We start from the raw sequence: 72,089 nt of genomic DNA, 5'->3' as shown, positions 1-72,089 counted from the left end.
ACTGGATTTGCAGAACAGTGGTGGAGTTGAAGCATTGCGACAGAAGCTGTGTGGTCCACACAGCATAACGTAGAAATACCTGGCCGTTTACAAGAACAATCTGCCTCAAGGGTCCTCCCCTGCCAGATGGCAGCCACTTTGCCTTGCAGTTGTGCTGCCCACATCTGGTGCAGGACTGCAGCAGGGGTTTAAGAAGCGCCTTATTCTGTATCTTGGTAGCTGAGGATGGACGTATTGCTACTCATCTGCTGAGCCTTTCCCCTGTCCTCTCCTGCCTATCTGACCATTTGGTGACAAAATACAGGCACTAGAACTCCCCCCTTGGGCTATGTTTCTAAGAGTCTTGCCTTTGACTTTGGTAGTTCTAGGGGTCAAGCTTAAGGTGTCCTACATGCCAGCTAAGTACTCTATTATGAGCTACACCCCTACATGCTGAGTACCCTATCATCAAGCTACACCCACTTTGTGCGTCGGTGCTCAATCATCACCCCACCTACTTACCCCGTGACTTCTTTTTAAGTCACTGGAACCTTTCCCACAATCTCTTGAGTGGAAGCCCAATTTTCAAATAGATAGAAAGAACTGTGTGTGTGTATATGTGTGTGTTTGTGTGTGTAGTGTGTGTATGTGTGTAGTGTGTGTATGTGTATAGTGTGTGTATGTGTATAGAGTATATATGTATGTGTATGTATGTGTGAGTGTATGCTTGTGTGTGTATGTGTGAGTGTGTAGTGTGTGTGTATAGTGTATGTATGTATGTATGTGTATGTATGTGTGAGTGTATGCTTGTGTGTGTATGTGTGAGTGTGTAGTGTGTGTATGATTGTGTGTGTGTGTGTAGGGTGTGTGTATGATTGTGTGTGTGTATGAGTGTGTGTGTATAGTGTATGTATGTATGTATGTGTATGTATTTGTGAGTGTAGGCTTGTGTGTGTGAGTGTGTAGTGTGTGTGTATGATTGTGTGTGTATGTGTGAGTGTGTAGTGTGTGTGTATGATTGTGTGTGTATATGATGTATGTGTATAGTGTATGTATGTATGTATGTGTATGTATGTGTGTGTGTATGTGTGAGTGTGTATTGTGTGTGTATGATTGTGTGTGTGTGTATGAGTGTGTGTGTGTTGGGATCCAGGTGCTTTGTCTATCCCTCTCCCTTTGTCAGCCTCATCTCAATGTCCCTAGATCCCAAGGATTTCATAGAATAATTGACCAATTTCATAACTGGTCAATTATGCCTGGACAGGTGTATAGCAGAATTTCACAGTGGGGACTATTACAACCATCAGTGTCCCCAGCTTAGGCATTCCCAGGAGAGTGTGAAAGGCCTTTGTGTTTTCAGCAACTGCACATGGGAACCTCTGTATGAGATTGTGGAAAGCCTGAGTTCCTGCTGCTGTGTGTGAGGGTGTCAGTCTGCTGCTATATATGCTCATGGTGGGGTTCGTGTGTGCCTCATGTGTCCCTGAGGTGGACAGACATGCAGCAAGATGGATTAAGATAGAGGAGACACTTCAGCAGCCAGTGGTGGGAAGTAAAGACCACCCCTCACTGTGACAGCTGATACATTTTTCAGTGGGATGGAATGTGATACTCTGAAAGTTCTGGGAAGAAGGTGTTTCAAAACTGCCATCCCTTTTAGGGTAAGAGTGGAACCCCTGGCTTTAGCCCTCTCTTTCTGAGGCAGACAAGCCCCGCCACCGTGCTAATCTCAGAATTATATGTGTCTAGAAGACAACCAGGAAGAAAGTTTATTGTTAAAATGACCAAGTTCACTTTGGGCACATTGGAGAGAGAGAGAGAGAGAGAGAGAGAGAGAGAGAGAGAGAGAGAGAGAGAGAGCGCTATTTCCTAGTGTCTAAATCTCATTAAAAAAGCAATTTTGCAATCAATTACAATGCAATTTAGCCACTAACTGTTTAATTATATATTTTAAAAAAGCAGAAACAGAATATGCAGCCAGAGTGAGCCCGTTCTTTCTGTCCTCACACTGAGCCAGGCCGAGAGAAACTGTCTTTGGATGAGGTTTGGGCAGCGGGATAAGTAGCTGGCTTTCAAGTCAGTAAGTTATACTAGCCTGAGGAGGTAGCCACACTCAGAACACGCTGCAGCCAGAGACATACATTTTTTTTTTCTACGAGAGCTTGGGCCTTTCTTATTCTGTCATCCACTATAAAAATTGTATAATTCTGTGTGGCTTTTATTAAAGGAACATTATTTCTATAAATTATTTTTTAATGCTGTGGAAGAATTTGCCTTCTGGAACCATCTTGGTGAGAATAATCCGCAGATGAAATAGAGACTCGGGCCTTCGGAGTGCTGGGGATAGCAAGGTCTGCAAGAGAGAAGTGACTCACTCCTTTAGCACTTGGGAAAGGCCAGCCTGGTCTACATAGCAAAACTCTGTCTTGACAAAGAAAGAGGACAGTGCTGGGATAGGTCTAGTTATCCTCAAGGGGAAAAGGACAGGGGATAAAGTGGGCCAAGCGCGGTCTGCAGTTGCTTGGGTGGAGGTGGGTACTGATAGATCCACTCCTGCCTGGAAGACAAGGGGGGGGGCGGGCCCCAGGGTCTTAGTGCATCGGTCCTTCCATCCCAACTCTCATCCAAACAAAGAGGAAGGTCACTGAGCACACTCAGGAATCCTGTTGGGTCACATCTTGCGCCATCCTCTGTGGTTTCTGCTCGGTGCTTTCCTTGTAGTCCTAGTTTGTAGCTTTTGGTCCTGAGAATTACACACTTTGGATATCTGTCCAGTTATAGACAGTCTCTCTCTGTCTCTGTCTCTGTCTCTGTCTCTGTCTCTGTCTCTCTGTCTCAGTCTCTCTCTCTCTCTCTCCCTCTCTCTCTCTCTCTCTTTCTCTCTCTCTCTCTCTCTCTCTCTCTCTCTCTCTCTCTCTCTCTCTCTCTCTCTCATGTGTGTGTGTGTTCACACATAGACCACAGAACAACCTCCAGTCCCATTATCCAGGAACCACCCACTTTGTGTTTTGAGACAGCGCCTCTCATTGGCCTGGAGCTCACCAAGAGGCTGGGTTGGCTGGCCTGAAAGCCCAGGAGATCTGCCTGTGCCCACCTCCCTAGTGCTGGGATTACAGGCATATGCCACCATGCATGGCTTTTTGAATCTGGGTCCTGAGGATGAAACTCGGGTCCCTGTGCTTGTAAGACAAGCGCTTTGTCAACTGAGTCATGCGGGGCTGTCCTCTCTTGGGTGGGATACTGCATGTAGAGGGCCACAGCCCCTACCTTGTTGGATAGAGTCAAGGGAAGGCTTTCTTTTTCTTTCCTCCTGTCCATCCTGACCATAGGGAACAGAGGTAATTCTACTGAGGGTGCCTTTTTAGGAAGTTAGTGGCAGAATATATGACTTTACTGAGAGACACATGACCATTATCAGCCTACCTGTTTTTAAGCTGCATTCCTGCTGCATGGGGGCTGGCAGATGTAGTGATATTATTCAGGGAAACGTTGGCATTTCAGTTGTAACCTGGCTATTGCTGGAAGTCCACAGAGCCTTGGCCATGGGCTGTATTCACAGAAGTTTTTCAAGAAGCCCACAAGAAGATCACAAGAAGCTCCATGTCAGAAATCTCTATTCCCTATTCTTGGGCCAAGAGTCACATTGGCCCCAGGCTGGGCTGTAATTCTGGTTGCAGGTCAAAGGTGAACTCCAGAGATAGACTGAGTTCTGAATCTCTTTCTAAAATGAGTTCTAAACTTGGACCAAATGCCGTACCCAGATGGAGCTGGGAATCCTCAAATCATCTGAGTCAGGAGCTAGGCGCAACCACCTCTGTCCTCACCTGCCAAGCACCTCCCATCATTATGTCCCAAGTGAAATGTCCCCTACCCTGAGATACGACTTGCATCTGGTTCTGGGTCCATAAACCTTGGAGCCTCTGGAGATGGTGCTAGAGGGCAGCTGTATTCTAAGTGCTGCTCTGGGGAAGGAAATGCCTGAAGGAGGGCTGAGGGGAGGAGGATGTTCTGGCTTTAGGAATAGGGATGAAGGGAAAAGCTGAAGAGATGAGTTATATGGTGCCTACAGCATTCCAGGCCTGGGAAGAAGTGTTCGGTCCACGTTATCTCACTGATTTTCACACACAGTGTTGGCAAGTCAGGATTCCTACTTTTTTTTTTGCCACTTCTCAAAGGGTCCACTGACCGGGCTGGCATCTTGCTGGCCCAGGCAAGTCAAACTTGGGCCTCTGCGACTTCTTTCGTGCAAGACGTTTTAAATCTGAAGCTGCTGTGTTAAGAATGGCCGCCGCAGGTGGTGACAAGGTCTAATTTGCACTTTGGGAAGACGAAGTGTGTCCATGCTTGTTGGAGACTGGAGGCTGGAGGCAGGTGAGGAGGCTGCTGCGGATTCAGCTGTGGTTTCTGGTGAGGAGCAGCTGTGCAGCCAGTGGTCCCATTTGAACTCATCTGCAAACACAGATGTGTCAGGAGAAGCAAATACAGTGAAGGCCTGCAGTTGGCCCTCAGCCCTAGCTTCTTCCCCTTTGGCCTGAGTACACCTGCTGGTCCAGCCTTGACCACTCAGATTCCCCTCTTGTTAATTCCTGATCTGCTTGGCTCCAAGCTGTGCAGCACAGAACACATAATTATGTATTGATTTCCTTCCAAAAGATGCACAGCCTTGAGTAAACGTGGAGATTTTTGTGGCCAAACGTAAACACAATCTGGGGAGATTTTGTGGCCCTACCTAAACACACTCTGAGGAATTAGAGGGTTTGATGGATGAGGGGGGAGTCAGAGGAGTGAGGTGAGGAAGGGGTCCTGCCAGCACAGGACCGAGAACAGCCTGTTAGAGAAACACACCATAGCCTCCTTGGGGATTCAGGAGCATCAGAAGCTGGCTTAGGAAGGGCGTGCTGCTGGGATACAGAAACCTGATCTCAGCCTCCTCCATCGCCTCCATCACTGGCCAGGTGAGCAGAGAAGTCCATTTGCCCATCTGCCCCTCCCTCCTCCCCCGTACAGCTTTCTCAGATTTCTCCCAGGCGATTAAGCTTTGTGATACGTTGCCAGATGGCATGTTCTCCCACTTCCCCAGGCCTCCAGGGACTGTCTGGAACACGGGCCAAGCTCTCTTACCTCAAAATTATATTAAGGAGTTTAATTAACAGAAATGACTCCACAACCCATAGATCACACTGGGACGGCGCCTGCCACGTGCAGACACTGGCAGAGCCTTGGCTGTCTCCCTGTGATCCTGGGGACCTAATAACATCACCCACAATCATCAGATCAAGCTGGGACAGTCTCTTGTTGCTCAAATAAAATTGGAGGTGTGTGGGTGGGTGTGGGGAGCTTGTGGCTTCCAAAGCTAATTCTCAAGGTAATTTCCAGGCCAGACTTTCTCGGGCAGAGATGCCCGATTTCTTCTACCACAGCGGGGCAACTCTCCTAGCGGAGATTCCAAACAACTGCCCATCCGACACCTTCATGACCTCGCGATAGGGGTCCATGAGTCACCTTGGTAACATGGCTTGCTCCGTCAGTAAGGGGAAACATTGCTGAGTCCCTCTTGACTGTGTGGAAAGCACATTTCTTCATCGACCCTTTTGGGTCTACGGATGCTTCTTTCATTGTCTTTCCTGACCTCTTCCACACTCTCTTTTCCCCCCAGAACCTCACTGTTGGTTCTGCTTCGTGATGCATCACCTCTGAAGATGCCCTAGAACCTTTCCAGGGAATGGGTCGATGGTATACAGCCTTGTAACACTTCCCTGGCAGGCTGTGCACGGGTGTCACTAGCGCCCCCTACGGGCCACCTCGAGAATGCCTAGTTCTGTGATCTCAAGATCCTTGGCTTGCTGAACTTTCAATGTCCAGGTAGACTTTCTTGTGGGTGCGCAGTTTTCTGAGTCTGGAAGGCAAGCTCTTTGGTCTAGTTTTTAGCCTGTGTTGACTAGCGGAGGACACAGCTATGTAAATCAGGGGAAATTCAGGTTTGCCTTTATTCTGACATTTCTAACAGTTGATCTCCCTTTTGAAATCATCACTGACAGCAATGATGCCCATAATGTCTGAGCCACCATTGTAACCCCCTGTGTCACTCCACACGTGCTGCCTGGCATATAAACACAGATGTTTGATTGCATCATGATGCTCCCAGGGCATCGAAGCCCAAGCATTTACATACTGAAACGCATGTTATTTTATTAGAAAGTGCTTCTCTTTCTTGTGTTTCTTATAGGGTGTGTGACAAATTATTTTTATTTTGTAGCTTTAAGCATTTGCAGTAGGCTGGCTCTATTTTCTGCACACTCATCTTAAGGGTAGTGGAAGGTGCTATGGTAGAGTGTGTAATGACTATGAAGTGCCTGTCCTCTAGGTATGAATCCCACTAATTTATAGGCAGGTCAAATCTTTTTAGCTTACTCAGACTTTCAGCTCATTAAAGGAGGTCCACTCACTTTAGGGAAGGCAATATGCTTTATTCAGTGAATCAACACAGATGTTAACCTCTGTGATGGCTACTCTTGGTTGTCAACTTGACTACATCTGGAATGAACTACACAATCCAGAAATGGAGGACACACCTGTGTGAGATTTTTTTTTCTTGGTTGGAAGTGGTTGAATCCACTTCTAGTCTGGACCTTTGAGGTAGGAAGACACACCTCTGATCCAAACCTCGAGGTGGGAATTCACATCTTTAATTTGGGCCACATCTTCTGCCGGGAGCCTGTATAAGGACAGGGGAGAAGGAAGCTCTTGCTCTCTGCCTGCTTGCCCTCATTCTCATGGCAAGTCCATTCCTTAACTGGCATTACATCTTACTTCTTCATGACTCCAGCATATACAGAAGACCAGCTGAGCCATCCAGCCTTGTGGACTGATGAATAACTACTGGTTTCTTAGGCTTCCCACTCATATATATATATATATATATATATATATATATATATATATATATATATTCTATAAGTTCTGTGACTATGGAGAGCCTGGACTCATGAAACCTCCTTTAAACACACTCTGACAAAAATACCTAGAAGAACATTTGGCCAAATATCTGGGCACCACATAGTCTGGTCAACTTGATGGGTAAAACGGACCATTAAAAGGAATTCCATGAGTTTCAAGACCTCAACACTTGTGTCCAAGGGAAGAATACTGAACCCCATAGTTAGATTATAGCCATGAAAGGGACCTGGCTTGGGATAAGGCAGACACCATCACAGTAACTAGGACACAAGGTCAAAGCAGAAGAGGACCTCAGGACTGGTTACCAGGGTGAGACAGGCCACCTTCAGTCAAGTCAGGCACACCACCAGCTCTCCAGCTTGCCAACTCTAGATCTTGGCATCTGGCAGCCTTGAGCTGATGAATGAGGGGCAGAGTACAGCCTCCTTCCTTGAGTTGTGTTTTAGGTACTTTCTTGTCAATCTAACACAAATACCCCACAGAGAGAGAGAGCTTAAGGTGAGAAAATGTTGCTTAGGTCACAGTTTTGGGGAATTTTAGTCTGTTGAGGTGCAAAGGGCAGGGTGGAATTCTTTCCATCCGAGGCAGAAAGAGGGTGGGGCAGTGGCTTGGCTCAGATGTGACAGTCATGAAGCAGAGTTCTTAGAACCAGAACCAGGCTCAGGTCTAATCTATGAAGGTCTTCCCACCAGTGGCCTATTGCTATCTCTTAAAGGCTGCAGTCTTCAGTATTGTACCATGAGCTGGGGACTGAGTGTTCAAAATGAGCCTACGGGGGAACATTCCAGTTTCAAACTGTAACAGGCATTGACAAATTTATAGTAAAGAAATACCAAACTCTAACATAAATATAAACCAGCCCCATAAGGTTCTGTTTTTTTCCTATGATGGATACTGTCCTTATTTTATTTATTTGTTTCTTTTTAAAGAAAGAGGATATCAGTTACAATAAAATTGTTTGAATTTATTTTCAGTTTGAAAACACTTTTATTTTCAGTTGTGGGTATGTGGGTAGGTCTGTGCACTCGAGAGGAGGTGCCTGTGGAGGCCAGCGGTATCCGGTGCTCCTGGAGCTGGAGCTCGGCGTGGTCATGAGCCACCTAAAAAGGTGTTAGCAATTCAATGTGGGTTTTCTGCAAGAGCATCCATGCTCGTCATGCTGAAACACCTCTCCAGCCCAGCTTCCAGTTTTGATGGTGCTTTATGTCAGCATATCTCTTTTGCAGATGGTAATTACAAGCCCTGGACAAAAACTACTTGTAGATGCTGCAGAGTGTCCTGCAGTGGGCAGACAATAAAAGCTATTCTAGCCTTGAAACGAAGGAACACATTGGGCGAGATTGACTGTTTTGAAAATGCAGACTGGGACCAGGACTTAGGATCTCTGTCTTACTAGCATAGAGTTCAAGTCTTTAAGAGTGGATAGTAGCTGGCAGTTGAAGGCTAAGGTGCTACTGAGGTGCTACCAGATAAAAATCAGCACTCTCAAATCTCTGACTAATCTCTGAAATATACAAGGACGAGGTCTAGAGCTCAGAAAAAACAAACAGCCAATAGGCTAAAGCAGTTGAACACAGATTTTATTTTTTTAGGGAAATGAGAGTGGGGTATAGATCCTGTCAAGTCACGAGGCTTCATAGAATATTGGATTTTCCCTTCCACTGGACTTTCAGAGAGTTCTCATTGTACTAGGAGAGCCTATATCTAGGGACTTGTATGACTGAAGGAGAACAATATCCAAAACTGTCTCTTCAGGACCTCAGGGTGGTTATCTAGTAACTTGACCTCCTGCTAGAACAAAACCAGCTTTCATCTTGGAGAAAACAAAGACTGCAGAGTCTCTACAATATATTACCCACACTGATGGTATGCCCCTAAGAATTACTGGATACAAAAAGCAGGAGATGGTGATTGGCATCACAGGAAAAAGGAAGCCAATGCAAATAGACTGTAAAATGATTCAAACTGGAATTAGTTGGAAAAAAAATCTGTTAAAAGAAGCTATTAAAATACACATATACTTGGGGCTAAAGGGCTGGCTCTGCAGTTAAGAGCACTTGTTGCAAAGTGGATCCTCACAGTCATCCATTAGATGGAGCACAGGATCCCCAATGAAGGAGCTAGAGAAGGTACTCAAGGAGCTGAAGGAGGAACAACAATATGAACTCGGTAACCCCAGAGCTCCCTGGAACTAAACCACCAATCAAAGAAAACACATGGAAGTACTTGTGGCCCTGGCTGAGGATGGCCTAGTTGGTCGTCAATGGGAGGAATGGCCCTTGGTCCTGCGAAGGTTCTATGCTCCAGTAGAGGGGAATGCCTGGGCCAGGAAGCAGGAGTGCGTGGGCTGGGGAGCAGGAGAAAGGGAGATAGGATAGGGGATTTTCGGAGGGGAAACTAGGAAAGGGGATAACATTTGAAATGTAAATAAAGAAAATATCTAATTAAAAAAAACAGCAAGCAAACAAAAATTTTTCTTTAGTCAAAAAAGAAAATGATTTCCTGAATCTCCATTAAATTATATTAAGAAAATTGTTAGGTTTTATTTAAATATAATTTGGAATGGAGAACCCACTTCTTTCAAAATATATTCTGAAATATTCATATATAAAAAAAGCACTTGTTGCTCTTCCAGAGATCTTGTATTCAGCTCCTAGCACCCACATGTGGTTAAAAGTCGTTTGTTAGGGCATCTAACACCTTCTTCTGGCTTCCTCTGGCTTCAGGCATGTGCACGAAGCACATATGTCCAGGCAGGCAAGACACTCACACATATAAAAAGTGAAATTAACAAATATAAAAACAAACAAACAAACTCACAAACAACCAAACCAAAACACATGGACACAATCGCCATGATAAACACACAGGAAGAAAAGGGAAGACATAAAAACCGAATAGAAATTCCAGAATCTCAAAGTGAAATAGGAAATGGGGGAGAAAAAAAGTTTACTAATGGGCTTAAGAGCAAATTGGAGAAGGCAGTGAAATTGAAGAGATGTGTTAAATTGAAGACAGAACACAGAAATTATCCAATTTGTAAAGAAACAAAATGATTGAGACAAAGTCAAACATTGCCTTAGTGTCATGTGTGACAACATAAAGTCGCCGGCGATGTGTATAATTAACTAGAGAACTGGGCAAAGAAGTGTATAGAGCAGTGTCCCAAATTTCCTCCAATTTTGTGAAATACAGATCCACGAAAGTCAGGAAACTCCACAGTTAGATAAATGCAAAGGAGAGGCTACCTGGACATATCGGTATCAAGTTACCTAAAAAACAAAGACAGGGAGACATTGAAGGCAGAGACAACAAAGCTTCACACAGGGGACCACTGATACCGGAGACAATGGATTTCCCATCCAAACAGCAGAGATCTTTAGACACCAGAGATGTGGCTGGCATGCTGAGATACCAAAGAAGCAGCCCGAACGGCCAGTGCAAAGTTCTGCAGCCAGTGAAAAACATCCATTTCATATCAAAACAAAGGCGTTATCAAGCCATTTTCAGATGAACAAGAGCTGAGTGGGCACCCACGGCACAAAACGCCTAGGGGAATTCTTTAAGATTAAGTGGGGACAGCCGCAGACTGGAGCTCAGAGAGAAGAAAATGAGTGAGGGGCACCAGCAATGGTGAGAAGGAATAGAGAATAAACTACGTCAAAGAAGATGTATACTCTTGTATTGAGGGTTCCCGAGCACGGCAGAGGAGAATGTATGACCAGGGCAGCACAGAGGCAGGGGTGGGTAGCAATTAGGTTCTTGTGTTAACAGGAAAAACACTTTGAGACCCCAACACCACTGGTGTCCAGGCATCTATTCAACTGAAGTGATGGAATCAGGATAGGGCCAGCAGCCCCAGTGGTCAACCAGAGATAGGGACCAGGAAGCCTTTACTGCAGGGCCGATGGGATTTTGGGATTACTCAGACCTCAGAGCACCTGGACTACATGGATGCAGAGAGAAGCTAACCTTCATGGCCTCTTAGTGCTGGATGTAAGTGTGGAGTTGGTCATCTCTTTCCCTCCTGCCATCTAATACACAAAGAGAATTGAGATTCAGAGGGGTGAACTATTTATCTGCTGATGTCAGCTAGTTTGATCATATCCAGGAGTAGAGCCCAGGGCTCCAGGTCCTGAGCCTGTGTCCCCCTACCCCATATATGCTTCCCTAAACTTCTCTCCAGAGGCCTTCTGAAGGTGGGTGGGGGTGGGGAGCTGACTCCTCAGGCATGTGGAGATCATCTCACTAAAAATGAGATTACAGCACCTTCATCTTCCGTTTCCCCAGGCAGCATGGGTGTGCTTACTTGTTTCTATAGGGAAGCTGCTCCCAGGCACCCCGCTGCCGCTGAGCACCTAGCCTCTATCTTGTTTCCATCAACATAATCTGTTTGCAACACGAGATTGGGCTTTTCCCTGGCCCCCTTATCACTAATAGGATCAGCGGATTCTGCAGGCTGTTGGGAGCTGCAGTGAGCATGCTCAGTCAGGGAAGCGGCTGTCTCTGAGACGAGACTGCAGCTCAGTTAGCTATACACCAAGCTTTGGGATTCAGGAGAGGAGAGTTCGCCGGGACTCAGTTGCTCCGGGATAGCTTTTAGCTCAGGCTCTAACTCAAAGCCCTGTCTACCAGAGGATGGTTTGGTTAGTACCGTGTAGAGCCTCCACTGAGTTGTTACCGTCTTACTTCTGGAAGCTTCTCTTGTCATATATAATATTTATCTCTCATTAGGTGCGGGTTTATTTCTTGCTACAACAAACCAAATGATTTTTTTTAAAAAAATAAATTTGCTTTAGAAACGACTTGGTCAAAAGGGACTGTTCAATTATACATTTTATACCGCTCCATTCACGAATCCTGTGCAATGGCCAACTTTATAAGCTTTCGACGTTTTAATCAATTTGATCTTTCGGTTTTCTTTTCATCTTTTGGAACCAATCTTTCTTTCCTACGCCGTCAATGTTTTTGCCATAGGCACTTCCGGCTTGCACCTGGTGGATAAAGAGGTCTCACGCAGGAAAGGAAGAAGCCAGAACACCTGGTACTCCCAGCTCGGGTCTGCTACTAGTTAGCTGTGCTCCCTTGGGCGAGGCCCCAGCAGACTCTGTACCCTCCATCCCAAGCTGGTGCTTTTTGGGACAGGCTGAATGTCAGGTAGCTTGGTGCAGGTGAGTTTAGGAAGGTGAGAAAGAAAGCTGGAAATCAGATTCCCCTCCTCCGAAGGGGAAGGGTTAGCCAGCTGGAATCCAAGCCCGGAGCTGGGGCTTCTGTTGCTGGGCAACAGCAGCCTTTGTCTTGCTATGACTCAGATAGGAGAAGAGTTTTTGAGTTGGGCTCCAGCCACACAGGACTTCCTGCCTCTGCCAGTTTCCTGTTTCCTGGAGTGCAGCCTTAGTCACCCCTTGAGACTCTCCTCAGCGCGCTGTTCAGAGGCTGCCTCTAGCCCAGCCTTTAGGGCACACCGATCTGTATTAATTCCAAATGCAGGGGAAGGAGCCAGATGAGTGTCTGCACGGCGTAGGAAAATAGAATTGTTGCAATGTAAAAGCCTGAACGCACTGTAAGCTCTCCAGAGTTCTTAGGGTTTGTGGGATACTCTGTCCCCCTCATGGTAGGCTTCAGGGATCTCTACCTCCGTCACCAGCCTTTCTTCACCAGCCGTGCAAGGCAGTTCACTAGCTCTCAGATTGCTTGTCCCTATTCTCAGATCATGTGTCCCCTTTGCTTTATTTTTTTGGGACTGGGTTTTGGAATGTCTTCACTTCTGGAAGGCTCTTCCCCGCTGATCCCACACAGGTAGATGTGGCTTGTATCCCAGTTGTCAAGTGTTAGGGGGGTTGTTACCCAGTGTGCGGGTGTTGAAATGGGTGTGGTAACTGGTTTTGTGTGTCAACTTGAGCTGGAGTTATCACAGAGAAAGGAGCCTCCCTTGAAGAAATGCCTCCATGAGATCCAGCTCTAAGGCATTTCTCAGTTAGTGATCAAAAGTGGGAGGGCCCATTGTGAGTGGTGCCATCCCTGGGCTTGTGTTCGTGGGTTCTATAAGAAAGCAGGCTGAGCAAGCCAGGGAGAGCAATCCAGTAAGCAGCATCCCTCCATGGCCTCTGCCTCAGCTCCTGCCTCCAAGTTCCTGCCCTGTGTGACTTCCTGTCCTGATTTCCTTTGGTGATGAACAGCAGTTTGGAAGTATAAGCTGAATAAACCCTTTCCTCCCCAACTTGCTTCTTGGTCGTGATGCTTTGTGCAAGAATACAAACCCCAACTTAGACGTTAGTGTTCAAGGGACTGGAGAGGTGGCTCTGTAATTGGGAACACTGGCCGCTCTTGCTTGGGTTTGAGTCTCAGCAACCACAGGGCAGCTCACAAGCAATTGTAACTCCAGTTCCAGAGAGTGAATTGTTATAAATTGAGGTCACTTCACGGGCTTGGGTTTTTCTGCATTCATAAGCTGTTTCTCTTTTAGCTCCTCTGCCATGTTGTAACACATTCAGGGAGCCCTCACCAGAAGCTGAATTGATAGGGCCACTCAGGTTTTGTTCTTCAGCTTCCCAAATTGTGTTCTTATTTACAAAGTATCTAGCATAAGGTATTCTGTTAGAACAACAACAACAACTAGTCTGCCTAACTTACCTGTCTTGGAAGGGCTCTCTCTCCAGTAACCTTTTGAGTGGTAGAAAGTAGGTTGTGGCCACAGTGCTGTTGTTCACAGTAACAGCCACTTTTCTTATTGTTGTAATAATTAAAATAGTTGATAAAAGCATCTTAAAGGAAGAAAAAAAATACTTGAAAGGTACTTTTATCATGGAGGCAGGAGTGTGAGGCGACACACCATGTCTGCTGTCAGGAAGCAGGGAGATGCTCTCTCTCTCTCTCTCTCTCTCTCTCTCTCTCTCTCTCTCTCTCTCTCTCTCTCTCTCTGTACAGGACTCCAGCTCATGGATGGCATTATCTGTATTAAGGACAGGTCTTCCCTCCTCAGCTAAATTTCTCTGGAAGCAGTCTCATACATACACAGAGGTGCGACTCCTAAGTGATTCCAAAATCAATTAAACTTGACAATAAAGACAAATCAAATTCACCAAAACAATTTCCCCTCTGCTTCCTGGATGGCTATTCAGCTGGATACTATTTCTTAGGCTCCCTTCTGGTTGGGTGGCCTTCATGTCGGCTCTCTTCTAGTTGGGTGGCCTTCATGACGGCATGCTTTTTGTTGTTTTTTGTTTTTTGTTTTGTTTTGTTTTTTTGTTTTTTTTTTTGAGACAGGGTTTCTTTGTGTAGTCCTGGCTGTCCTGGGAACTCACTCTGTAGACCAGGCTGGCCTCGAACTCAGAAATCCGCCTGCCTCTGCTTCCTGAGTGCTGGGATTCTAATCATAAGAAAGAGAGCAGAAGTCATCGATGTACTTTCTGGGCTAAGGTTCACATCTGTTTGCATCCCCTCACTGTGTTATTTCGGGGTGATTGGTGTACAGTGAGATGTTCCTTTCCAGCACACAGGCTGGTACCTAGCTTCACTACCACAGCCACTTTAGAGTGTATGCAGCATCCTAAAGGACCTTCTCATGCTTTTGTAATACATTTCTTATGCCCCAGTTAGGGATTGGGGGAAGCAGTGAATTCTAGGAATACATGGATTCATGTGGCGTGCAGTATTGGGCTGGGTGTTTTCTTCACATGATTTGAAACTTCATCTATGTTGTTTGCATCTGTAGCGATCTGTAGCCCCACCCCTTTTCTATTGGGCAGCCTTCCATTGTATGAATGCACTATAATCTGTGACAGACCTTTGGCTACAATGGTTAAAGCTAGACATACCTGTGTCTAGTCTCCACGTGAATCTATACTTTCCATTCCCGAGAATTGAAACTGCTGAGCCCCGCAAGTGCCTTTTATGAAAGTGCTAAGCTGTTCCCTGCAGTGACTGTTCTAGGTCGGCCAGCAACATAGAAGAGTCACAATAGTCCACACTGTCACCAACACTTGATCACTCCCGCCCACTTAATTTTAGCCCACTGGTAGGTGTATCCTGGTATTTGTTGTGGTTTAACTCACATTTTTCTTGATCACTAATTCTATTAAACATTTTCAATGTGTTTCTTGGTATCTGCTTTTGTAAATACTTTAAAAAACACTGGTTCATTTCAACTAGTTTGGTTTTACTACTCTTGAGTTTGAATGTACATTGGATGTAAGACATTTGCCAGGTATGTGTCTGACCAGGAAAGTTTTCTTTGTTTCTTGTCCTCTCAGTGATATAATCCATTCAGATGGAGCCATGTTTATTTCTAGACAGTCCAGTTTATGGACCTATTGATATTATTGATGATTTGCCTTTGTGGTGTTTTATCTTAGATATCTTTCCTTCCAGGCCACTGAGCCAAATGTATGCAAAAAATATGTATTCTTTCCTGCTCCCTTATTTCGTCTTCTCTGACTTTCAGAAACAGGTAGCACTAAAACCTGGGGTGTAGAAAAGGCATAAGACAAAAAGTGTCTGGACCCCTGGGACCTAGTCATGAGGGAGAGTCCCTAGCAGGACTATGTCTTTGGACTGGAAAGCTTAGGCAGGAATGTGTGTCAACTATATTTGAACCATTAACTTTTGCATGCCTATTTGTGCCTTTTGTTTGCTTGTTTGTTTCACAAGACAGGGTTTCTCTGCGTAGTCCTGGCTGTCCTAGAACTACCTCTGTTGACCAGGCTGGCCTGGAACTCAGAGATCAAACTGCCTCTGCCTCAGAACTGCTGGGATTAAAGGTGCAAGGAATCACGCCCGGCCTTGCAGGACGATGTGGTATGGCAGCCTCGCCTGCTTCAGAACCTAGCCATTTCTCAGGTGTGCAGATTCGGCGCTTTACCCAGCAGATTCGGTGCTTTACCCAGCAGATTCGGTGCTTTACCCAGCAGATTCGGTGCTTTACCCAGCAGATTCGGTGCTTTACCCAGCAGATTCGGTGCTTTACCCAGCAGCCTCCAGTGAGGCTCTGGCATGAATTGGAGGATCAGAGCCCTTCAGCTCTCCTCCATGGTTCTAAGCTTTGTTTTTTTTTTGAACAAGCCAGAGAGTACAATTAACTCTGAGGAAGGTTCATGCGTATTGTTTGCGCATATGGACTGGCATCTAAATTGCACTATGCGGGGGTTGGGAGGACATGCTGCTGTCCCTGTTCCCTTTCCATTCGAAAATAGAGAGGCTGTCAGCCCACCATGATTTTCTTCATTTGTACTGTTTATTCCTTCATTATCCAATTCTGCCTGTCAGTGTATGTGGCTCTCCATTGGCTTCGCCTCTGGGGGATTGTCTTCTAACTCTGCCTTGCCATGGTAGAATCCTCTTTCCTAAACAAGGCTGAGCTTTACCCCGCCAGATTCCCACTGGGTGATTTGTTACTGTAATGCAGACCCGTAACACGTCAGTCCCCAATCTCCTTTATAGTTTATTTCTGCTAGTTTTCATTTGTTTTACAGATAATAAAATCCACAGTAGTTACTTTTCTGTTGCAGTGATAAAAGACCATGACCCAAAGCAACTTAAAGGAAGAAAAAGCTTGGTTTGGTTCATGGTTCTGGAGAGCTAGAGTCTATAACATCGGGAAAGGCAGGGTATACTGGCAGTGAGAGAGAGAGAGGGAGGGAGCGAGGGAGGGAGAGAGAGAGAGAACACAAACAAGAAGTAGAGAGAGCCTTTAAGTCCACAAGTCCATGCCCAGTGACTTTCTCCAGCAAAGCCCCACCTTCTAAAGTATCCCTCTCAACAGTGCCACCTACTGGGAACCAAGTCCATGGGAGGAACATTTCTTATTCCGGGCCACTATGCTCACCAATCAGTACAGTGAGAAAGGAGATTGCCAATAGCCTTCAGCATTCTCCTTCAGCTTATGACTTCATCCTCTCGCGTACATAACTTCTGTCCTGAATTTTATGCTTATCATTCTTCAGCTTCTCTATACAATTCAGTTTCACCTTTAAAGTCTGTCTCATGATTTATGCTTTCAATAGCATTGTGTGAGTGTACTGAGAAATAATGTAGATATAAGGCTCACCTATTCAGAGGCAGAGTTCAATGGCAGTAAATTTATTTAGTCGTGCAACTGTCTAGTTTTAGACTGTTTCCACCAGAAGACTCCTTGCTCTCATTTTCTGTCATTTGAAAGCACGCTTGAAGGTTGGTGTGATGACACAAACCTGTGATCTCAGTGTTTGGGAAGGTGGAGGCAGAGGGATCACAAATTTAAACCCAGTCTGTGCTGTACTGTGAGATGCTCTCTTAACCCAAGGGCTGGGATGTTGTAGCTTAGTAGTAGAATACTTTCTTGGTGAGCACGAGGCTCTAGATCTTTAAAAAAAAGATGTATTGTTGTGGGTATGAATATTGATATTAAGAATTTTTCATCCAGAGAAGCTATTCATAATATCTTCTTTGTGGAGTACCTTTGTATAAATGTGTATATGTGTGTATGTATATGTGTGTGTACATATGTATGTGTGTATACATATGTATATGCATGTATGTGTATATGTGTGCACATATGTACATGTGTAATATGTTCATGTATATGTATATGTGTGTGTATGTATTTGCTCACTTGAGTAGGTGCATGTAGAGGCCAGAGGTTGATATCCCGATGTCGCCCTCATTCACTCATTTTTTGAAACAGTGTCTCTTTACAAAGCCTGGAGCTTGCTGCTTCTGCTAGATGAGTTGTCCAGATCCACCTATCTTTGCCCTGCAGAGCCCGGATTCTAAGCAGGCACCAGCTTTCCACATGGGCGCTAGAGATCCGAACTCAGACACTCATGCTTTTACAGTAAGCATTTTACCTGCAAGGTCATCTCCCCAGTGCCAGGAAATGTCTTTTTAAGCCTCTTTCCTATTTCCTAAAACATTTTAAAAAGTTAAATATATTTAAAAAATTCAAAATGTACACTGTGTTTATGTCACAATGCTCACTCTCCATCCTCCCTCTAACTCTTCATATGTCTCCCTCCTCACTCCTCTCAAATGCATGACCTCTTTGTCTTTAATGATATATTTATATATATATGTATATGAATATGTATATATATATATTATGATTAGATATGTAAATGCAGCCATCTGACTCTGTTTAGGACTGACCACTTGATACTGAGCAGCTAACTAGGGGAGGACTACTCCCTCTCTCAGTAGCCAGTAGTTTCCTGTAGCTCCTTTAACCCGGTTTGAACATTGTACTGTTTTCTTTTTGCTGTTGGTTAATAGTCTTTGATGTAGTCTGGAGAGAGTTCTTTCGTTAGACGTCTGTGTTATGATTTTTTTCTCAGTTTGTTGGATGCTTGTTAATTCCATTAACACTGTATTTGGAGGAGTAGGGATTTAATTTGGATGAATTTATTTATTATTTGTCTTTACCAAGTCTCAGAGACATCTTTTCATTTTCTCCAGGATCTTCTTCTGCAGTATGCTTGCTTTATGAACTACCCGCACTTGTTCTTAGCCAAAAGGAGAGATGGGCTCTATCTCCAATTAATCTTCATGTATGGGATGGGGTAGGAGTTAAGATTTTTCTGTATACATTGTCCTAGGACCATATTAAAGAAGATCTCCTTTCCCTTGTTGAGTTACTTGTCAAAGGATTAAGTCATCTTACATGTGAGCCCCAATTGGAGCACGTATTCTGACTGTGACCTTACATGTGAGCCCCATTCTGACTGTGACCTTACATGTGAGCCCCGTTTTGGAGCATGTGTTCTGACTGTGACCTTACATGTGAGCCCCATTCTGACTGTGACCTTACATGTGAGCCCCGTTTTGGAGCATGTGTTCTGTGACCTTACATGTGAGCCCCGTTTTAGAACATGTGCTCTGACTGTGACCTTACATGTGAGCCTTTGGAGCATGTGCTCTGACTGTGACCTTACATGTGAGCCCTGTTTTGGAGCATGTGCTCTGACTGTGACCTTACATGTGAGCCCCGTTTTGGAGCATGTGTTCTGACTGTGATTCTCATTCCCAGACCACCCTTGACTTGATTGGCACAGTTAAGGAACAGTGAGAGGCTGGTCGTTCACCTCTTTCTGTATTTTCACTTTTCCACATCCCCTTCTGGGATTTGGGTTGTGAGTGACTGGCTAATTGAATAGGAAACAAAGTCTTAAAGGTACCAAGCTTTGTGCATGAATGTGGAATGTCTTTGCACTTATTTAGGTCTTTTAAAAATTCTTTCAGCAACGGATTTTAGTTCTCAGCACAGTGAATTTGCAACTTTTAATTTGATTCATTTCTAAGTAATAAAAAATTCTATTGCCCATGATAATTTTAGAAGTTTTTTTTAAAATTCAATATGCTTCTGCTAATAGGTAAGACAAGAATTGATTTTTGGATAATGATATTTTATCCTGCAAGATTGATGAATTTAATTCTGGTATGTTTTTGGAGATTCCGTGAAATGTTATGTGTTCAGACAGATACGTTACTGGTGAGTGGTCACAGCTTTAATTTTTAAAAAATTATTTTTAATCGATTACTTGGGAATCTCACACCATTTACTCTGATCTTTCACCTCTTATCCTGCTCATGTCTACCGTCTTCTCCTGTGACCTTCACTCTGAGAAAAAAACAAAACAAAACAAAATAAAACCAAATAACCAAATCCATGTTGTATGGTTTATTTATTTATTTAATTTTAAATCTGTATGTGGAAGTTTAGACAGCAGGTTTAGTGTCCTGTCCTCTTTCTGAGTTTAGGCATTTAAAGCTCTGCCCTCCCCCTCCTTAGCACTCCAGCTGTGCCTTGCAAACTGTAATACACTGCCTTCGTTATCATTTAGTTTGAGCTTTATTCCAGTTTCCCTTGTAACTTCTTCATCGATCTGCGGTTTACTTAAAAGCGTTTGTTTAATTTACCCAACCTTGGTGTATTCCTTTTAAATTTAATTCCATGCGACCAGAGACTATGACTTGAATGATTTTTTTAATCATTAAAAACTTGCTGAGATGTGCTCTTTTGTGAAGCATGTGGCCTGCTTGGGTGAGGATTTTCTGTGTACCTGAGAGGGATGCGAGGTCTCTTTTGAGGTGGACTGATACCTGAATGTCAAAGAGGTCATTTTAGAGGATGACATTAAGACATTCTGAGTGCTTATAGCTCTGATGAGCTTGAGGACCTGTGAGGAGCAGCAGCTCTGTTTGGGGGTGCTGACTAGAGAAGGTTTATCTGTAAGGATCTAGTTTAGTGTATCATGCAACCCAGCCCCCCACACGCTACAATCATTTCTACCTTAACAAAAGCAGACTGGCCTAAGATCCTAGATTTGTTCTTGTTGGCCTACTGTGTACTTCTCCAATTTTGGGAAATACAAGAATACAGGCTAAACTTTCACTAAAGAATTGAATACGCTGGGAGACAAAGTCTGCTTGGTGCTTTAGATGAGGGATTTGATGGACTTACACTGAGTTACGCCCTGTGAGCAGGGCACTGAGATTTGCGCATACTCAGTGGGCAACACATGTGAGTCTGAGCATGCTCATTAGGTCACTCACCTGATAGTTTCACATGGTTGGAGGGCAGTTCAGCTGAGTATTAATCTCAGTGAGTAGCTCATCTGGAGAGTTAATAAACTCAGTATGTAACTCCCTTAGGGATTAGGTAAGTCCTGAGCTCCTGGGCTTGCTTAGAGGTTAGCTCACTTGGGGATTCTCAGGGGTGGGCAGTTTCCCTAGAGACAGATTGTGCCCAGTGGGTAGCTCATTTACGTACTGAGCATGTACAGGGAGTGATTCCCCTAGATGAGCTGTGTGTGTGTGTGTGTGTGTGTGTGTGTGTGTGTGTGTGCGCGCACCTGCAGAAGCTAGATTTGTCAGAACCAAACCTTTTCTCGAATAGGTGGGGAACCGACATTCCAGGAAGTTAAGAATTGGGCAAGGTTATATTTCCTGTGTCTGTGTAGGGGTAAGTCACCCTGCAAGGCCTTCTGACATTTCTCACTTGCTCTCTGGAACTTGAGACAATTCATGACAGCCAATTTTTTACAGTGATCAAACAGGGAGGACGGAGATGAAGAGACCTCCTTAGGATGCCTGTTAGGAGAGTAACTGAGGAAGGGAGGACACTGTCCATAGCCCATCTTGCTGTCTCTTGATGGACCTTGTTTCCTCCAAGGACTGATTTACTGGGGACTGAGGTCAGAGTTTATAACAGAAGCACAGGGGATTTGTGGTTTAATTGCCCTGAGCAATTGGGAAGGCACGGAGGAGAGGAAAGCCCTTCAGGGGGAACGGTAATTATTTGTGTACAGAAATCACAGCGCTCGTTACAAACTGTTTGCGTACTCTTGTGTATGGGCGGATGAGCGTGCGATGTGCGCATTTTAGAGCAGTTTATCGGGCCTATCTCTCAATCTGTCGAAAAGCAGTGTCGCCATAAGAGTCTGATGGTTTATTTCTTTCTGTTTAAGCGAAACGTAAATTATCTGGCCCATTAATATCTGGGCGCTCTAATCCATTATTAGAGGAGAGAAGTAAAACCCCTGCACTAAGATGAATGTTTGCTTTTAAGATGATTAATAATGCCAGGTCCTTGGCACATTCCTCACAGTGCTGTTGGGCTCTGTTTCGGGGAAGAACAGAAACAGAAACAGACTGGGAAGATCACCGGCTGTGGTTCAGTGTTCACTCAATGGCCCTTCTGTCCCCTCCTCTCTCCCAGAGCCTTTACTAGCTTCCCAGTGCCTTTGTCATGTAGGACAAAATCCTAGCAAAGCAGCTGACCGTGCTTCCCTCCTGGAGCATCCATGATGTGCCCAGCCTTGCACTGTGGCAGAAGCAAGAGGAGGCTTTGAGCTTGGAGCTTTATGGATATTATTGCTATCCTGGCTGTGTCACAGGGCTTCATCGCCAGAACCACTATTGTCTCTTTGTGAGTGAGACAATTGAGGCTCAAAGAGGTGGAGTCATCTTCCTGGTTTCACAGTGAGTGAGGGGCAGAGCCAGAGCGCATACTCAGTACTGGGGGACTCTGAGGAACTGAGCCTGAGCCTGAGGCATTTGTTGTTCTTATGCAAACATTGTGTTTGCGCAGAGGCTGCCCTGTCTGGCAGTAATTAACCTGTAACCGGTGTGGGATCTCAAGTGCTCAGATTGCTGGGGGCAAAGTTTCAGTGTAGGGTCCCAGTCTGGACCTTAGTAGGTGATACTGTGTCCCTCAGTGTTGCTGGGGCTTTCTCCTTGGTGGTGGTTTTGGAAAGGTGTGGCCTTGTCTCTCTAGCCTCCCACCTGGGTTCCGGTCACATCATCTCACTACCGATGAATGCAGCAGCCCCTGGGCTCACGGCCTTCAGCGGCATCTGTCCACAGTGGGGCCCTCACCACTAGGATCCTCACAAAGCACAGATCCTCTTGCTCCCAGTATGCTTGAAGTCCCCATTCCCACAGAATCCCCAAGGATGCTGCAGCCTGCCTTCTCCTGCCCTTGCTTTCCTTCTTCTCTGCCTCTCCAGTCAGAAACCCTCTGCTTCTCTCTTGACCATCTTTGGGCTTCCTGTGATCACATCTGCTAGGGAGAGACTCCTTCTGTTCAGTTCTCAAAGGGCTCCCTCCCACTCCAGCTGTCTGTGACCTTCATCCATCTCTCTAGGTGTGTGGATAGATGCTCTCTCTCCTGGTCTCAATAGGGATAGATTTAGCTCTCTTGAATGGCTACAGGCCCAGCAGAGAGTAGTCAGGGAGCTATGCCCAGCCAGGCCTGCCTGCATCTCCTCCAGCCATCCTACAAGTGTTTTCCTAGCCTCCATTTGGTGCTCTCTTTGAGGCTGGGTATTCAGAACACCGAGAAAAGTGAGGCATGTGGTGCCCTGCCTTCGTGTAGTGCACAGGCCACAGGGTTGACTTTCTACAAACCACAGCTCCTCTGTTAGGGAAATCAGCTGAGCTGTGTGGGAATAATGTTGGGAGCAGGTGTGGCTGAGCCCATGCTGTGTGTCTCTGCACCCATGATGCCAAAAATGGGGAGAGCATTGAAGGGCAAATAGCCAAAACCTCAAAAGCAGCAGCTGGTCTGTCTCGGTCCTACATGTTTGGTTTTGTTTTTATTTTCTTCCTCTGTAAGGATGGCTTTCCTCCAGGACTCAGTGTGACCCATCCCCCTTGGGCTCCCTCCACTGCAAGGTGCTGCTTTAGCTTCTGTGGCCAGTTGTTTTCCTGAGCCATTCCAGGGAGCTCACAGTGACCAGAGAAGTAGGTCTTGGAGCCACTGCCCACAGGATAGGAGGGGCTCCTGCCAACAGGCAAGCATTGTTTACTATGGACAGACAGCAGGCTGCATGTTTTCCTAATTTCCCAGAGAGCTCATTTTACGCTCTGCTAAGAGCTCAATGAGCTGGTACAAAAGCTGAGAGGCCCTCCTGCCTTTGGTGGGATGGTTGGTGGGAGCCTGACAAGGCTCTCTGCTGAGGACCAGGTGTCCAGAGCCGTGTTCCTGAAGGTCTTCTCTCACAAGGGCCCCCGGAAGACACCTTTGCTCCTAGGATGGATGGCTAGTGTGTCTCTGCAGTGATGATAGCTTTGGGGACTCCTGAGCTGGTGGAGACTAAACTAAACAGTACTAAAAGACTAAAGGAGTCTTTTCTGGGCTTCTGGGATGGCTTCAAGGAAGAGGGAGCAGGCTGCGGAAGATTGATTCCCTCACCCTGGCCCCAGTAAGATTCTATCCGGAGTGGCTGGGAAGAACCAGCTGAGGCCTGGAAATGTCCTGTGGTGCAAATAGAACTTGGGGACCAAGTGACTGTCCTAGATCGGACTGCAGACTTAAGCAGGGGCTTCATTACAGGTACCTGGAATATGCTCAAAGAATTTGCTATTTCCACTGTAAAAAAATTTGTTTTTACCTTTATTTATTTGTGTTGTGGGTGTGTATATGGAGATTAGTGGACAATTTATGGAAGCCAGTTCTCTCCTTCCACTATGTAGGCTCTGGGTATCAAACTCAAATCATTAGGCTTGGTGGTAACTGCCTCATAGTTTTTTGGTTTTTGTTTGTTTGCTTGTTTGTTTGTTTTAATTGTCTCTTTTTATGGTGTTGAGAATGGACTGCAGCCTTGTCACATGCTGGTGTTGCCCTTTTTGTGTGCTGAGACAGGGTTATCACTGGCTTGGCACTTAGCAAGCAGATTGGCTGACCAGCAAGCCACTGGGATCTTCCTGTCTCCAATCTTCCCAGGGTTAGGATGATAAGCATATGCCATGATTCTCAGCTTCTTAAAAGTGTGTGTTCCAGGGAATTGAATACAGATCCTTGCTCTTGCAAGGCAAGCACTTTCTCGGCCAAACCCCCAGCTCCTCTTCCTGGCATTTTGTATGTACCTCATGTCCCATATCTGAACGTTCCAATATCTAAAGCTCTTGTGAGACTTTATTTTTTTTCTGACAATTCATACCTGTTATTCTTCATTTCTTTGTACACTTGGTATTTGGGGGGCTAGATGCTGCTTATTACTTCTGGGACTTCGCTCATGATGATTCCTGGGGACCTTGTTTGTTATTTGGTTTGCTAGAGAGATTTCTGTTTGTGGGGAGCCAGATATGTTTTGTGGTCCTACTGAACATACATGGTTCTTCTCTTTAGTCCATAGCATCAAGGGAGGATGTCCCATCTGACCCCCAACCTTGGGACACTGGTCTGTGACTGGGTTTGACCTTTTGCCCCTATGATTCAGGTGGTCTCAGAGAAGAGCCTCAAGGACAGGAAGGTCTAACAGGAATCATCGGGGACGAAGCAGTACTGGCTCTCATCTTCCTTCCCAGAGTCCTATTTCACTTGGTTTCAGGGCTCTGCATATCTTTCTTCTGTGCTAGATCAAGCAATGCATTTAAGCATAGTTAAAATATGCTTTATACAGCCCCCTAGTTGATTCACCCTGGAAGGCCCCATAGGAGGACCAAATCACATCAAATCCAACCCCATGGTTGGAAACAAGCCATGTGCCATTCTTTGTAAGTTAATTTACTAAAATTGTCACCAACTCTACTTGTGTCAGCTCGGCATCTCTCTCTCTCTCTCTCTCTCTCTCTCTCTCTCTCTCTCTCTCTCTCTCTCTCTCTCTCTCTCTCTCCTCCTCCTCCTCCTCCTCCTCCTCTTCCTCAGGGATGGGTGGCAGCTTTGCAATTCCAAGGCATGGGTGTGGGAACACTGTGCACTGGACCGCAATGCCATTTCTGCAGAGGGCACACGTGGAAATGTGAGTGGGAGCAGTGTGCACTGGATCACAGTGCTGCTTCTGCACTCGGCACAGGTGGAGATGTCCCGTCCCAAGACATGTTCACATGCTGGGAGTTCTTCTCAGTGGTCAATACCATCCTTGAGGATTGTGGTACCACTCACTACAGACCGTGAACTTCCTCTTAAAATTACCAGAAAATGCTGTGTAGGTCGGAGGAATGTACCCACCAGGGGCTCTGATTTGGGACCCGCCTGGATCATCTATAACCTAGGCTGAGATATTGACTCTTAAGCTGCACCTGAGCCCCATGAGGCAGTGCTGAGGGAATTGAGGGGCTTGATTCAAAGGTATATAGGACTCAGTGAGGGCTATTTCTAGAGAGGCCATGAGTCTCCCCCTGTGCTTCTCACCCCTTATCTCTGGTCTTTTCTTTCCACTTTCCCTTTACTCTCTTCTCTGTCTCATCTTCTTTCCTCTTTCCCGCCTTCCCTCCCTCCCTCCTTCCCTCCCTTCTTTCCTTTATTTTTCTGTTTGTTTATGTAGCCCAGGTTGGCCTCAAACACAGCATCTTTCTCCTGAGTACTGAGGTCACAGTGTGTACCACTGTGCCTATCTGCCTTCTTTTGTGTTAAAGAGCCCATATAATATTTTTATATCTTAAAAATAATTATTGTTTTTCTTTTTTATGGTTGTAATATAGATTAAAATTTATGATAGAAAACGTGGAAAAGCAAAGCCCGTCTACCAATATTTAATCCATTATTTATATTTTCCTGTGTATAGTTTTATATTTGTTATAGGTAAAATAGGAAAGATGTAATTCAGTGCTTTGTATTATAAAATTTGGATGATATTCTGTGACAAGGTTTTTAGAGATTACTCTTCCCCAATTGTTGATCTATTACATAATTTTTATTGCTCTAAGTATCTTTGAAAATATTTTTTGAAAAGATTATTTTAAAGGCTCATAGATTCTGTATGTGGAATATTAGGTATTCGGTTGTATTATGACTTTGGATGTCTTCCAGTTATTCCAGCTTTATAAATAAGTCTTTGATGAACAACTCTGTGGATGTTATTTTCACTGTTTACATTTGATTTTTTCCTGTGTATTTCTATAAATGAATTTGTTGGCTCATTTTTAGTTTTTTTGTTAATCAAGGAAATGTATTCTACAATGATGTGACGTATATGTGTATATATTATATAAAGGTTAGAAATATTATGTTTTGAAAAACACTATGCAACACAAATCACCCAGCTTAAGGGAAGATGAGCTTGAGGCAGATCACCCAAAATTTATGTCACATTGTGACCATGGCATGAATAAAAAGTAACAATCCTAATAAAGATGCTATTAAAAATTAATAATATTCACAGTAAATCAAGTAGCTACACCACTAAATATTGAACTTTTCTGTTTGCATGTTGCTTCCCGGGAGAGGGGTAAGGAAGAGCTTAGGACGAGGACTGTCCATCTGGAAGATGGAAGCCTGTAGAGTGGTTCAGCAACAGGAACCTCCAAGGCAGAGCAAGAAGCCGACCAAGGGCGCAAGGATGGAGCCTGCTGAGGAGGTAGAGGCCAACTTCAGATTTAGCAACTGTGACCTGGTGGCTTAAATGGATGCTCCCTAAACCACCTTCTCCTCGTGACCCTTTTTTTCTAGGAAAATCAATTTATTACATTTATTTATTTATTTATTTATTTATTTATTTATTTATTTATTTATTTATTGAGACAGGGTTTCTCTGTATAGCTCTGGCTGTGGTGGAACTCACTCTGTAGAACAGGCTGGCCTCGAACTCAGAAATCCGGCTGTCTCTGCCTCCCGAGTGCTGGGATTAAAGGCATGCGCCACCACACCGGGCTATTTATTTATTTATTGTGTGTACATGGTGATGATGATAGTGGTGATGATAGTGCTGGTGTGTGTAAGTGTCTTTACCTGCTGATCCATCTTGTGCAATTTTTATATGACCCTGGGCATATAGTTATAAATCCAAACATCTGCTAGAGAAATAAACCACGAAGAAGTGCATCTTAAAATACTTCTTTGGTATACATACAATTCTTCCTCTTAATAAAGATGAAAGAAAATTGACAAACTAATCAGAATGGTGTGTTTGTTTGTTTAACATATTATAACCCTAAGATATACTAATTTGATACTTACATGCTAAGGAATGACAATAGAGAAATATTTTAAAAGCCTTTTTTTGTAATTAAACTATTTTGTGCCTTTAAAGGCAAAGCCAAACCAAACCAAACCAACCAAACCAAAAAAAAAGGATGCACATTGACAACACTGAAGTTCACAACTCATGACAGATTCACATCCAAGGCAGGGCACTCCAGGAGGTGTGTCGTTGCATAGCCTGCCAGCATGTGCAGTGTGAAGCACAGCCCAGTGCATATTGTGTGTGCGGAACCAAGCCTGTAAGCACAACCAGACAAGTCCTGCTGAAATACTTTGATTCATTGTGTGTGGGACTTTTGACTTGAAATTTTGGTCATCGTGTGTTCAGAAAAATTTTACTGTTGCCAAGTTTCTAATGCTCACTCCCATATGAGGCCCCGAGTCACAGTGTGAGCCATTTTGGCTTAGAACAGAGACTCCAGGAAGCGCATGGACAATGGTCCTCCAGGCTTCATGATGTCTTTCTTTGCCGTGCCCATTATGTATGACCTTGTTTTCCTTACAGAAACATATCCTGGAGATAAACAGGACTGCATACAAAATCGGTGGTGTCCTTTAGATTTCTACTGTTGTGTCTAAAAGCCTTCAGTAGGACTCTGTACAACATAAACTTTTAGACCTTGTTAAATTTTGCCAATTCAGGGCTGGAGAGATGGATTCTTGGAAAAAGCCCTTGTCCTGTAAGTAACAGTACCCAAGTCTGTTCCCAGACCCTACATAAAAATGTCAGGCATGGTGACACATGATTGTAATTACATCTCTTTAAAGGCAGTGACAGGCAGGTCTCCGAGGTTCAATAGCCAACCAGACTAGGCTAATTGATGCACTCCAGGCTAATGAGAGAGCCTGTCTTAGAGGAAGTGGACAGAGTTCTTAAGGATGATATCCAAGATTGTCAGTTAGTTGCCAAACACACACACACACACACACACACACACACACACACACACACACACACACACACACTTTTGGCAATTCAATAGATTAATAATGTGTTGAGTATTTCAAAATGGCTGGAAATTATCTTGAATATTATACCACAATGAAACAGTCAGTGAATGAGGTGATGGATATGCTAAAATTTAAACAATATACATGTTTATGGAAACCTTACACCATCCCTACAAATATGCATGACTATGTATCAATTAGGAACTTCTTTTTAATTGGAAAAAAATTCCCATCTTGGTTTATTTTATATTGCTGTGATAAAATGTCATAGTCAAAAGCACTGTGAGTGGGTAGGGGTGCTTATTTGGCATACGATGCAGGTGTTAGAGTCCATCACGAAGGGAAATTGAGGCAGGAACTCAAGGCAGGAACCTGGAGGCAGAGAACAGAAGCAGAGACCATGGAGGATGCTGCTTACTGGCTTCCTCCCAGTAGCTTGCTCAGCCTGCTTTTGTATACCAATCAGGACCATCTACCCATAGCTGGCACTGTACCTAGTGGTCTTGCCCCCCCACAGCAATCATTAAGCAAGAAAATGTCCTACAGATCTACCTAGGGGCCAGACTTTTTTTTCTTTTTTTCCCAATTTAAATTCTCTCTTCTCAGGTGACCCTGGCTTGTGTCAAGTTGACAGAAAACAAACAAATCCCCAAACAAACCAGGACAACTGTTTACCATGATAGTTCATTTTACAACGTGTACTTTTATTTACTGGGATGTGTGCTATTTCTTACACGTTCTGACGCCAACTCTCCATCATCTATGAGTTATTGGACAGTCTTCTTGTTTTTCTGTTGGAGTCTTGGTGTTTTTCTTATTTGCTCTATATGATGGTTATCAGTCCTTTCTCTGTCTTAGGCTTTCCTCGGCTCTCCCTTAACCCGTGTTTAGGTTCACGGTTCTCTTGAAGTACTGGAGTTTGTAATGTTGTCATCAAATCTCTGCCACTTTTCTATGTCATCTGTCTCTCTCTGCTTGGCTAGCTCTTATCAGTTCATCCATCAGGTACATATTTGCACATATCACCTCCCATCCTTTTAAAAGATTCCATTTTTAAAATACCTAGCTTTTCAAATCAGCTCAGTATTGGTTCTTACCCATCCAGTCGTTTTTCTCTCTCACATTGCAAACTTTCACAGCGTTTAAACAGTTATATTTGTTCTTATAAACTTAAGAGGCTTCTGGTGCCACACATTTCTTATTATGTCGAATGAGCCCAGGTAAGAATGATGTCTCTTATCCCACAGATCTGCAGCCAGTGCTTTTCTTAGCACACACTCCTAATTATGTTAGCCTTGTCCTTGAGAACCTCGGGAGTGTATTTTAGTTAGGTTCCCATTGCTGTGATAAAACTTGGGGAGGAGATGGTTTGTTTTATCTTAGAGGTTGTACTCTATCATCCAGGGAAATCAGGGAAGAAACTCAAGGCAGGATCCTGGAGGCAGGGGCTGACAGAGCGCTGCTTATCCCTTTGCTCCTCGTGGTGAGTCTCGGCCTCCTCCTTCTCTCCCTTTTCCCGTTTCTATTTGTAAAGTAGGTAAAAGCACTTCTTGGTTCACAGGCTGTAGACAGCATGTACAGGCTGGAGATTAGGGACAAGCTGAAGGTTGCTGGACCCCCATCTGAATGGGATCGTGTTTGTTTCTGAGGCATGTTGGAATAAAGTCTCACAAACAGTGCAGCTTAGAATAATACAGGTTTATTGTTCCACCATTCTGGAGGCAGGGGGTCTGAGGCCAGGGCGGTGGCAGCACTATGCTTCCTGTAGATCAGCAGGGCAGTCCTTCCCCACGTCTGTCTGGCTTGTGGTGGACCCTGGCTTTCAATGATGTCCTTGGCTGAAGCTCTGTTACACCAATCCTGTTCTCATATGGTCTTCTCCTTGTGCCTGTGTCTTCACATGGTCACCTTCTGGTGAGGACACCAGCCACACCGGAGGAAGAACCTGCCTTGTTCCAGGGTAACCTCATCTTAACACATGGTATCTGCAACATTTCTATTTTCAAATAAGGTCACGTTCTGAGTGTTAGAGGGTGGAATTGCACAATACATGCTTTTTATTTGGATGGGGCACAGGGGAGTCAATTGATCACTTAATAACACCAATCATTTGGGGACTGATAATGCAAAAGTCTTTTCAGTGTTTAATAGTGTCCTAAACTAATTAATTTGTACCATTCTCACAAACTTAAAGCAATGCTTATTTATCCATCAATGTAATTTAAAATTTGTCTTGCCGTTAAGTACTTGGGATTTCTTCTTAAGTGAACTTGGCCTTTAGTTTTCTAAACTCATGGTTTTATTGTATCCAAACAATATGTAGCTTAGATTTCTGTGCTTGTCTATGCATGGGGACAGTTTTCACAGCAATATGAGCTATTATCCTGGGAAAATCTGAAAGAAGTCACCAGTAAACCTATGGCCTTTTACATTTATTTATTTATCAATTTGAAAAGATTTTTCTAATTCTGGATTTACTCCTTAGTTACAGCCCCGTCTCTCTTTGTGGATGGCCATATCTGAATCATCAGGACAATTGCTTGGAGGTACAGAGATGCTCTTTTGTACCGGACAAGTACTAGTAGTGGACAAGTACTCCCAACTGAATGAGAGCAAAGATAGGCTTTGGTTGTGAGCGATCACTTCAGGGGAGTAAGTGATGCAAGGATTTGCCTAAGGCACAGGCATGGCGCAGGCCGTGGCCATCCCAGGCACACCCACACATTCTGAAGTGCTTGTGTGGCGAGACTGCGCTCAGGGAAGTGTCTGTGCTGACATTCTGTTAGCAGACAGTGCCACCAGAAGTCATTGAGGCAAAGTGACCACAGCTGTCCTAAGCCTTCACTAGAACCTGACAAGCCATGCGGCTACTTAACAGCTTGGCACACTGAGGGCTCACGTGTCTCTCTCTCCACCACCCCTACCATGTTCCACGCTCCTCACAAGCCCAGGAGGACACCTGTTCTCTGTTGGGCACCCACAGGTAATGTGGCCAGAGTGACCCACTGAAAATGGGATTTCTGGCTGTTCTCTGGAGCTGCTGGAACCAACATGCTTTCCCATATGCTTGGACCTTCTTGCAATTCCTCCATCTGTTTCTGGGGAATGTGAAAGAATGTAATGATCTTTTCTGGGGTTATTAAACCGACAGCTGTTGTCATTAATAGAGGGCATTCTTCACTGTGGTGAGCAAACGCTAGTCATAACTCCAGCCTGTCGTTTGCGCTCTCAGTAATGACTAGTGCATTTGTCTCAAGACCAGGGTTATGAACACCGGGGGGTTCTAACGCCAGCTTTGAACATGATTCATCTTCAAAGCATGGGCGACCTCACTTCTTTTTTTTTTTTTTTTTTTTTTGTATTGCAGGCAGCTTTCGAGGCAAAAAAAAAATGTATAATTGGCAAAAACAAAATCCAATCTCCAAGCCATTGGCTTTCTTTGAAAATGAAGGAGTCTGGGTGCTAAAAAGCCAAGATTACATTTTACTGCGCATTTCAAATTATGGCTCATTTTCGGGTGGAATGTTAGCGGCAGAGAGAAACCAGCATTTACAGTTTGAATTGAAGAGTTTTTTTCCCCCTACTGTCACAGTTAGAAAGTAGGAGGCAGGGCTGCCTGCCACAGCAAACAGGGAAGAGAAGGCTGAACAGGAGACCTCCCCACCCCTGCTGGCCTTCTTCTGCCCCAAGGGCAGAGTGGGTCTCACTGCCTTGAGGTGTGGTCTTTGGGGTTCGTGTGTCCCAATACCAATAGCAGGAGGCAGTTTGTGGTGCACAAAACAGGGAAGGCAGTGAAGTATCTGGGTGTTCTTATTCTGGTAGCTCCTATGTGTCTGCCTTGGAAGTCAGGTTCTTAACCTGGGCTCTGACGGTGCTGTGCAGGACCCATTCTGGTGAGAAGCAGTGGGTACGAATAGCCAGGGTTGAGATAGGCCCACGAAGAGCGACCTTTACAATCACAGTGACAGTGGGTTTGGTCCCCTGGTGCTCTTTCTGCATGAGGCCAGGCACACCTTCGGTGGAAGTGGGCACTTAGGGGTTTGCTCTGGATCTTGGATCAGACAGATCTGAGTTTGACCCAAGGTCTAACAGCTAGGACATTAGGACCAAGGTCAGCCTTAAGGCCTTTGTTTGAAGCCCTCTCTGTTAAAGGGTGTGAAAAGTCAAAAGCCAAGGTTGGAGTGGGGTTCAATGGTTAAGACGACCAGAGTTTGAGTCCCAGCTCCAAGGTTGAGTGGTTGACAGCTGCTTATGAAACTCCAGCTGCAGAGGATATGGTGGCCCCAACCTGTACTGCACTCATGGACACAATCCCTGCCCTCACTGCACGTATATATAATTGAAAATAAAACTGTAATAAATCTAAAAAACAGTCACAGCCCACAGCAGAAAGTGAAGTGCTCAGCATATGGGGGTGGGGTGGGTGGAAGAAATGTGCAGGGAGGGGGTGACTGGCACTGACACACAAGGTCATTGTCCTTAAGATCTATTCTCTGCAGTGATGGATCTGCTCTATTTGTCTTCTTTTCTCCACTCACTTGGAAGGGCTTAGAATATCTGAATATGTACTGGACACTGTGCAAACGCCTGGGATTCTAGTGCCTGGGGGATCTGCCCCTAACCCTCTTCTATCCACTCCCCTAATCACTCCCCTAACCTTCTCCTAACCACTCCCTCAACTACTTCCCTAACCATTGAGCCACGCCTCCTACAGCAGTCTAGTGGGGGAGATAAGCACTCACCAAAAGGACCCTGGGTCCCTGCAGGGTGCTACTGGGGAGCAGAGGAGTGGCACCCATCCCAGTCTTGGCAGGGATCAGAGAAGGCTGCCTGGAGAATGAGACATATCTTCTCAGTGCTAAAGACAAGCAGGCTTCACCCAACCTGCAGAGGGTGGGAAACAGTCTAAGCAGAGATGTAACAGAAGTAAAAATGTTCCCACGTTAGTCCCCCAGCCTGAAGCTGGGGTGTAGTGGGGAGCCAGGAAAAGTAAGGTGCATGTGTGTGTGTGTGTGACACGCGCACGCGCCCGCATGATTTTTCCTATTGGTCTTGCACACTGTCCTATGCACCAATTAGAATATAAAATCAGGGCAAGTGGAAATTAAGTGGGTTCTGTGCCACTTGCTTGGGAACTATCAGCTCTGCCAAGAGCTTTAGTCACCCAGCAAGGTATCTCCCACCACGTCTTTGTATTATGAAGGAAAGAAAGAGAAAACAAATCTCTTTGGTGTGGTTGTGTTTATTCCCTCCAGATACACTACTCTTTGCGGGCAGATTCTCTACAAGGACTTTATCCTGCAGTGTCCCCAATCTTTCCTGTTTTCAGGACAATTGACCCACAATGGTGCCCTCACATTTCTCTCTCAGGTTTCCAGTGAGCGCTGTAGAGCACCTGCCTAGGGCACATAAGGACCCAGGTTTGATGCCAAGAACTCTAAACCAAACTAACAAACCAACAAACATCAACAACAGAAGCATTAACAAGTAGAAGATCCACTGGTAGATTTCTCTTAGGGAAATCACTTCCACTGGAAGGAGCTGAGAGATGCTGACCTTGTCCTGACATCCCTCACACTGAAGAAAACATTTCTCTAACCCGGAGCAATACAGATCCCTCTTTTAAAATAAAAATACTTTCAAGAATTCTTTCCCCTCAAGGACTTTTTATGCTAGTGCTATTAAAATCTGTACCCGTAGGAGCGCTGGAGTAAATCCCTTCTGCCGACGGCTCTCAGCCGACTAGAAAAGCAAAACAAATGGACAAATTACAGAATGGGGAACTAAGAAATCAATAAAATTCAAATTAAAAGCATTAATTTAATAGGGTGTTGTTTTAGCAAGCCTACTTCGAGGCTCTCCTCTCCAGTGTAGAGTGTGGTCTCCTGTGAGCCTGGGGGATTCTTCAGGGAACCATTTCCACTCGCACCTGCTATAGCCACAGTGGAAGCTGTCCATGGATAGAGGGCACAGGGCTGCATTCTCATGTTCTGAGAACAACATAATTAAGAAAAAGTATTGAATTGAATGCAATTGAATGTGGGTCCTCAAATCTAGGGGCTTTAATTTTTTAACCCTGCCTCCAAAACTAACACCCCTCCCCCCACAGGGATGCATGCTTAAAGACCACCAAGACAGAGGCAGATCCTGGCTTTATGGAGCTAGTCAGAGGACTGGGCTAAACATGGAACAGCTAACAGAAGCAAAAACAGCATTCATGCAATCTTGCATTCCAATGGACCCGAGGTCTGAGAACGGAGAGGTCAGAGATGTGAGTAGCAAGGTGCCCACAGGAGGGTCGAGCCTTTGAAGATAAGCAGAACATATTTGAGGGTGGGTGGCTGGGGAAGCGGGCCACTTGGGGGTGGAGATCTCAGTAAGATGCAGCCTTCGATGAGAGCACCAACTCCCACTCAGCCTGCCTGGGTCCAGGGCTGGTTCTGCCCAGTGTTAAACTCTGACTCTCCAGGGGAGCTGGGAAAAGCAGATAGTCAGGAGGATTGCCTGCCCTGCTCCGCTGCTCTCCCTCACCTCCAGGTTCTTTGCTCAATGTGTGATGGATGCTAGACTGTCCTTCAGCAAATCCCAAGACAGAAGACAGTTGGGATAAACCAGCTACCCCATAGACAAAACTTTTGAAATGTTCATTCAATCAAGAAACACTAAGTCCTGGGTTGGGCAGAAAATAATATCAAGGAATCCATGGAGGAAATAATCCATGAGTATAGATCAGTGTGGTACATGTGAGCACGAGTGTGGGAGAGAGGGGAGGCTCCCAGAGGGCTTTTAACATGGAAACCTCTGAGGGTGGCTACAAGAATCTGTGTGAAGGTGTGGGCTAATCGCTGTCCTAGAAAACGGCAAGCAGGAGAGGTATGGATGGCTCAGTGTGTGTGTGTGTGTGTGTGTGTGTGTGTGTGTGTGTGTGTGTGTGTGTAGTTGTAGTTGTGTGGAAGAGCGAGGCAGAAGAACTAAGACTATCTCCTGTAGTCTAACCAGACTTTATAGTTTTCTAAACATCACTTATAATGATCTGCTTGCTGATTCCATGTGCTTGAAGGGAGTGTGGGAACATGGGAAGGGGAGACGTCAGAGATGATGGTATCTGTCTGAGAGAGGGCAGCTAGGACCTTGGATGGGGTGGAAATGGAGACAATGACACAGGAACTGCATTATATCATGCACTCTCCTCACCTACTTGTCTGCCTCCCTCAATAGTATATGTAGAAGAACCTCTTTTTTCCTGGTCCTGGGGTGCCAGAGAGTCCCCCAGAAGCAGGGTCTACAGAGTGAGCAAGGACTTGGAGGACATCTGTGACAATCACCACGCACACCTCCAGTTCCATTATCTGTGTCCTGGACGTTCTGATGTATGCTGACTACCCCAGTTCCAAATCTACCGAACATGCCTGTCTTCCAAAGTCTGACGTTGACCTGGAAGTCTTTGATGAAAGGGCTAACCGAGACTGACATATGTCTGTCATGCATAGCACAACAGAGTTTGCAGGTTGCATGCTCCTCTGTGTGTTCAACAGAAAGCCATCCCTTGTCTTCCATGGGAAATTTGGAGAGTCACCTGAGAAAGGAGGCTGTGACTTACTCAGTTAACCCCATGTCACCATATTTGCTGTTCCCCTTCCTCATTCCAGGCTGTACCGCAAGGACAGTTCCACCCAAGGCATGCCTTTCAATGTTGTGATCTTACATTCCCTTTGCCTCCACCACAATCTACTGATGCTGGAACCAGATGTGGGTACCTTAGTGGTGGCTGCCAGCAAATGGAATGTTTTATGAGTTGATCCCAAATGAAATTTTCAGTGTGTTGATGCTGCAAGACCAGTCTCCATGCAGTGAGCCTTCACCTACTCCATTTTCAATGGCCCAGACTTTTGGTTCTACATAGGGCAGCCCCCACACACAACCATCTGTCCCTAAAACCCTCTTATGTTTTTAAAAGACTCTTACCTAAACTCATGCCTTTTTATCTCCTTCCTCTCCAAGCCCCATGGTTACCCCTCTGCCAGCTTGGCCCACATGTTTCTCGTTGGGTCTGCATTTTCCTGAGTTTTAGTGGTTATTGAAAGCACTTCCGCTGTCCCAGCTTTCTGATTGGATATACAGCATCGGATGCTGCCTCTTCCTGTTTATCACAAAAATAGCCTCTTCTAGCAAAGCAAGGTGTGTGTGTGTGTGTGTGTGTGTGTGTATGTGTGTGTGTATGCGCTTGTATGTGTATATACATGTGTGCATATGCCCATTGTATGTATATGTGTATGCTTGTGCATGAATGTGTATATATGTGTGTGTAACTGGGTATGCTTGTGCATGTGTGCATATGTGTACAAATATGTGTGGTATGCAGAGGGGGTATGTGCTCTGTTCATTGTTATCTCCGTGTGTGCCACACAGATAACTTCCCCTATAAGAAGGATTTAGACATGCCAATTTTTTTCAGCTCGTGCAAGGTTGAGCTAAAGCCAACTTTTCTAATGTACTTTGATTCACACTTTACATACGACTGAGCAAACCTTAATCAACCGCCGAGAATGAACACATTGTCTATGTTTGCACTGCTGACAGTCAAGACAGGGAGTGGCAAAGCCCCCTCCCAAGAGGCTTTCTTGGTTCTGCCACTGTCTGTTGAGTTGCAGAGTGTGCAGACTGTGGAGCAGGCTTGGGTGCAGGAAAGAATCTGTTGTTGAGCAGGTAGTGAAAGAGGCCAGGCTCATTGAAATAGATCATTCCCACATAGTCTGTGTGCTCTGGGGTTGCAGGCCCATTTGGTTTGACTCAGATTGCTAGGAATCTCTCTCTTTCTTTCTTTCTTTCTTTCTTTCTTTCTTTCTTTCTTTCTTTCTTTCTTTCCTCCCTCCCTTCCTCCCTCCCCTCTTTCTTTCTTTCTTTCTTTCTTTCTTTCTTTCTTTCTTTCTTTCTTTCTTTCTTTCTTTCTTTCTTTCTTTCTTTCTTTCTTTCTTTCTTTCTCAATTGAAACCAGCATTCAACTCCCACATCTGGGCCTATGGACTGGAAGTTCACTTGCTTTGAAGTATCCCTTTGCAGGCGATCATTGTCTTTCTCATCCCACAAGTACCCCCTGAGCACCCGTTAGGTGCCAGATGCTTTCCTGTATTCTAGGGAGGCACAGCAGCTGGATGAAGTCGACAGAGACCCTGCTCTCTGGAGAGTGATACTGAGGGAACTTCAAGAGGGAATGTCTCTTGCGCGCGCTGGACTGGCCAGCAGTAATGACGCTGCAACAGGATCCTTCTGCACACGTTTATTGGGAGAGCTTGATTGCAGAGGCGAAAGCCCAGAACTGGTGCTGCTTATATAGGCCTAGGAGAGGCGTGTCTCACACCCGGATTGGTTATGCACTACGCCTCATTTGCATGTTCCTCATTTGATTGGCTACTCTCTCTCTCTCTCTCTCTCTCTCTCTCTACCTCACAGAGCCTCATTATCATACCTCATTTGCATGTCTCACATCGGATTGGTTATACTCTCAAAGCCTCATTATCATGCCCGGGCCAGGCAGTGTCTTTGCAAAAAACTTTACTGCATATGTACACATTGGTTGTTTGTCCAAACTTATGCGTGGTGGCCAGCAGTAGTCAGCGCCACTCTGCAACGGCACATGTGGCTTCCCACAAAGTCATTTTCTGCATCCTGGTAAATAGTTACAGTCCATGGTATTTGGATCTGTCTGAGCCTGTTGAAGATACACTTAAGACCTGTATGTTTCCCTCGGTGCAGGCCTTACTTGCAAACGGAAAAGGAATTGGATGTAAACAATGATGTGGTGGCCATCACACCAGTGCAGGAGGGTTTGGCAGAGCTGTCCACTGATGTCTGCAACTGCTTTGAATGCATTAAGGAAGGACATGGCTGGGAGCACCGACGCACTGTTAGACAGGAGATGAAAGCAAGTGTTTCGAAAGTGTTGCTGGGCCTGTGAGTACTCTTTGTTCAATCCTTTCAACTTGCCTTGCTTTTGAATCGTTTCAGGACTTGTCAGGGAAATGAAATAGAAATGAAATAGACACGAAGACCTAAAAGCCTGGAGTGGTCTCTACCCTCCATGGTTTCCATTCTAGTGGGAGGAGAAAATGTTTCGTATGTTAAAGGGTGAGAGGTAATTAAAAGAAAAATAAAGTAGTGGGTGGGTAGAGCCTGTCACGAGTGGGCTGAGGGCTCGCCAAGGAAGGCCTGACACAGCAGAGGATCAAGCAGCTGGGAGATCTCGGCAGGCAGAGACGAGCCTCTGCAGAGGGACGGGCCAGACACATGGATGATGATGGCAAGACAATGAGTCTGCTGAGCTGGGAGGGAAGCGGTGAGAGGCCCTCTGGGAGCATCTGGGGCTTGTAGCACCGTTAGAACCTTGGCTTCTATGCTGAGGGAGATGGGAGTCACTGAAGGGCATTTGAGCAGAGGAGATGGAGAGTAAGATAGTAGACCTCAATCTTAAAAGACTCAGCCTTATGTTTGGGCAGAGTGTGGGTGGGAGGTAACCACAGGCCACTGCAAAGGGCCTAGGCAAAGACCAAGGAGTTTTCAGATGTGGTTGGATTCCTGGTGCCCGTTCGTGGAGTTTCTTGCAGTCATGAGGAAGGGGAGATGGAAGTTCAGGTGAACTAAGGTTTTGGATTTAGGTGGGTGATTTCCTGGGCAGCAGAGCAGTCAGAAGAGAAGGGAAAGAGTGAGCAGGGGCGAGGGATGTCACCAGTGTGCACTGGGAGTCAGCATGAAGGCCCCAGAGAGAGCTGAAACTGGATGGCACTCAAAATGGCCTCTAGTTACAGGTCAGAGTCATAGCTGGGGCCAGACACCAGAAGTCAAAGGATCAGCTTGCACTAGCTTTGCTGGGACCTGAGGATAGACCTGGATCCTGAGGATAGATTCTGAGGATAGACCTAGATCGAGGCTGTAGAGGAGGCCATGGCAAACCTATCATCAGTATGTGCAGCCAGCCTATCCTGAGCCTTTTGTGAGCAGCTCACACTCACAATGCCAGGTGAAGCTGCCCAGCGGGAGTGCTGATGTGTTTGTTAGAAGGTGACCATCTCTTAGTGATCCCATACAAAGCCATGGCCAGGGTCTGCATCTGGGAGTGGACCTGCAGGAGTGAGTGCCCAGTAGAAAGCCTCCTTCATCATCTAAAGTGAGCAGCCATCTTGGAAACTATTCTGGTCTCAAGCAGAGAAAGGTTCTATATAAACCTTGCCCTCTGCTCACCTGCTGGGTGTGGCTCACTGTCCATTCCTCATCTTCTTTCTGCTCTCCGCTGGACTCTGGTCAGTTACTATGTCAGCCTGTGAAAGGTGAGAAAGTCACCCCATTTTGAGGATAAGTCTACGATAGTGACTGCTCCCCCTGTACAACTTCTTAACCTTCAGATAGACTCAAACCCACTTGCTGGGACTGGGTCTGGAGAATCAGAGCCACTGGGCTTCCAAGGCAGGGGCAAATATTGCCCTGAGCCTGCGTATTAAAGGAAACTACGAGCTGGTGAGGTTCTGTGGCTCTGATAATCCCAAAGGCCATAAGGTTTGTCACTATTGAACAGAAGTAGAAAGAATACACTTGGCTGAGTGATGAGCTTTGCCAGATGAAGCCAGGCATTCTGAAGAGGCCCAGTGAATTTGTAACTCTCTTCCTTGAGATGGGCTGGACTTTTCAGCTCAGCTCAGACCCAGGATGTTCTTGAAAATACACACACACACACACACACACACACACACACACACACTAGAGCACTCTACCACCACCACTACTAGATTCACACACACACACACACACACACACACTAGAGCACTCTACCACCACCACTACTAGATTAGTCATAACTAAAATATAATATTAATATTGTTAATTAGGCAAGAAGAGAGAAATACAGGTTCCAGGAGATAGAGGGAGAAATTACATTGTAACACGTGAAGATGCTAATTTGTGGCACATGTGTTATAAATATCCTGGGATCATGCCAGCCCTGAGTGTTGGGTTGCTTTTCCCTACTTAATGGACTCAGCCCTCTCCGCCTTCTTGTTGAGTGAAGACTTTAAATGAGGGCTGGAAACGTGACCAGAAGGGAAGTTTTTTTTTTCCCTTCTCCCGTTATTTCAAGACGGACAATAAAAACATGATTTTGTAAAGGGAAAAGCGCGATCTACAATTATCTGCATTTAGGAGATACACAGCGGAGGCGTCTTTGTCCCGTGGTGCTTCTGGAAATAGCAGATGAAGAAAAATCAGATCTTCAGTTGGATGGGATGGGAGGCAATTGGATGGGTGGTTCTGATCCATTCCCAAATCATCCTTTAAGTGGCTGACGTTCTGGGTCACTGCACATGGTGTGGGGCCACGGTGAGGCTGCACCAGCCCTCAGCGTTCCTCCCTCTCCTGAGAAGACAGAGTGCTGAAATATATCTGTGATTGAAAATACTTAAGTTCGAGGCCTCCAGCGCTTTCCCCTTTCAAGGTGACAGTAATTGAAGCATGGTGCCGTGCGAATCTGACATTTATAATCCGGCTAAGGAAAAGGTCAGCTTCCTTTCAGAGCTGCACCGGAGCCAGCGGGGAAAGAGTCCTGAGATGTCACAGCATGTTTCTGAGATTTCCGGTGGTGCTTTGATTTAATAACAGCTTCAGTTTGCAATGTATAATTATAACCATCCCAACTCTCCATGGTGTGAAGTGACAGGACTCTAAAGAAATAAAGCCATCACTTTCTCTACAGAAAGGCTTGCATGGAGGGACCCCCCACCCCCAGCCTGGGCCAAATGGCCATCGTGAGAAGCAAACTTCTTCCTTGGATGACCATTGGTGCTACAGGATACTTTAGGCAGATAATGAAAGGATCAGATCACTAGAAGCAGGGCTTCATCTGTGGGCCAAAGGGAAGGTACAGGTTTGTGTCTGATGTCTTAAGAGTTTTTGATGAGTTGGGGGAGGGGGAGGGTGGAGGGATGATGAGACCAGGGATAAAATCTCACCAGCAGCATCCTTTTCCCCCTCAGGGAATTTAAAGATGGAAAGTGTCTCTTTAACACAAGCCCCACCCAACAAGGGAAACCACATGCTCTATGTAACTTACACAACTTACTAGATCTTGGGAGTGGCCTCCCACTGAGGGATGCTGGGGTGAGGATGGAGAGGGGTTTACAGAGGTGCTGGGAGGCAAGAAGCTGCTGGCACACTGAAGAGAGAGTTGGAGGTATGCATCCGATGTGCTCTCAGGGATTAAAGACACACCCCATCCCTTGTATGGGAGATGTTAACCAGTGTTGCTTGTTCAGATTTTTGTTTTTAAGATTGATGTATTTTTTTATGTGTATGATGCTTTATCTACAATTGTGTGTGTGTGTGTGTGCACTGTGTGTGTGTGTGTGTGTGTGCGTGCACTGTGTGTGTGTGCAGTGCCCACAAAGGCCAGAAGACAGATCCTCTAGATCTGAAGTTACCAATTCCCAGCACCTACATGGCCTGCTCAGGCCTGGTCCCATGGGTCATAGGACAGATAACAGCAGCTGATCTGGGCAATGGGTCTCATGTTGAGAAACATGTCCTAGACCTAGTGTGGTAGGAACAGTCTAGCACCTGGTCATCCTTGGTGCCTGGTGGGGAGAGCCTGATGTGCCATCGTTGTGGGAAACCAGATGTAAATATAAAACTCACAGGGTGAAAGGAAGACATCTTCTCTCATACCATGGGACACCTGTGACAATGATGCATGTTCCTGAGATAGCCAGAGGGGCAGGCAGGCAGGCCTTACTATATTGTCAGGGCCAGAGTTCAGCTTTATGCAGCCTACAAGCAGGTCAAGGCTTAATTCTAAGGTTAGGAGCAAAGTTCACTGTCTGGCCAGAAATGGGGCTCCAGGAAGGCAGGGCTGGAACCAAGGCCAAAGCATGGCCAGAGCTGCAGCTTGATAACCGTGGACTCAAGGGATTGATTACCTCAGAATTCACCATTGGTAAGAAAACAGCCTGTCTTCTGCAACAGCCTGAGCCACAAGGCGGCTTCCATCACAGGGTGGAGTTTACATTAGTTAAAGACATTCTTTCATGCTTTAGACTTCTAGAGGGGAGCAGTGCTGGTTAGCTTGGCTGGAGTCAGGTGCTTCCCCCGTACCCATGAATCATTATAGCCAAGTGGGGTATGGGGGCCTCTGAAGGTCAAAGGTGATGGTTACTTTCTTGTCATTACAATAAAATACTTGACCGAAGCAACTAAAGGGAGAAAGCTTTCCTTCTTTTATCAGGCTCATGGTTCCAGAAGAGTGGGCCATTGTGAAGGAGAGGAAGGAATGGCAGAGTAGCCAGCTCTACAGTGCTGAGAGGGTACGGCAGCAGGTCCTCACAGGAGCACAACAGGAACCAGAGACTTGACTGGAATTGGAGGTGGAATAGAACCCTCAAAGTTTGCTGGCTACACCTACATCTTAAAGCTTCCGCCAACTCCCTAAGTAGCGCCACCAACTGGAGTGCATGTCCAAACACAGGAGCCTCTAGGGTATACTTTAGACTCAAGCTGAGACATGTGCTACTGTGATTCTTGAAAAGGGGGTGCTGTATGATCCAGGAGCTCTCCCAGTCATGGGTGTTTTCAGTAGCATTCCAGCTTCTTAGGGTAGCAGAGGACGCCCAGTTACCAATGCAGCACGAACAGGAACTGGCAAAGAAACAGAATGGGGGAAAGGCTAAAAGCAGTAAGAGCAAAGGAACTCACCTGTCTCCATATCAGTTTCCTCTTGCGTAGAGCTGATGTAAGGCTGGAGTCAGCACAGTGTCGTGAGAAGTACTGTGCACATAAAGGACTTAGCACAGCTTGGAGTGAGAGAGAACTCAAGGTCAGCTGTTCACAGGCATATTGTACCTATTGTTAAGAATCCAACACACTGGCTAGAAAATGCAGTAAACCCCAGATAGAGCACAGAAAAATTTCAGAACACCATGGACACACACACACACACACACACACACACACACACAGAGGGAAGAGAGAGAGAGACAAAGAGACATAGAGAGACAGACAGCGAGACAGAGAGAGAGACAGAGAGAGGGACAGAGAGAGACAGAGAATGAAACTTTTCAGAAAGAGCAAAGGAGCAAATAGAGAAACAAAATGAATTCTTCATAAAATAGCAAGTGCGAGCAACACAGAGTTCAGGATTACAAGGAGCCACCATAGCCCAGGCTCTAGGGGAAAACAATTTAAAGTTAGAATTACATACCAAGCCTAAAATACCCTGGAGGGCAAAGATATTTTCAGGTATTCAGGACTCAGAAAGCTTGCCTTTTGTAAGCTCTCTGAAAACAAAAACGACTAGGAACAGGAATGATGAATGGAACATGACATCAGGAGATGAAATGGCATGCAAAATATGAGCAAAATCAGAGTCAAAATGAGTAATGCTGGATAGTTAAAATAACAGCTTGAATTAAAATTCTAGAGGTTAAAATGTGGACGAGGAGACAAGGTCAAGGAGGAGTGAAAGGTCAGGGAGTGGGGAAAGAAAAGCAAACAACACTCTGAATTTGGTTCTGTTCAGGGAGGAAATTTAAGCATGATTATACGTAGACCTGGCTAGATAATAGAAGGTTCTGGAAGAGTGGAAAAATACTAATAGCTATTAGAGGAAAAATGGACGCAGATATTTGGGTTGTACAATAATCTGTAGGAAGTGGGTGAGATTGAAGGCCAAGTGACACAAAATAAAGAAGCAGAGCACAGAGAAAGCAAAATAAAATGTCAAGAAGCCAAAGACTTGGCTTGTACTAAGGGAAGTCTCAGGCTAGCCACTCAGCAGTAATCTCAGGTTAGACCACAAGATCCTGCGCAGTGGCTTCTGAGAAGTAGAATCAGAACAGGGATGATCCAGAATGTTAGTAAGAAAGAGGTGGCAAGAGCTGCTCTGGGCAAAACTAAACAAGAAGAAAATGGAGGAGGATGGGGAGAGGAGAGGAGAAGGGGAAAGAAGAGGAAGAAGAAGAAGAAGAAGAAGAAGGAGGAGGAGGAGGAGGGAGAGGAGGGAGAGGAGGGAGAGGAGGATGAGGATGGAGAGAAAGGAGGAGGAGGAGGAGTAGTAGTTATTTTTCCTTAGTGGTGAGGGAGGTTTTGTTTGTTGTCATTTGTTTACATGATTGTAGGCTGCCCTCATTTCCCATACTTCCTTCATTTTGGTTGCCCCGCCCCCTGTCTCCTTGACTACCCCCTTTCCCCTCCCTACTTAAACTTTTCCAACTCCTTCTGTATTCCCCTGGATTCTTCTATATTACAACTATCTGCCTTTCCACCAAGCACCCTCCCATTGGGCTCCTTCTGGTTTCTGGTCTTTACAGGAACTCTTGGATCCAACACGCTGAATCAGAAGCTCAAAGCTAGAGTTACCTCTTGGAGACAACATGTGGCATTTGTCCTTCTGGGCCCAGATGACCTCATTCAGTATATATTTTTCAGTCTCATCCATTTACTTGCATATTTTTGTAATTTCATTTTTTTTCCTGAATAAAATTACATTGTAAATAGGTGCCATATTTTAATTATCTATTCCTCAGTTTTATTTCCTGGCTAAAGTGACTAGAGCAAAAGGTGTTTTTATATTGTTATTAGATAGAGAACAATTCAAGATAAAAAGTATTGGAAGGGTTAAAAAGTGCTAATACATGTTGATGGACTATTTAATCAAACCATTGGAAACAACAGAACAGAACCTTCAGAAACCCAACAGTAAGGGCACATGAAGCAAATGTTCCCCAATGTTGACATGTATGAGGCCCCACTGAAAGTCTCAGAGCCTGATCAATACAGATCTCTGCTTATATAGAGACCATGGCCCCATAAAACACCCAGTCTTATCCTTAAGTAATAGGAAGAAAGGGTCACCAAAGACAAATACCCTGACTAGCATTATAAAACTTGGTGAACTTGAACTTGAATTTGGTTTTTAAGACAGAGTCTTTCTACATAGTAGTTATAGGAGTTTTGGAACTCCCTTTGTAAACTAGGCTGATCTCAAATGCTCAGAGATCCTCCTGCCTCTACCTCCTTAGTGCTAGGATTAAAGTTGTGCACCACCATACCTGGCTTACACTTACATTAATAATAGGAAGAAAAACAAAACAAAACAAAACATAACAAAACCAAATCAAACCAAACTCATAGTTGTATGGAAGTTTGCTCAGAGATTTGGATGTTTATATTAGTATCATAAAGACCTAAAAGTATTCTTCGTCCTTAAAACATCCCCTGCCTTGCTTGAGACATAGATTAACTCTCACTCTGTAGATGAGGCTGCTCTTGAACATGATAAGCAATCCCCGTCTCAGACTCCCAAGTGCTGGGAATAGAGGCATGTGCTAGCATGTCCAACAGAAGTAGCCTATCTTTATTTTAATGAATGAACAAACGAACGAATGAATTTTTGAGACAGAGTCCTTCTGTGGCAGCCCAGGCTGGCCTTGCATCTGTAGTCCTTGGCTTGTCTTAGCCTTGAGGCTGGCACTAGAGGTATGGACCACCCTGCAACTGCCCAAATTGTCTGTCTTTAAATTTAGCATGTGGTTTAAGAAGAGATTCTTTTAGGTCACCCATTTATTTATAGTATATTGTCACACACAAACATGCATACTGAATCATTGCACTGCGTCACAAATATGCAGAAACACACCGTCCCTAGTTCCTTCTCACTTCCCAATTCTCTGTATCACAAGGTGAGCGCCTCTGTGTGGCCACACCCTTCTAGCCACTGTGCTCTGCCTCACTCTTTGTGCCAGTCTACCATGGACCAGAGCCTCTGAAACTCTCAGCCAAAGTAAAGCTTTCCTCCTTGAAGCTGTTTGTCTTCAGGTATCTCATACAGGGAGAAAAACAAACACAAAACTGATGGACATCCCCGGCAGTGCGTTTCTAGGCAACTCACCTAATGACTTTAACCCTCAGTTTTCTCCCTGTAAAACACAGGTAACACCACCACCTTCCTTTAAAGTTATTCTATCTAGGGCTTTGTTTTGGGAATTGAATGTGATGATGCATTGAAAACCTTAGTAGAGTTTATGATAATAATGTTAGTGGCTGCAGCATTTGTTGCTACTGTAACTGTTGGAATAATGGTGTATATTGTGGGCACTGCAGACACGCAGAAGGCCCTCTCTGCATCTTTAGCAGAGCAAGCATCAGGTGTAGGAGCAGAATCCGAGTTTGTTCCCAGTTACAGCTCACAATCCTCTGATATAATGTATGGACCAATCACCAGAATGTGTCGATTAGAATCTCATTGATGGAAGAAGTCATGGGTGATAATTTGTTTCCCTTCATTTAAGCAGCTTTCCCTGGTGGTCTTAAAAAAATAAATGCTTTGTTTTCTGGTTTTCTAAAGTGTGCTTTCTTACTTCATTGCCCATCACAATCAAATAGAGGCTTTAGCAAAGAAAGGCATGTGACCTCACCCAGAAGGACTGGCCCAGCAGCATAGCCAGAGCAATGCCAGCCCAGGGGTTTGCTCAATTAGTTCCCTAGTTGTAGAATTTAGTAACTCAGTTAGACCTGTTTTATTTTAGTTTTGAGACAGGGTTGTGCACTGTAGCCCAGGCTGACCTTGAACTTTTAATCTTCTTGTCTTGGACATCTAAGTGCTGTTAAAGCCATTTTGGATAGATCTTTAAAAGCTAAAGCATTTCTGGCTTTATATCTAAAAGAAATAAACTTGGCAGGTAAAGGGATATGGACACACTCGTGCTTATCACATTATGATTCAAAATACCTAAGACAAGGGACCAGTCTAGGTGCCCATCAATGAATGGATAGAGAAAACAGGGTCTACACGCACAATGAAGCATTATTCAGCAATGAAGAAAGATGACGTTGCCAGACACAGGAAGACAGATATTACACATCTCTTCCCATATGCAGAAATCTCTTTAAAGAAGTCATTCTAAAAATTAAAATATTATTAGTAGGGCCTGGGAAGGGTGTCATGGCAGGGATGGTGAGGTGGAAGAGGATAAATGGGTTTGGTCAATATACACCATGTGCATGAGGAAAATCAATGTAAATTTCATTGCTACATAATTAATATATGTTAATAAAACAAGGGAACATATTGAAAGCATACACAAAACTAGAGAGCATAGTGCATTGAAATGCTAGGGCCCAATGTCAACAGCTGTCAACTCATGGCCAACATGTGGTTCCTACTCTCCTATGCTCCATTCCTTTCTTTCTTTGTTTTTTCTTCTCTAGTGCTGAGGACCGAGCCCAGGCCCTTAAGCATGCTAGGCAAGCACTCTATCATTGAGCTACAGTTACAGCCCTTTGCATATTTTTTTGTATGTCCTATATTTCATGAGATGGTTCCTGGTTTAACTTGTATACTGTGGATGTGGCACCTTAGGAGAATTAGTAATCCCTGCAGTCTAGACTCCTTGATGTCAGGTGCCAGACCCAGCTCGGGTGCAGACATGCAGAGAGCCATATGTCACCTACAAAGGGGCGTTTCTGGGGACTAAAGCTTAGTGTTGGATGAAAGAAACAGACAATGGCAGGTCCTTTTTGGTGAGATCTTAACTCAACACTTTGCTCACAGTAAGTACTTAACACTCATTATGCTGCCTAGCCTTTGTACAATTGGCAAAACCAGATTATTGTATTATTGCAGACTAGGAGAGTGATCTCCACACACTGAAGTTCTATAGTTGGTAAGCAGAGTCTAGATCTGAATCTAGATCTGACACCAAAGGCAGATGCTTTTGGTCTGTCTTCTCTACCATCTAGAGCAGTCCGCGGCAGGGAGGAAAACGTAGGCTAACTTTATAGGCTACTGCTTGGAAGAACAGTGACTAGCCTTGAAGGACAGCATCCTGGAGGCTTGGGACAACTCAACATGGGGCATCTGAGCCAGTGTGAGGGCTAGTTTTATGTAAACTTGATATAAGTTACAGTCATTTTAAAACAGGGTGAGAAAATGCCACACCAAGTGGACCCATGGACAATCTGTGGGGCATTTTTGTAATTGACAATTGAGATGAAAAAGGGGCACTGTGGGCAGTGCCAGTCTAGATTGGTGGTTCTGGGTGCTATAAGAAAACAGGCCAAACAAACAGTGAGGAGCAAGCCAGGAAGCAGCACTCCTCCATGGCATCAGTTCCTGCCTCTAGGTTCCTGCCTTGCTTGAGTTCCTGTCCTGACTTCCTTGGTGCTGAACTATGATGAAGAACTGTAAATGAAATAAACCCTCTCTTCCTTAAGTTGCTTACTATAGTCATGTTGTTTCACCGCAGCAGCAGAAACCCTACCTAAGACAAATGGTGTCTGATTGGATGCTTTCCCTATTTTGGAAGCCCTCGTGACAGACATCTTCTTGCAGCCCATAAGGCATGCTCTGTCCTCTATGGCTTGTCACCTGTGTTGGTGTCTGTTCTATTGACAATGGCCTTGCTTACTTTTCAGTCTAGCTAAACCTAAAGCTGGGACCCAATATTTCAATAAAAGCCTCATTTAAGTTACAAACTGTGGGAGGATTAATACCATGTTTATTGACCAAATTAATTATCGAGTGAGTTTCAGGGTCCATATGTAACGATTTCAACATTGTCCTTACTAATGGGCTCCCTCCGTAAGCATTGCAACTGCTATTCAAATTGGCTGCCCTGTAGCAGCTACCACAATCTCAGTGAAGGGCTCATTATTTTTGCATATTTCATGCTTCATTTTCTGCTGAAAATGATCCACATTAGCTAATTGTAGACGCGCTGTTCAGGTCACGGCTGTGTGGTGTGAACTCTGTACAAGAATGATGGATCTTGTCTCTTCTGGCTCAGGGAAGGTGCCCTAGGGCTATGGAGGCTATAGGAGGGAGGTAGCACCCAAACTCGGAGCAAGTGGGAAGCCAAGCTGTGCTTTAACTTGAGCGATTCCAGCTCAGATCCTGCAGGAGCTTGGATGCACTGTTCAGAAAGATGGGCATGTCTGTCTGCCTCTGAGTTCACCTCTGTCTTGGAGAGAGCACGGTTCCATTGCCCGCTCAGTATTCAGGGTCTGGCTTTATTCTCCTGTTTGAATAGAGAGAACAGAAGAAGGAAGTATCTCATCTAAAGCTACAAAGAGACAATGGAGAAATGTCAGATCTGTTAAATGCCAGATATTCTGGGTTACTTTAACCACCGTAGCTCCCATGTGACTCTGGCTGGCCAGTCAGAGCATTCCATGGAGGGATGCTTCCACTTACACGTATTCCACATTCATAATTTTGAATAGCATTTATGTTGGTCTTTATGCGGTGTGAGCAAAGTGCCTTGCAGAATCAATTTAAAGGTTTATCTTGGCTCATGGTTTCAGACGGTTCCCTTTATGCCTGCCTGACCACAGGTGCTTGGGCGGAACATCATGGCAGTGGGTGTGTGTGGCTAAGGAAACTCATTTACTCGATGGTGGCCAGGGATCTGGGAGTGAGACAGAAGGGTGAAGGTGTCAGAGGACCCAGATCCCCTCAGAACAGAAACATGGCCCCCAGTCTCCAGTCCCAGCCATACTCAATTGCATTGACCCCTTCTTGGTAAATACATTTTAAACACAAGTCACTATAGCTTCATCCCCCCTGCCGCAGAACAATGGACAGTGCCACTCTTGCCCAGAATATCACAGGCTCAACATCTTCATATAATGTAAAAAAAAAAAAAAAATCTCGTAAATTACCTTCTGCTAGAGCTTCAAACTAAACATTTCCTAATGAGTAAGGGCTTCATTTCTCTTCCTTTGTGACACCCTTGGAGTTGGTGACAGTTACAACATAAATTTGTATAATCTCATACTCTCAGCAGGGAATAATGAGGGGGAAAGTGGTTTTGACAAATAATTATGGGTAAGCTGATGTGAATATACCAGGGTGGCTTACTGGATATGCAGCATGCAAGCAGTGAGCTGCTGCGGTCCTTTGGAGTGGGGAGGGCTTCTGATGGCCACTGATGCTCTGTCTGCTAGCACGGCACACTCATGAATGGCCTCCATAGGGTCAGTTCACACTGGAAATTTCTTGCCACCGTAGGGGAGCTTCTTGTTTCCTCCTCCTATGTGGGCTGGGAACTGGGACAGGTTTGTGGTGCATGTGGAGAAGTCTCCTCTCTTCTGTGTCCTCAGGAAAGTCCTAAGTCAGGTCAGGCTCAGGGTTTAATCTGAACCAACAGTCAGTTTTGGGGAGACAGAGCTCATGTGGTTGGAGGGCAGAGCCTGCAATCAAAGTCTGCCTTTGATCACAGTATTCCTCCTCCTCCATAATTTTACTATTGGGGCTTCAGCTACCCAGTGTTACCTGGGGTCTGAAATTTTCCTAAATGAAGAATTACAGAAGAACCAGAAGCTTGGTTTTAAATAACTCACCTTCCTGAGTAGCCTGATACAATCCCATCTACAGTCACCATCCCAGATGAGACACCCTGTAATACAGCATGCCCACATTGTGAAAACCAGAATTTCTTAAAATGCATGAGCCCAGACGGGGTCATGTAACAAGATGTGAGTTTGCAAAAAAATTGGCAGTGGCAGGAAATGCTGTCAAGAATGCGGGGAGAGGGGAGCAAACTGGAACATGCTGGGAATACAGACTGGTCCAGCCACCTTAGAAATCATTGTGCAGAACTCTCCTGTGTCCCTAACTGTGAGAGGTAAATGCAGCTACAGCACTACTCCTTGGCATACACCCAAGGACCTGGACGTCCCAGCCCACGGATGTTGGCTCACTGTCGATCTGTTCACAATGGCTAGGAGGCGGCTGATGCTTGATAATGAAGATGCACATACATATGGCTGGGAAGAAAGGCGAAGTCAGGAAATCCACAGCTAAATGAATGGACTAGAAATTGAGCAAGGTAACCCAGACCTGGGAAGACAAATGCAGCATGTTCTGTTTTATTTGTGGATCTTTTTCAAATCTCTAGACACACGTATGTAACTTGTAGTAACTTCAGAGATCAAAAAGAGGTTTCCGAATATGCCGTGACCAAATATTAACTCAAAATCAAATGTGTAATGACTCTGTGATGTTTCTGGTGGCCCTTGCCTGTGCTGTCTCATGTGACATCACTATAGCCCAGGTTGTGAGATACAGCATGTGTTCTTTGCACCTTTGCTGTCCGCGCGCGCGCGCGCGTGCACACACACACACACACACACACACACACACACACAGAGCAAACAAACAGCTCAGATTGGAGGCTACCGTGTGCCACAAGCTACAGTGAGCTTTGTACTTAAACATTTTTTCTGCTTTATAGAAAGAAAAGGGCTTCCTTATGGAAAGCAAAGATGGTCCCTATTTTCCATCATTTCTTAAGCATGTATCAAATTTGTATTTTTGGAATTGAATTTTATTTCAATATTTGATTAGAAACTGCTGGATGAGTTGCTGACTTGGACTTCATTTAAATCAAAAAGAAAGGAAAACATCAAATGAATTTTGGCTTGAGATGGGGATAGAATTTCCAAGAGTTTCTGCATTGGCCCCAAACAGTCTGCCGCCACTTTGCTTTCCCTACTTATGTAAAGTGGGGGTCTCAGCACTGTTGATTACCACGTCAAAATAATGATCAATTCTGAAAGTTGTTGAAGATGCTGTATGCCCTGTAGTGTCAAATATTTAGCCAATGTTTAATTACATAAGAACAGCCACCAGCTCTATCTCATTAGCATGCTTCAGACTATAACAAATGGTAAAATTACATGAACTCCAAAGAGTTGTTTAAAAACAAACCCCTTCACGATTTATTACTAGTAAATACCTATATGCTTAGGGTTGTGCAGAGTCTCTAGTGGGGCTGGTGATTTTGCTCAGTTGAGGGAGTGCTTGCCTAGCATACGGGAAGTCTGGGATCCATCCCCAGCATGGTGGAAACTAGGCTGGTAACACATGCTCATACCGCTGGCATTTGGGAGACAGAGCCTGTAGGATGAGAAGTTCAAGATCACCCTGGGCCACATAGCTAGGTCAATCTGGATTATGTGAGACCTGTCTCTGTTTCCTTTTCTTCTGGTGAAAAGGGGTCTTGAGAGGAAGAAGTTTAAGTTGCACTTGTCCATGAGACCTCTCTCCCTCTTGTTTGGCTCTTAGCAGCTGCTGTGCACCAGGCTGTTTGTGTTCAAGTTGCCTTATTTTTATCTAGCAAAGACTCCAGGCAATTGGCATATGCTAAACAGAGGCCAGAAAGCACTCCCTTTAAGGCAAGTGTTTTCAGCTTAATAAGGAAGGTAAGTTGATTTTACACTATGGTTGCTAAGCCCCACGGTAAGACCTGATCTGCAGTGAGGCTGGGAAGAAGGGAAAAGCAGTTCCTGTGGGTTTGTTGTTGTTGTATTTCTGGCTGCAGAACTGATGGCCGCAGGGTGACAGGAGTATAGTGGGGGACAGAACAGTGTGGCTGGCTTCCAGCTGATCACAGCAGTAAGAGTTTGCCATGGGTCTGATGGGGGCGCATTCTGAAGCCTGTGATGTTCCCGGGCCCAGGCTGTCCACTCCCCCTTCCCCATAGACTTGACCTTACCATAGCCTTTCTATTGTTTTTAAGAACAGATTTTGAAGCTCATCCACCTTTCTCCAGCTTGGCTGCTCTGCCATCTGTCCCTTAGAGCAGTGCATACTTTGAAAGCCAGATAGTATGTTGAGTTTCTTCCCACCATCTTGCTTAGTGGGGCCCATCTTTGTTAGACTGCATGTGAATACATATATGCCTGTGTGTATAGAAGGCAGGTGCATGAGTTCTCTGCCCATTATTCTAAGTGGTCATTCCCACCTATACATTGAGCACCTTGCCCATTCTCCCTCCCAAGTGCTTGTCTGGAATGAGACACTAAGAGCTAGCCAGAAGTATGGACCACCTTGCTGGAAGCTGCATCTCCAGGAAGTCAAGTGATTTGGACTCCGTGGGATATGAATGGAAGGAAGGGAAAAGCAAAATCTGTGATTTTTAGGTCATCAACATAAAGACAAAGGCACTTAACTTTTCCTGTGGTATTCTTTATTCGTTGGGAAACTACAGAAATGGAAGCCCATGTCTTGAATGTGGATGTGGGTCTCCTGGGTTCCTGGGGGACTGTGCGGACTGGGACCACTCACTCTATTTAGGTCTTTGTAAGAGCAGCAAGCCATCTCATGTTGTTTTAAAATTGTGTGTGTGTGTATGTGTGTGTGTGTGTGTGTGTGTGTGTGTGTGTGTGTGTGTGTGAGAGAGAGAGAGAGAGAGAGAGAGAGAGAGAGAGAGAGAGAGAGAGAGAGAGATAGAGAGCGCCACAGCATGCATATGCAGAGACAATGTGGAGAACTTAGTCCTTTCCTACCATATTGGTCCTGGGGGTTGAACTTAGGTCATCAGGCTTGATGACAGATGCTCTTTCCTACGGAGCCACCTCACCAGTCCAGCAGCTGCATTCCTGAGTCTGTTGGTGGCACTCAATCTGTTGCTTAGCTAATGACATATACTGGCTCCACCCACAGGTCCCAAAGAACAACGATGCACTTACAGAACAGAATAAGGCCTAAGGCTCCCTTGAAATTGGCCTCTCATCTGAGCTTAGCATTGGCTCCTTTGAGTGGCAGCCCGTACATTTCACAGACAGCAACTAAGGTTCAAAGAGGACCTGGCACTGTCTAAAGTCACAGGCACAGAGCAGGAACAACAACCCAGGTTCCCAGCCTCCAGTGTGGCTTGTTTGCTGGTGCCAGGCTTTTGCCTGTAGCGCTTGGAATCAAGACCATAATGTTGTTATTAAAATATTTACTTGCATGAAAAATTTCTATTACCTGAAACTCATGTATTATAGATGGAATCAGTAGCTTAGAAGGAAATACACAAGAAGAATCACTTTAATAACAAAAGCTATGCAGATAAATTCCTCATTTCAGCAAGCTCTTGGCGGTCCCAAATAAATATATCATTTTTATCAGGCAAGTGCTCTAGAAACAGCGTCTTTGAGAAATATGTCAAAATAATCTCCCCGGCTGCGCTCCCTTCTGGAGGAAGGAAATATGATTGTGACAGCAAAAAAGAACGATTAAAAAGGATTTCCTCACTATAGTGTAAACCACCGCAAAGAGGTCTGGAAGTGGTAGGAGGAAGCTGCTTGGGGTCAAAGGTCAGGGCTCCTCACTCTAGCCCTCTGGCTGTGTGACCCCAACTCCCTGCAAGTCTTCATCGCCTCCTAGGGTCTTTTAGGGGAAATTTTCTACAGTGTAGACTGTACCACGAAAAAAGAAAGTGCGACTCAATTTAGCAGCCCTTATGGTTTAAGTCCTGGGACTCAGCGGGAGGGAAGCACAGTGAATGGATCTAAGAAGCCTACTATTGGCTAGTGAGTGGAGCATGCGCATGAGCTCACACACTCCATTCTGTTCTGTAAGTGCGTTGTTGTTGTTGTTGTTGTTGTTGTTGTTGTTGTTGTTGTTGTCGTCGTCGTCGTCGCTGCCGCCGTCGTCATCATCGTCATCATCGTCATCATCATCATCATCATCCTAGACTTTAGCCCCTTTCTCTCTTCCCCTTCCATATCAAGCACCTCCAAAATCTGCCTAACCTCTAAATCTTTGCTATCCCTGACGCTGTCTCTGCCCATCTCTACAGTGACCTCTACAGTTGCCGTCTCTGTCTCTATGTGGGACTCCCTGCCCATCCTCTCCCTCTTCCTGCCCATCAGATCTTCCCAAAGAGCAAACATTTATCATCCCCTCTCAAAACCTCCCATAGGATATGGTCCAAGTTTTTTTCCTTTGGCACTTAAGGTCTTCTGTAGCTCTCTAGGTCCGTTGCTTAGTGCAGGCAAAAGACTCGCCAGCAACCTCCACACAGGTCACACCCTCTGTGTTCTGTACCCATCCAGGCTGCCATCTCTCAGTCTGCTCGTTTTCTTCTTCTGGGAGGTAGCTGGTCCCCTGGGTCCAGTGCAAATGCCTCTTCCACACAAGCCTCTGGATCCTCTGAGAGGCCAAAGCTTTCTCTCCTGGAATCACCCTAGAATCCTCTTGGTGCCTCCTGCCTGAGCCCTCTGAGCTGTAGCCCCTTGTCTTCAGTCTAGGACAGGGAAGTGCAGGAGATGGAGATCCAAGCTCCTGCCTGTAGGGTGAGTAGTCTTGCCTTCATGGCTTCTGCCCTTCCTCATTATACTTGGAAGATTGGGAGCATGCAAACAGAGGAAAGGATGTGAGGTGTGTATATGTGTGTGCATGCATGCAGATATGCACACATGCATATGTGTGGTCATATGCCATGGAAAAGCTCCTTTTATTTAGCAGAAACATCATTATTTCAAATGCAACTCAAAAAACACTCTCCCTTTTTCTTCCCTCTATTGCCTGCCTCTGTCTGTTCCCACCTGATTGCGTCCTGGCCCATCCCCATAGCAACCCTCAATCCCCACCAAGCCTCCAGGGCCTGTATGAGAAGGAGGGGAGAAGCACATAAAAGACCATGCTGTTTTGCTTTTGCATTCCTGTCTGGTGTCCTTCTGTTCTTGCAGTTTCCTGAGGCTTTGAGAGATCCAACCTGTGAAGATGAATCAAGACCAATCCTCCTGCATCACGTGTCACTTGGGTGACCACAGGCAGTCTCTAAATATACATGTATCTTTCCCATGAAGGGGAGTGGGGATGGATCTGAGCTATAACTGTATTTATGTTCCTGATGCCAAGAGGAGCCTGTACCCGTAGGACTTGCAGAAGGGCAATAGGTGACTGTCTTCAAGGAAGACAATATTCAGTGTGTAAGGTTGGAGGCTTGCAACAGGCTCTGTGGACTCTGAAACCTGTGTTTTCTGCATGACACTTGCTTAGTGTGTGTGTGTGTGTGTGTGTGTGTGTTGTGTATTGTATGCTCTTGCTGCATTGAGCTTGGGGTCTATACAGTATCAGACATCAATGATCCCTCTTATCCACTCATAAAACTAGTTAGAGAATGCAGAAGTAACGAATGCCTTTATTACACAGGAGGACTCAGAGAAATTGGCCACAGATTTCTCATCAGTTGTGCCCAATGGTACTGTTCAACCTACACAGAGACTGGGCTATGCAGATGTGCCAGGAACTGACCTTGTAAACCCACTTCTGAGCAGCCTCCACTCCACAGTTTAGTTAATTAATCCACAAGGGATTGGTGGTGGTGGATTATAATGATGTTTCTTCATGGTGTGTGTGCGCGCGCGCACGTGTGTGTCATTGGCAGGCCCACTAGTGAGCGAGGAAGCTTCTCACTGTCTCCGGAAATTAAGCCAGCTTCCCACTATCAGATCGTCTCTAAATTAGTAAAGGATTGGATTTTGACATCACCGCCTCATTTCTGCAAGAAAAGAGACAGCCTGACAAGTTGTTTTGTCTCACGCTCGTTTGAGCAGAACATTTTGAGGAATGTCCCTGTGTGTGGAAGGATGCTGCTGGGTAGGACAGATGTCCACAGTGACCAAACATGACTGCCATTTGCAAGTAATCATCCCATGTTGCAGAGCGGGACAAGAGGAGAGGCATTCCAAGCTCCAAGCTTGGGCTGGAGGGGGTGTGCTCAACGCGCGTGTGCATGAGTGCGTGCGTGCATGCGTGCGCATGTGTGTGTACATCAGATGAAATACTGTGGCCCTTCTGCACAGCTCCGGATGCTATTATATACATCCTGAAATCAACCAGTTTTGCTCAAGAACATGTTAGTCATCGGTAGCAGCCTCCCTGGGAAGGCTGTGCAGCTCACACAGTAACAACCCCTAGGACTCAGAATTGCCTCCTCAGCAAGCATCGCTAGACACAGCTGATTGGTCCGAGGTGAGGACAGTCCACTCAAGTTGGACCAATCAGATCCCCGCCACCCCCAGAGACTAAGAATCTTGAATCAAGATGAACAGAACCAGGGAATCCTTGACCTTGAATGGCGATTGGCAAGAGCAGGTTCAGAGATGACCCCGTTCTCCTAAGATGGATAAGTGCAAACTCTTAGAGTCCAGCCGTGGAGCCAATTTCCACGTTGAATCCTGCCTTGACTCCAAGCTATGATCACAGGGTTGTAACCTTCAGCCAGGAATTTACTCTCTGGATTTTGTTCAACAGCCTGAAAAAATAGATATCAGGTAAAGAAGAAAAAAAAGCCATGGAAATAATTATTATGAAGCCACTCTTACAGGTTTTGAACCGTCTAGATGTTTGCTAAAAATATTGATGCAGTCCTTGGTTTACAAAACATAGGTCTGAGGTATGGCTGAAAACTCAGAGACGAAGAAGGAACATAATGCAGTAAGGATTGTAGACACTTTAGAGGGAGGAGGAGACCGGTGGTGGGAAGGAGGGGTGAGGAGTCTCAGGAGATGGGGATTCTGGGGCTCTGGAGAACAGCGCCCATTTCCTTCCCAGGACAGCTCTCACAGAGCCCGGGTGCAGTCAGCCTTGTAAGCAGCCCCCAGGCGTTCCTGCGCATCCCTGTTTTTCTCAACACCACAGGCTAGGTGCTGTGGACTGGTCTGTGTTAGGGAAGAGACGCTCCATCCTCGTCTTCATTATCTTTGTTATGTCAGTCAGCTCTTCGTTCTTGAGACAAAATATTAGAGAGCATGAACTTAGCCAGAGAGGTTTTCTCTGATTAAGAGTTTTGGTAGTTTTAGTTTATGGACCTGGCATAGTGTCACCATGACAGGAGCCCACAGCACAGAAGTTGCTTACCTCATGCGTCAGGAAGCAAAGAGAGGTGAGAAAATGCTGGACTTCCTAGAACATGTCCCCAGTGACCTGACTTTCCTCACTCCCACACGGAGGCCTTGCCTCTTAAAGGTTCCATCATAGTCCAGTAACACACAGGTTGGAACAAAAAACTCTTGGGACATTTCACACCTGAAGCAGAGCGGTTGGCAAGCTCAGACATCCAAACGGGCCAAGTCAGGCTGTGGGGATGGCTCAGCTGTTAAAGGCGCAGACCCAGAATGACAAATGGACCAGGTCAGCCTCTTTAGTGACTAGATGTGATCTCTCACCTCTGGTGTTTGTGCCACACCATATTCTTTTAGATGATTCCAGACTCTGCCAGGTATCTCCTGGGAAGTAAATCTAGTCTTCAGGCCATAGTTCAAGGGTCTCCTTAATCCTTACAGCAGCAGACATGTTCAAAGTCAAAGTCCCTCATGGGCCTGTTAGTTATGGGGACATTTACCCACCATTCCTAGTGTTCAACTAGGCTTGATGAATAAGGAAGAAACTGATGTCACGTTGATTTTGTTCTTTTGAAGAACTTTTGTCTCTTTCTGGAAGTTTCTCTTTAGCACAAAGGTCAGCATTTTTGGTGTCCATGTAGATTCTGTTGTCACTGTTCTCCTCCACTGCTACAATGTGAAAGAAACTGTAGATTACATGGAAACAGGCAGATACAGATGTGTTCTAATAAAGCTTTATTAATAAAAACAAGTGGTGGGCCATATATGGTACTTGAGCTGTTTCTTAATTTTTGCTTTTAAAAACACACAGGGCATTGTCTTTGACAATTCAAAAATCCCCAATGACCTGATTATAGAGAGTTCTTTCTTTTATCAGTAATGCTTGAACCCCGGTGAACTTTCCAGTCTTGATGCTCATGTTCTTAGCTTTTTGCATATTTTATAGTTTTCTTCATCCATTTCTGGGGAGTCTATTTGGCAGTTACTGCCTGTCAAACCCCCTGGATTTATGCAGAACCCACTCATTATTTCTGCTCATCTTTCTTGTACTTTCTTTCTGGTTATGGTTTCTTGGTTTTTTAATTTAACATTTTCAGAAGTTCTCTTACGTATTTAAAGATAATTTTGGATTGCCCTTGAAGATACTAGAGATTTTTACTTAAAAATATATTATACTTTCTGAATTATTTTTAGGGTTACTTTCTTTTCTTATTATCACTGAGTTTTTATGCTGTTAAGATATAAATTTTTTTGGGGTGAGATATAGCTTAGTATATAGCTTAGATATAGCTTTAGTAGTCCCTTAGTTTGCATGTTTCTTTTTTTAAATTGTTTTTTTGAGAATTTCATACATAAGTACTCTGTTACTATTATTCTTCCTCCTTTTCTTCCCCCTTTAACTCCTCCCATGCTCTTGAGATACCCTCTCAAATTCATGGCTTTTGTTTTGTTAATCATTATATACATACATATATACATGTCTATATATACATATAGATATATACATATATACACATATATGTAAATATACACATACTGTATATACATAAACATATAAATACAACCCAGTGAGATCATTTAATGTTGTTCATATGAATATGTTTTAGGGCTGGCCACTTGGTACTGGCTAACCAATTAGGGAGCTCATTTCTGAGGAAGACTGAGTTTTCCTTTCTTGGCAGTCATTATTTGATAGCATGTGTGTTTGCTCCCAGAACACCCACAAGAAAAGATTGCCTAGTATACTGGTTGACCACTTAAAGTTTCATGGAGTAGCTGAGAAGCCTCTGTGTATGTAGAGAGATATTAAGTTGTGGAATTTGCTTTAAACATAGTTGAAGAGTAGGTCTTGAGGTTAGAAGACTCCTAAGCAATGGACTCTGGAGATGTACTCTTATAGAGGATATTTGTTTTCAGTTAGGTCTACAAGCTTTGTGTGTGCTCCCCTTCAAGAGGAGCTACCTCACTTCTTCCTCTTTGAGAGAAGGCTGGACCTAGAGATGATTCTAGTGAGTAGAGCATGCCATGGTCCCATGGATGGGACTCCCAAGGCTCAGTAATGAAAGGCACAGTGGTTTCTTCTTTCCTTCACTCCTGTCAAAAGCCAGCTGCCATGCCATGAGGTCACGCTAACAGCCCTAGGAGTGGCAAAGGCTGGGGCTTCCAGACCAATGACTTCTGAGACCACCATCTTGGAAGCCAATCCTCCAACCTTCAGGTGATTGTCACCTGAAGACATCTCAGCCCTCTGAGTGACCCTGAACCACAGTCACCAGCTAAGTTTTCCCAAATCTCTTTCCCATGTAAGCTATAAGAAAACAAACACCCATTATTACAAATGAATGACTCCACGGGTAATTTGTTCTGCAGCTATGGCGATGCAATTGCATAGGGTATCATTTTTCCTCTATGTATTTCATCCTTATGCAAATACATAGCTACTTAAGAATTTTGACAAGAGTATGTTCAGATTTTCAACTAAAGCACTCCACTTGCAGCCTGATGTGCCATTTCTATTTGTACCTGAAGTTTCTAGCCAGAGTCCAGGGCTCTAGAGAGCACAGTGGTTCTGGGTGTGTTTATCTGTTTCTGTCTATGCTTAAGGTTGGCTTGTGCCGCTTACCCCGAAAAGGCCTACCCACTTCCTAGCTTCCAAAATCCATCTAGATCTCTTGCCTACTCACTGTTCCTTTCCTGTTGTCATCATCTGTCTAGACTTGTGACATTTTTTTTTTGCTTTCATATTAACAAGATTTCAGGTGAGGACAGAAAGACACAAGCATGATTAACCAGTAATTTTCAATGCTACCATTTTAGAATCACTAAAGTTCTGAACTGGAACATATCAAGCAGACACATGAGAAGGTCAAGGTGATAGAGCTCCTGGCTGGTTATCCACATCACAAAGAGCCAATCAGCAAAGCTTGAGTGACCTGTGCTTTCATTTCTGACCCCTATGCTCAGAGGCATCAGTAAGTAGGTAGGTCCCAACTTCCCCAGGAAGTAAAGCTGTTCACAGTCACAAAGCATATTCTGTGAAGCCCTTGGTTCTGTAGCACGAGTCGGGCCCGCCAGCTCTTTCCACGTGACAAAGCCTCTGATGAAGGCTGGGCGCCTTAATGAAGAAATAATTAGTTCTAAGGCATCACTTGATGTAGAAGCCAGCTAATGCCTTTTTAATTGCTTCTGGTCTTGCATCTTTAACAACCTCATCTCTTCACCAACATGGAATCACTGTCACCTGCAGCCACAGCATGGTTCTCAGGGAGCTACAGATCCCAAGCCCAGAGTAGCAGGGTAAAGGTCCCCTGCTTGGGGTAGCCCACTGGCTGGTCCTCAAGCCCCTCCTGCACTTGTAGGGATAGGATGGCTAACCCATGGGCTCTAAGGATTAATATACAAGTGAGGGTTTCTGGACCACAGCCTCAAAAGCCCGAGGTTGCAAAGGATGCAGGGCCAGTAAGGGTCAGACCTAGGGGAATAAGAGCAGGAACAAAGGGCACGGAGAGAATGAGGGGCCTCTCTCAGGTTCCTTAGCTGAGAGAAAACGCTGTGTCTCCTGCTCCACCTTTAGCCACTGAGCTGGATGACGTAAGACACATTTTTACTTTTTTCAAAAGGTTTAGGTGTGAAGTTATAGTCTCCCTTTTGACTCGAGACAAGAAGCTGGGAAAATCAACCCATTTCATAGTGTAGTACGCACAGAAAGTGATTGGCTTGGGGCTGGTAGCAGAAGACTGTTGTCTTCTGTGAATCTGAAGTGACCCCTAAAAGGCTCATGTGTTGACAGCTTGATCTTTGGTGCCACTACTGAAAGGTGACTGGACAGGAGGACAGGAATCTCTTCCACAGGCCCACTCACCGACCAATTCAAACTAAGTGGGCTGTTGGGGGATGGACCTGCTTGGGGCTGATAGGTTGCTGGGGGGTGTGGCTTGCTTGGGGCTGATAGGTTGCTGGGGGGATGTGGCTTGTTGGGGGGTGTGGCCTGAAGATGTATCTCCTCTGGAACCCTTCCTCTGACTCCTCTCTTGTGAGACCCCCTCTTTCATGCCTCCTTTGCAGGATCCTCTCTCTTGTGTCTCTCTCCCTCATGGTCCCTGGTCCCTGTCTTCTCTCTCTCTTACATACGCACACTGCTTCCCAGCCGCTGTGAAGTAAGCCATTTTCTCTGCCATGCCCCTTCGGCATAGTTCTGCCTTTACACAGGCCTGAAAGGAATGCAGCCAGCTGACCCTGCACTAACATCCTGTTAACTGAGAGTGAAAACAAACCTTTCCCTCTATAAGTTGTTTACCTCAGGCATTTTGTCTCAGTGACAAAAGCTAATTAGCACAAGAGAGCAGGGCCTAGAGGCTGAGCACTGTATGTGCAAGGGTCAAGATTGTCCTTAAAGGAGATACAGCAGAGGAGGGGTCTCACTTTATTTCTATGGGGTTTCACCAAAATCTCTTAAGAATGCTAATTCTGTGATAATTTCATTAAAAGATCACAGAACCAGTGTTCTAAAGCCTGCTATCTTTTATGCATTCATTTGCTCACTTATTCAGCTGACATGCACTCTGGGTGTCTGCCCCTAGCCCATTCTCCACAGAAGGACATACAGAACACCGAGTCAGGTCTGTGGAATCAAGGGTCTCATAATCTGTGAAGGGCTCAGCACAGAGTCCAACAAAGCACATGGGGAGAGTATTTGAGGGAATAAATGGATTATGAATGCTGGGGTTCTTTAACCTGCCTTTCTCATATCTTGTAAATGTCTTCCAGATCAGTACAGAAGACTGTCCCTGAGGGGCTGGGCATGTAGCTTAGTGGTTAGAGACCTTGCCAAGCATGCATGGGGTTGTGTGTCCGATCCTCAGCACCACAATAATCAGGTATGGATGCACACGGTTGGACTCCTGGGACCTTGCAGATGATAGGAGGATCACACTTCAAGGCCATCCTCCGCTACACAGTGAGTTTGAGGCTATCCTGGGCTACGTGAGACTATATAAAACACAAGACTGTCCCTGAGGGTAGAGACTATGATCTGTGTTCATTATCTGTGTCCCAGCATACATGGCCCTCAATAAATGCTTTTTATGTAAATGAATGCTTTTATACAATTCCCTAGTGGGTATTTGGCCAGAGAACAAGCTTGTCACACAGTCCTGCTGTGATGTGGCCATGTCAAACTTCCCATGTCTTAATTTCTTTAGCTCTAAATAGAGATAACAGCACACATCCCACAGAGCTGACAGGAGGATTAACTGGAGGGAAGCCTTTAAGCACTCTGTGTGTGTCTGGTACCCAGGGAACAGTAGGTAAATGATCATGATGGACATTTGTACTGTCTTCAGTGGCTCTGTATCCATCCTCTGGTGGATATAGGCATGTGCTTTTTGCTGCGATTCACTTCAATGTGCTTGTGGGCGAGGAGCTGATGAGTCACAGAACATGTGCAATTTAAATTTCAGAATTGGCAACAGGTCACATTTTAGAAAGCTGGTACAGTTTATACGTATGCCAAATCCATCTCTGCATTCTGGCAGACTGCAGGGCTTCACTTAAGGATGTCTTGTTATTTCTCAAGCCTTTGCTTTTGAGGGAGGGTGAGTGACTTGCCATCTGTGTAAGAGAAGCTCTCCATCCCACCCTGCCCTGTGGCCCAGCATGGAACGGCTCTATTCGAAAATCCTAGACAAGGTGCCCAATGTAATTAAAGAGGCTTTAGTTGTGTCTCTCAAAGACCGTTACTGAGGCTCTAATTCAGAACTTCAAAGGAGACTTCTCAAGCGTTTTCTTTTCTTCTTGAGTTCTATGTCCCTGCAGACAGAGGGGTCCCAGGGGGTTGGGGTGGGGATGAGTCACAAGACCACAGGCTTGTTCTTACCATGTGTGATCCCTGTAGTGAAATGCATGTGTTCCTCTTTGATTTGCACAGAGCTCTTTCCACATCTGCTGGTAGCAGTAGGCCAAGTCAGGGCTCCCCTTACAGCAAGAGAGGCGAAGGCTCCTGTCCTTGGCTGTGTCCCCAACAGCTGGGGGCCAGCAATGAGAGGATCTCCAGAGAGTGCAAAATGCCTGCCGATGGCCACCCTTCAAATTCTAACTCACCTCCAGTCCTGCTTCCAGCCTTAGATCTTAGGGGTATCTGTATATGGATAGTGATGTAGTTACTATGGAAACCTAGGCTACATAAAATTGTGTGAGTTGTGGCCAGCATCTTTTAAAAAATCAAAGAGACTAGATCAGAATATAAACTATGAGAATGGATTACAGGTGGAAAGAGTAAACATTTTTTTCTAATAAAATGACTCCTCTCTCTCTGTCCCTGTCTCTCTGTCTCTCTGTCTCTCACACACCACACACACACACACACACACACACACACACACACACACACACACACACACACACAGACAGACAGACACAGAGTTATGCTGGGAGTGTGTTTCTCTATTTACTCCAGGAGAAGTTGAAGGTGAACGAATCTTGGCTTCCCGTATATGGCTGAGAGTATAAGGCTTTGACAGGAGACTTGTTTGTTGACCTCCAATCATGCGTCCTCCTACAGGTGCCATTGTTCATATCAGTGACTTATTTCAGCTTCTTTCTTTCCATGTAGTTAGTCTCATTGTGATCACAAGGAGCCATCCTGCCCATGGCCAGAAGTCTCAGTTCCCCAGCCTGCCAGCTGAGCCCCTTCTCTGGCTTCACAGTACACTGTTGCTCTGGTCTCAGCTGCTTTGGGATTTCCTTGGGCTGTGTTGTGAAACCTTCTGCCCACACCTCAGATCCCCTTGTGAATTACAAGTCTTTGTTTCTTGCTGATCGCTTCCCTTTAGGAGGAGCCTCCCTCCCTCAGAGTGGCCTCCCACCTTCTGCAAGCAGCTGGCCTCACTGCCTGGGGACTCTTACTTTCACAGTTTTGGGTCATTTGAGTGTAGTTTTCCGGAGATGAAGAATGATCGTTGGTGCCGACTCTACAGACTTGAAAGCAGAAACTAGGCAGTTTGAAGTTGAGGTACCATTCGTATAAATTAATCATTCTCAAGCGAATAAGTCGGTGGCATTTAGAGTATCTACAGTGTTCTGCAGCCGCTGACCTATCTGATTTTGCATTTGCAAAGCTCCTTCCACACATTGGCTGCCCTGGCATTAGTCAGATATTACCCACTCTGCCCTCCCCAAAGTTTGTGCCCATCAATAATCTGTTCTGTCTGGATTTTTTCTACCATGAGGTGTCTGACTTTTTGAATCTAGCGTCTTTCACTTAGCATAATATGTTTTGGGGTTGCATTATGCAGTTCTTGTATATAGCTTAATTTTTAATTCCTTTTTATGGATTAATTAGATCTCATTCTGTTAACATACCACAACCTATTTCTCCATTTATTCATTGATGGTGTGTACACACATGCCCCAGTGCATATGTGAAGGTCAAAGGACAGTTTTGTGGAGTTGTGTCTCTCTTTCCACTAGTCCCCTCATCCTGAAGTAGATGTTGGAGAGGTTTAAGTCCATTCTGAGGAGGAGCTTGAGGAAGATCTCAGGCTCCCGGTACCTGGAGACTTCAAATGTAGGATGCTTCTGCTGTCCTGCAGCATGAAACCTTCTCCAGGGAAGGGACACTCCCATCCTAGGTGAGGGGACCACAGGTGGAGGAGAACTTAAGTCCACATTTAAAGTTTAGGCCACAGGACCATTCATAGTACTGGGTAACAAGCCACCAGAGAGGGCCAAACTCTAGGCTCTGTGGGGGTTCTGATTCTGCTGTAGTCTCCTAGGTCCATTGCTTTGTTACCTGCTCCATGCTTCTTACAGATCCTCACAAAGATCCTTAAAATGCCATTGATCTGTGCTTAAGGTTATCCAGAGTTACCCACGGAGGCCAGTTCTTCAGCCACAAAAGACTGAGGGAGACTCTGAAAGGATCCAGAAACTGCTGAGACAGATGTAGGGGAATTTATTTCAGTTATCCACCAACCCCCAGCTGCTGGAGTCACATCCAAGGTAACTGAGATAGAGTGAGAAGACCGGATGAAGTTGAAGAAGAGGAGGAGGAGGAGAAGGAGGGGGAGGAGGAGGAGAAGGAAAAGGAGGGAGAGGACAAGGAGCAGGTGGAGAAAGAGAAAGATGAGGAACCAGAAGCAGCAGCAGAAGAAGGAGGAGGAGGAGGAGGAGGAGGAGGAGGAGGAGGAGGAGGAGGAGGAGGAGAAGAAGAAGAGGAGGAGGAGGAGGAGAAGGAGGAGGAGGAGGAGGAGGAGGAAGCAGTAGCAGCAACATCAGAAGAAGAAGACCATAGAAGAAGCATGAATTCCCACATGGAGCCCCTAAAAGGTAGGAGGACAGTTAGAGTACTTCCCATGAGAAGCTTCCATTACTATTGGCATGATGAGGGCTGCAGACTGATTGCCACGGAGAGAAAAATGGGAGATGAGTTGTTTCTGGGTGAGGACCACTACTTGAGGCCCATGGCTGTTTATTAGACTTGGGACAATGTGCATGGTGTGCAGAAGGGGTGGAGTGTGCTCCCAGACTGGTGTGACTGACAGAAAGAGCCTGGAGCACCATTGGATGAGAAGTGGTGGAGAACATTTTGTTTGGAAAGGAGAAGCCCCAGGCCTGAGTTTCACTTCCACCAAGGGTTACCATGATGATGGATTCATTTTCTGCAGTTGCCAAAGCAGTTGGCTTGAAACTTAGCTCCTTAAATCAGGCTTCTAAAGTCTGAGGTCTTTCTGGGATGAACCAAGGTGTGGACGCCTTGAGAGATCTGCTCCATGCCCTCAGCAGATGTCAAGGCATCCTGTACTTGGACTCTTATCTTAGTTATGGTTTTATTGCTGTGAGCAGACACAGGACCAAGGTAACTCTTATAAAAGAAAACATTTAATTAGGGTTGGCTTATGGTCTCTGAGGTTCAGTCCATTATCATCATGGCAGGAAGCATAGCAGCCTTCAGGCAGACAGGGTTCTGAGAAAGAGCTGAGGGTTCTACATCTTGATCCAAAGGCAACCAGGAGGAGACTGGAATTCCACACAGGGAGGAGCTTGAGCATAGGAGACCTCACAGCCCACCTCCACAGTGACACACTTCCTCCAACAAGGCCACATGTACTCTAATAAGACTACACGTCCTAATAGCGCCACTCCCTGTGGGCAAACATGAGTTTATGGTGGCCAAACCTATTCAAACCACCACACCTGTTTCACAGCTACTCTTGTCATAGCATCTCAGCTCCAGATCTTCTGGGTCTTCTCTTTTACAGGGGCCTCAAGACTACACAGGTACTTCTGGAGAATCCGGAAGAATCAGTGGTCCCTGACTCAAGTCCCTCAATGTCTTCCAGGTGAGGAGACCCAGCCACAGTGCTGGGATTAGGACATGGGTGTCTTGAGAAGCTGCTCTCTGGCTCACCATACACGCAGAGGAATTTCTTCTGGCTTTCCTTCAGCATGGTGCCAGAAGGCAGAATGATGTAATGGCAGAGGTAGACTTTTGCAGCAAAGACTAAGTAACCCTGCCTCATCGATAGGGCTTTCTATAGGAGAGTGGGGCTTAGGAAGGAACACTCCTGCTCTCTTAGGCTCTGTAAGCAGGGGATGAATTTTGCTTGAGTGGTCCAGCAAGATATTCTGTGTGGAGTGGGATTCTAGACTAACTAGCCCCAGTGATCTTGTCCAATTTTAGGTCTATTACCTTCACACCAGTCTTTAAGGATGCCATTCCAGTTGTCTGCTTCATGACCTAGGTTATAATTCCACAAGGTACAGGAATATCTAGGGCTGAGGCGTCATTCCCTGCAGGCCCCTGTGGTGCTTTGCTCAGCTGAGGTACAGGTCAGCTACAGTTCCTGAAAGTTAACACCACCAGGAACAGCCAAAAAGAAATGGATGGATATATAACCAAGTCCCTCATTCCACTGGCACAGCCCCAGTCACAGTCCCATCTTCGTGCTGAGGCCTTGAGAACAGGCTCCACCTCTCAGCTGTTGCTCCCAGAGCTACACGATGATGGGGAGAGAGAGGCTTTTGTCACACGTTTCATCAGGAGTCACGTACTTATTACTGACATTCATTTTGCCTTGACTCTCAGCACGCAGCTTGTGAACAGCAGGCTGCTCTGTTGCTCCTAAGGTTTCTTAGCCTGTCCATCTACACTAGGGCTGGGGCACTTGTGATCAGCAGTTCAGTTGTTGCCTGCTGCAAACCTTCCTTCTTTTTTAGCCCCAAGAAAAGCCAAGCATATGAGGTCATATGGTGGTAGGTAAGAGTATTCCTTTTGTCATATGTGCTTTGTGAGCTTTGTCTGTGACCTCAGGGTCAGTCCTGGGGTCTGGCCCAGCACCTCAGTGTTTGTGATGTCATAGATAGATGCCTGCCCCTTCTCTTTGTGGGCATGTAGTCTTTCTTTGATCGCAGCCTCTTTATACCCACAGATTCCCCCAAGTTAACAACTCGTTGAGTGTTTACTCTGGGGACTTCTTGTTTGGGCTCATCTTCAGCTACCTCGAATATGTGGAATGATTTCAGGCTAAGATGGATCCAACCAACTTTCATCCATGCACCCTGTTCTGGGTGAGGGTCTGTGGGTTTCCAGCCCTAACGTCTTCCAGCAAACAGCATTAAGTCTCCCTGTTTCCTTGCTCTCCACCAATTTCATTGGCTTTCAACTTTTTCTCTTTATTTAATTTTCCTGTCCTAGGGCTGAGACAGTAAGGAACATTGCAAGCTACCATTAGATTTCTGTTTTTCCTCATGACTCTCCTCTGGCATCCTTAAGCAGCACTGGGCAAGAAGAGCCAGTGGACCAGCTCTGCCAGGATCTATCCACCTTCCCATCTCATAGCCCAATCTCCATCTCAGAAGCCAAGAAATCCATGCCTGTTTCCTCTGGTATCAACCATTCACGGTTAGATGCAAACAGTGACCCCATTTCTCAGTTCTATATGGGGGTAGGTAAGGAGAGTAGAAAGCCGGTTGTCTTGTCTAAGACCCCTGCTTCCCTCCACAGGAATCCTCCTGCCAGCCCTTGGTGGTGTAAATGGCAGATGGGAACAGATGACTGTGGCCTCTCAGCATCCTGCCTTCCTGTGGTCCTGGGGCAAGTCCAGCGTCAGAGGGAGAACAGGTCAGAGTGGCCATAGAACCTTTCAGAAATAGCTGGGCCTGGCAGAGGGCAAGCACTCACTAGAGCTCAGCCAGTCTGAGTCCAGCAACCTCCTCCGCCTTGGAATGAGAGCAGGTTCTAAATCCTCGTCTCCGTTGCTGCCTGCTCGGCTTGGGGCCCACAGCAGATGGTGAGGTGGGCCCCACTGGGTCTGGAGCGTGGGTTTTGAGAGTGCTAATGTTTCTCAGATCTCCTTTGTAGATCATCAACTGTGACAACAGTACAGCTTGGGCCAGGAAGTGAAAAGGCACTGCTTGTGGCAGGAGGGGCTGCTTCTTAATTAAGGCACCTCCTCAGCCTGCTGATGACAGCCGTGGGTTGGAAAGAGTCTATGCACCTGCCTATGACCAGGAGGCTGGGGATACTCTAGGACCACGTCCAAGTGGGGTCCAGCCCCTGCATCAGAATAAGAGGAGAAATGGCATCTTTTCCTTACTGAGCATTGCTTATACTTCTATCCAATATGGCACACTCTCATTTCTGTCTATCCCGTTGGTTATGTGTCTCTAAAAAGTCATTTTTAATACACTTATAACAGGAGAGTGCTTTAAAAAATCTATACATGTGTAATAAGCAATAGTCAGAAAGTGGAACTCAGAACTTGTACATCAACTTGTACATTTGATGCTGATGTGAAGCTCATTTAGCAGATGAGAAAGTTAAGGCAAGAGGCTGAAGCCCATAGAGCTGGCCACAGAGTGAGTTAGATCTCAAGGTTACTATTGGGCAAATCTGCATCCCAAGCCTCAGTCCATTATGAAGAACAGGGCAGGTCTGTGTACCTCAGAAGATCCCAGTGAAGACAAAGGAAAATGACATGGACAGCAATTCACAGCCAGGAACCGGCCATGTAGTGATGGTGTCAGGACTATTTGCATGCCTATGTGAATTGTGTTATGTGTTAATTTCGGTAGGATATACCACCAAATGTTATTTGGCCAGACATTACTGGCAACATTTCAGTTTTTTTAACATGAAAAAGCAACATTTAAACAAGTAGATTTTGAGTAGAGGTGATTGATTCCCCTCTATGAATAACATGGGTGGGCCTTATCCAGTCAGTTGATGGCTTCAAAGCAAAAAGACAGCTCCCCCACAAGTGGATGGAATTCTGATAACAGATCACATCTACACTCAACTACAGCCCGCCCTGGGATTTAGGCCTGCCAATTTGCCCTGTAGACTATGGGCTTATCAAGTCTCCATCCATGGTCAAGTGAACTGATTCATTAGACTCCATAAGTCTCTGCTCCCTCCCTCCCTTCCTCTCTCTCTCCCTCTCTTCCTCCCCCTCACCCCCTCTCCCCCTCTGATTTCTGTCTTATTAGTTACTGTCTCAGAAGAACATTTGCTGATACATGTACTAGTACAGGAATACTTTAATAATGTGTAGTTCTATTAATGTGGAATAATATGCAACAATCAAGAAGGAGAACTTATATCCATTTTGTTTTGTTTTTAAGAAAAGACTTGTTATTTCCTGTTTGCATGTGTGTTTCTCTGTGAGTGGAGAGGTTGGAAGGTGCACACATGAAGAAGGATGAGGAAGCAGGGGTGTCCTTAGGACCAGGGAGGGTGCTTGGCTCCTTTATTTCTTTACCATGAGATTTTAGGACACACTACTGTTGCCGTTATAGTGATGTTAAAGAAGACAAATTTGATAAGAGATTGTTAGTTGTGGATCTTCCTTCTCCCCCCAGTGTTCACAGGCAGGAGGTATAGGACAACAGAAACTTGCCCCAGTCTCTGTTTTATTGTGGTTTTTATGGTGATGTCCTGAACCTACTCATATTCCAATGTTCTTGCCTGCTCAGACCCTGGCCAAGAGGGTTTTAAAGGCATTAGCCTCCATCCCCTGGAGGTCTGTCTGGCATCTGGGTAACCTTAGTTGTCCATTGGGATATCTAAGGGAGGGAAAGCATGGGCTCCACTGCTGGAGGGCACCAACCTGCAAGCCCTGTGTTCCAAAGCTTGGAAATGTCAGCGCAGAGAGTCCATTGGGCCAGCCGCTGTCCCAGGTGCTGAAAAGCCAACCGCGGCTGAATTTTCACTTAACCATCAGCTGTGACCAAAAGTTGGCGAGACAGAAGCTGCATGTTTGGGAAGTTTAGGAGAACAAGATTCAGGTCAGAATGCCTTGAATTTGGCCACAGGACCAATGTGACATCACCCGGAAAATGTCAAGCAGCTTGAACCCCTGGGTCTCCATCCTTTCATAGGGTCAGCTGCTGACAATTGGAATTGACTGTTGATTTGACTGACTCAGCTGAATCAATGCATCACTTGATGTTGCTGCCAAGAGCAATCTCAACCTCCACTTCTACAGAGGGCAGGGTCCTTACCCCCAGAGAGCATGCAGGATGCCAAAGGGAAGCGAGAACCCCTAGTTCCTCCAAAGCCAGCTTCCTTACAGCCTGTCCATCAACACACATTTACCTGAAAGGCACTCACTGTTGGCAATCCCAGAGGCAGCCCTGCTCAGCAGCCAGAAATGGATGGGAATCACACATTTCAGGCAAGCAGAGGATGTTACCTATAGCACAAGAAAGGGACTCTGTGTAGAACACACTTCAGAATGCTCCACAGGGAATGATAATGCTGGTACCTGAGTTCAAATACTTGCATTGTTTTTAGAGTCATAGTTGGAAAATTCTCTAATAGTAATATAGGATGAACAGTTGTTTTCTGAGTCAGGCCCTATGCCTGAAAGGTTGAGTCCCAAGCCAAAATGGAGATAGACAAGGCTGAGGACATTAGCCATGTCCTAGGGATTCAGCCCTCCACAGGCAGCTGCCAAACTTCCCAAGAAGTGTCTTCCACCAATGGCCACATGGTGTCTGTGTCTGGGGAAAGGCTGACTGGAGGGTGACAGTAACTAGCTCTCTGTAGCCATCATCCCTGTTGTGGATGAGTGTGTAACTCCACTTACTAGCTTATGGTGCTGTTCCAGGAGGCGGTGGACCCTTTAAGAAGTAGATTCTGGCTGGGGAAATGGGT

General features: G+C 45.4%; 2 long non-coding RNA genes across 2 annotated transcripts in view; both read left to right on the top strand.

Moving 5' to 3' along the window:
* The first annotated feature begins 37,887 nt into the window (after positions 1-37,887).
* Gm46262 lies at positions 37,888-46,649 on the top strand. The gene is made up of 3 exons (XR_001780134.2): positions 37,888-37,951; positions 38,036-38,233; positions 44,623-46,649. It is a non-coding gene; the product is annotated as a predicted gene, 46262 (long non-coding RNA).
* A 21,635-nt stretch (positions 46,650-68,284) lies between these two features.
* The window catches only part of 4930401O10Rik (RIKEN cDNA 4930401O10 gene), an 11,652-nt gene continuing 7,847 nt past the window's right edge, over positions 68,285-72,089 (top strand). The window contains exons 1-3 of the long non-coding RNA NR_045942.1: positions 68,285-68,500; positions 68,628-68,834; positions 68,937-69,053. This is a non-coding gene — a long non-coding RNA (RIKEN cDNA 4930401O10 gene). The remainder of the gene's footprint in view (positions 68,501-68,627; positions 68,835-68,936; positions 69,054-72,089) is intronic.

Source organism: Mus musculus, chromosome 11, assembly GCF_000001635.26.
Source record: "Mus musculus strain C57BL/6J chromosome 11, GRCm38.p6 C57BL/6J".
NCBI lineage: Eukaryota > Metazoa > Chordata > Mammalia > Rodentia > Muridae > Mus > Mus musculus.
The sequence above is the reverse complement of the archived record's forward strand: the minus strand, read 5'-3'. Positions and strand labels throughout refer to the sequence as shown.